At 38.0% G+C, this 72,089-nt stretch overlaps 2 protein-coding genes across 2 annotated transcripts in view; one reads left to right on the top strand and one right to left on the bottom strand.

Annotated features, from left to right (window-relative positions):
* LOC105044090 (putative E3 ubiquitin-protein ligase LIN) overlaps window positions 1-9,585 on the top strand; it is a 20,056-nt gene extending 10,471 nt beyond the window's left edge. The window contains 6 exon segments of the mRNA XM_073255994.1: window positions 6,918-7,050; window positions 7,444-7,566; window positions 7,644-7,754; window positions 8,114-8,257; window positions 9,012-9,263; window positions 9,353-9,585. Of these exon segments, the coding sequence (XP_073112095.1) occupies window positions 6,918-7,050; window positions 7,444-7,566; window positions 7,644-7,754; window positions 8,114-8,257; window positions 9,012-9,263; window positions 9,353-9,370 (781 nt within the window). The 3' untranslated portion in view covers window positions 9,371-9,585.
* A 3,331-nt stretch (window positions 9,586-12,916) lies between these two features.
* LOC105044092 (uncharacterized) lies at window positions 12,917-67,453 on the bottom strand. Its single transcript, XM_010921889.4, is given in 34 exon segments — window positions 12,917-13,212; window positions 13,373-13,580; window positions 14,399-15,970; window positions 16,094-16,478; window positions 17,022-17,080; window positions 17,278-17,385; window positions 21,955-22,205; window positions 22,208-22,224; window positions 22,342-22,545; window positions 23,233-23,414; window positions 26,979-27,089; window positions 27,192-27,299; window positions 34,496-34,606; window positions 35,867-35,974; window positions 36,067-36,210; window positions 36,517-36,665; window positions 38,281-38,369; window positions 39,916-39,987; window positions 44,264-44,374; window positions 44,508-44,593; window positions 46,613-46,732; window positions 50,619-50,820; window positions 51,469-51,626; window positions 51,716-51,775; window positions 51,899-51,976; window positions 53,210-53,308; window positions 53,602-53,770; window positions 53,921-54,078; window positions 54,167-54,307; window positions 59,254-59,387; window positions 59,561-59,630; window positions 62,174-62,269; window positions 66,924-67,097; window positions 67,191-67,453. Coding segments are annotated over 34 exon segments (5,973 nt in total). The 5' UTR covers window positions 67,329-67,453; the 3' UTR covers window positions 12,917-13,111.
* Window positions 67,454-72,089: the final 4,636 nt, after the last annotated feature.

Genomic DNA, 72,089 nt, shown 5'->3' with positions numbered 1-72,089 from the left:
CCCCCATCCGGTCTAAAAGAACCGGGCCTTCGACTTTGCTCGTGTCAGGGCGAGGTTCTCCTCCTGTCCCTGACATGACTGTGGGGGCACATTAGGGCGTTGTAAAGCCTCTCCCCCCATCCGGTCTAAAAGAACGGGCCTTTGACTTTGCTCAAGTTAGGGCGAGGTTCTCCTCCTGTCCCTAACAGGGCTGTGGGGGCACGTATGGGCGTTGTAAGGCCTCTCCCCCCATCCGGTCTAAAAGAATCGGGCCTTCGACTTTGCTCAAGTTAGGGCGAGGTTCTCCTCCTGTCCCTAACAGGGCTGTGGGGGCACATATGGGCGTTGTAAGGCCTCTCCCCCCATCCGGTCTAAAAGAACGGGTCTTCGACTTTGCTCAAGTTAGGGCGAGGTTCTCCTCCTGTCCCTAACAGGGCTGTGGGGGCACATATGGGCGTTGTAAGGCCTCTCCCCCCATCCGGTCTAAAAGAACGGGCCTTCGACTTTATGAGATTGCCCTTTTGTGTTTGACACAGTTTGCTTGAATCGTCTAAAGACGCATGGGTATGCGATTTTCGACTAAAACGAAGTTACTGGTAGTACATCCGTAAGTTTTCTGAGCTCCACGGTCGCGGGAGGTCGGCTCCTCCGAGCTCCTTGAGATAATAAGTTCCAGGCCGAACTACTTCCTTAACCTCATAGGGTCCCTCCCAGTTCGGGGCGAGCTTCCCCCGGTCCTGAGGTTGTGAGACAGCAGCTCGTCGAAGCACAGATCTCCTGCTTTAAAGGCTTTGCTCTTGACCCGGGCGTTGTAATATCGGGCAACTTTCTGTCTGTAGGCTGTCATTCGAACCTGAGCAATCTCCCGTCTTTCTTCCAGTAGGTCGAGGTTGGTTCTGAGACTTTGTGCATTTTGGGGTTCATCGAATGTCACGACTCGTGCCGACGGGAGTTTAAGCTCGATCGGGATGACGGCTTCCGTACCGAAGGCTAAAGCAAAGGGAGTCTCCCCCGTAGGTAGCCTCTGGGTGGTTCGGTACGCCCATAGCACATGATAAAGTTCGTCCGCCAAGTTCCTTTTGCTTTTTCCAGCCTTGTCTTAATTCCCTGCAACAGGGTTCTGTTAGTTACCTCAGCTTCGCCGTTCGCTTGAGGGTGGGCTACTGATGTGAAGTTGTGGGAGATGTTTAGATCTTCACAGAATTCGGCGAATCTGCTCCCGCGAATTGCCGTCCGTTATCAGTGATTAGGGTTCTAGGCAGACCGAACCTGCACACTATTGACTTCCAAACGAAATCTTGTACTTTTGCTTCTGTGATTTTTGCTAGTGGTTCGGCCTCGACCCATTTGGTGAAGTAGTCGATCGCCACAAGGAGGAACTTCCTTTGCCCAGACGCCATGGGAAAGGGGCCAAGAATATCCATCCCCCATTGTGCAAAAGGCCATGGGGCACTCAGAGGTGTGAGCTCGGTAGCGGGTTGTCTCTGGACGTTGGCGTATCTCTGGCATCGATCACACTTCTTGACATATTCAATCGAATCACGATGCATTGTTGGCCAGTAATACCCTTGGCGGAGTAGCTTGTGGGATAAAGATCTGGCACCCAAATGGTTTCGCAAGCCCCCTCGTGTACTTCCCATAAAGCGTAGTCAGCTTCTGAGGGCCGGAGACACCTTAAGAGGGGCAAGGAGTATGATCTTTTGTATAATTTGCCCTCATAAAGGATGTACCGGGAGGCTTGATTTCGGAGTTTTCGGGCCTCTTTCGCGTCCTGGGGGAGAATTCCATCCCTAAGATAGGTTATCAGTGGGTCGACCCAGCTGGGCTCGTGGTCGATCTCCATTACGGGCCGCGGTTCCTCCGTACTCGGATGTTTTAGAACTTCAAAGAGGACGCCTTTGGGCAATTCGGCCGGAGCCGATGTCGCCAGTTTGGAGAGAAGATCGGCTCTGGTATTCTCCGACTTGGAATCTGCCTGATGTCAAAACTGCTAAAGGTAGGGTGAACTCCTTCACTTTCTCAAGATATTTGGCCATACTGTCCTCCCGTGCTTCATAACTCCCGCTGACTTGCCCCACCACAAGTTGGGAGTCGCTGTGCACCCGGAGCTGACCTATTCCAAGCTCTTTGGCGACCCTTAATCCTGCAATCAGAGCTTCATATTCCGCTCCATTGTTTGTTGCGGGAAACTCGAAACGCAGAGCGTACTCCGCGACGACTCCCTCCGGGCTGACCAAGATCAGGCCTGCACCCGCGCCTGCCATGTTGGAAGATCCGTCCACATAGAGGGTCCAAAAGCAATCGGAGGGACTGGCTTCTTCGTTGGGGGAGTTCGGTTGAGTCTTCAGGTCGTCGACTTTGCTTCGCTCAGGTTCGGCCTCCTCGGGGATGGTGCATTCTACTATGAAATCTGCCAATATTTGGGCCTTTATTGCTGGTCTAGGTTTGTAGTTGATGTCGAATTCTGTGAGCTCGATTGCCCATTTTGCCATTCTTCCAGAGGTATCAGCTCGGTGCAAAACCGCCTTGATCGGTTGATCGGTGAGTAGCGTCACCGTGTGCCCTTGAAAGTAAGGTCGGAGTCTCCGAGCTGCAATCAACAAGGTGTAGGTCAGTTTTTCTAATTTAGTATACCTGGTCTCGGCGTCCCTCAGCGCACGGCTAATGTAGAGACCGGCCGCTGGACTTTCATTTCTTCTTTGACAAGGACAGCTGCGAGGGCTGTGGGAGAGACCGCCAGGTACAAAAATAGTTCCTCCCCAGGTTCGGGTTTCGCCAGCAGTGGGGGTGAGCCAAGGTAGCCTTTTAATTCTTCGAATGCCTGTTGGCATTCAGAGGTCCAACAGAAGTTCTTCGGTTGCTTGAGGGTTTGAAAGAAGGGCAAACATCGTTCGGCCGACCTCACGACAAAGCGATTAAGAGCCACAATCCTCCCGTGAGGCACTGAACCTCCTTGATCGACCTTGGGGCGGCCATATTTTGGATGGCGCGAATTTTCTCCGGATTGGCCTCAATCCCACGCTCCGATACCATGAAGCCCAGGAACTTTCCTGAGGTTACCCCAAAAGCACATTTAGTCGGGTTCAGCTTCATTTTATACTTTCGAAGAGCACCAAAGGTTTCCTCGAGGTCGGCGACATGATTTCTGGAGGACCTGCTTTTTACAAGCATATCGTCCACGTAAACCTCCATGTTTCGGCCGATCTGCTCTTTGAAGATTTTGTTCACCAGTCGTTGATAGGTGGCGCCCGCGTTCTTAAGGCCGAACGCATGACCCTGTAGCAGTAAAGGCCGCGATTAGTGATGAAAGCTGTCTTTTCTTCATCTTCCGATGCCATTCTAATCTGGTTATAGCCGGAGAACGCGTCCATAAAAGTTAGGAGCTCATGGCCTGAGGTAGCGTCCACCAGTTGGTCGATTCTGGGAAGGGGGTAGCTGTCCTTTGGACAAGCCTTATTCAGCTTTTTGAAGTCGATACACATCCTCCACTTGCCGTTTGCTTTCTTGACCAAAACGACATTGGAGATCCACTCAGGATAATTGACTTCCTTAATAAATCCGGCCTTGAGAAGCTTATCTACTTCCTCGGCTATCGCTTCTGCCTCTCTGGGGCATGACTCCGGATTTTTTCTTTTGTAGGCCGGTGTTTAGGGTCGACCGCCAGATGATGTTCCATGACTTCTGTGTCGATCCCTGGCATATCCGCCGGGACCCATGCGAAAACGTCCGCATTCCTTCGGAGGAAATCAACGAGATGCGTCGCACCTCCTCCCCAGGTTGGAGCCAATTAACACCACATGCTCCGTGTTCCCATCATTTAGAGGGATTGGTATTAGGTCTTCGATAGGACCGCCCCTCTCTTCAGTGAGGTCATCGCGAGCGTCCAATCCATCGACCGGACAGAGGTCCGCTTGATCGCTCCTTTGCAAGGCGATGTTGTAGCAATGTCTGGCCAGGGCTTGGTCTCCCCGGACTTCTCCGATCCTCTGGCTGGTGGGGAACTTCAATTTCAAATGATAGGTTAAAACAACAGCTCTGAGGGCATTGAGGCCGGGTCGACCAAGGATTGCGTTGTAGGCGGATGGCGCCTTTACCACCAGGAAATTCACCAAAGCTCTGGACTGCTTTGGATACTGGCCCGCGGTCATAGTCAGAGCTGTCATTCCCTCCGTTGGAACGGCGTCACCGGTGAACCCTATCAAGGGGGAGCAAATTGATCTCAGACGACCGCTAAGAGTGGCCATTCTTGAAAAGGCGTCGTAGAACAGGATGTCGGCCGAACTCCCGTTGTCGATGAGAATGCGACGGACGTCGTAATTTGCTATGTTCAAGAAACTACGACTGCGTCGTTATGAGGGAATTGGACTCCTTGGGTGTCCACTTCAGTGAAGGTTATGGGTTCTTCAACTTTTTGTCGCTTGGGGGATGCAGCTGGTGCGCTGATTGCCCCCCGCGGGATTCTCCCGAGATGACGTTGACGGAATCCGGCAGAGACCGGTCATCCGGCCACCCCTTATCGACGACCATAGCCGGAGGTAGTCGTGCAGAAACCTCGTGAGAGGGCATCCGATGAAGGAAGGAGGATTGGGCGCCGGAAAAGATGGCCGGAAGCGGATCCGTTGAGCGCTCCTTCAAGAACAAGGGTACTGCGAAGACACAAGCGCCCCCTTCCTCTAGCGCCAATCCTGTTGGTGCAAAAATCTGCTTGCGCCGGAGAAGCTGGAGTCGGGGAAGCCGCGGTCGCCGCCGGGACCTGCAAGGGAAGTCTAAACCGGAGGTGGGGTTGCTCCGGCAAGACCCTCCGACGCTCAAGTCAGTTCTCTGCCTCAACAAGAATGGAGTGCTCGAACGAAGAATTTAGCAGAGTTTTGAGATAAGAAAATGAGCTTAGAGAATAACGTATCTGAATCCCCTTTTTATAGGCGGAGGGGGCAACGGATTGATGGCGACGTTTGTAACTGTCTGGTAGTGGGCCGCCCATGATCAGGGGAATTGATTGCGAAGGATAGTGGAGCAGACACGTGGCTATTGTTACGGCCTGCTACGTAGAGCCAGTTGCAGGTAGTGGAGCGGCGTCCGTTGCCGCTAGCTGTCAGGGAGTAGTGGAGTCGCGCAGCACCTGCCGCAGGGAGTGGAGCAGAATCATGGCCGTTGACACAGCCTGTCAGAGAGTAATGGGTCCGCCGCAGGGGGTGATGGAGCCGCGCGGAATCCGCTACAAGAAGTGGAACAGGATCATGGTTGTTATTGTGACCTGCCAAGGGGCGCGGACCTGTTGATTGAAGCTTGGCAGCGGTCGGAGTTTGGCCTCTGTAGAGGTCCGGGAGGGGTCCTCCTATCGGTTGGGGTCGTGGGTGGAGCCCGACTTCCGCGGGAGTCCGGGCGGAACCCTCTCGGAGCTGGAGCTGCTGGCGGAGTCCGACTCCCGTAGGAGTCTGGGCGGAGTCCTCTGCAATCAAAGTTAAAGGTGAAGTCCGGCTCCCGTGGGAGTCCGGATGGAGCTTACCAGCAATTGATATCGAGGCGGAGCCCGGCTCCCGTAGGAGTCCGGGCGGAGCCGTTCTGTAGCCGATGTCGGAGGCGGAGCCCGGCTCCCGTAGGAGTCCGGGCGGAGCCGTTCTGCAGCCGATGTCGGAGGCGGAGCCCGGTTCCCGTAGGAGTTCGGGCGGAGCCGTTCTGCAGCCGATGTCGGAGGCGGAGCCCGGCTCCCGTAGGAGTCCGGGCGGAGCCGTTCTGTAGCCGATGTCGGAGGCGGAGCCCGGTTCCCGTAGGAGTCCGGGCGGAGCCGTTCTGCAGCCGATGTCGGAGGCGGAGCCCGGCTCCCGTAGGAGTCCGGGCGGAGCCGTTCTGCAGCCGATGTCGGAGGCGGAGCCCGGCTCCCGTAGGAGTCCGGGCGGAGCCGTTCTGCAGTCGATGTCGGAGGCGGAGCCCGGCTCCCGTAGGAGTCCGGGCGGAGCCGTGTTGTTCCGTCGTCGATTCCGCTGAGGGTTTCGGCTGTGGGTATTTTATACCCAACAGTTCCCATGTTTCGAAACAAAAAAAGGAGATCCTCTATTTTGATGAGGGCATTTGATCCCTCCCTCCCTCCCTCGCCCTCCCTTTCTCTTTCTTCCTTCCTCTCCCACCCTCTCTCTCTCTCTCCCCTCCCTCTTCCTCCATAGGAGCTCCAATGCATTACCGTGCTTACATTTCAAACTGATGCCTTGAGTCATGCTGGTAACTGACTAGTCTGGTTCAGCATGATTGGAATTGGCCGATTCAGTATAGTTCAGTAGACCTTGCTTAGGATGATTGGTAAAGGTGCCTATAGAGAAAAAATTTTGGAAAGGCCATATTGTTTCAAATTTGAAAAGAAAAGAAGCTTAGAACGGACTACAAGATTCATAAACACCAAATGTAAACTCAATTACTTTATGTTGCAAACCAAACCCTCAACTTCTTATCCAATATCATCATCATCTCCTCCTCATTCAAAATGGTCTGCACTCTCCCTTTATCTATTTTCTCTATGGATCATAATCCTTTGAATCCAATTACAGGCTAGTTATGTTGGTTCACTTAAGAAGGTTGGTTGAATCAATAAGTTGATAGGATAAATCTTATCTTCTGCTAAAGATAAATCTTATTTACATGAATGTCATTTAAGTAAATATTAAGATATTTTATTAAACAACAAGCTACTTCCACTTTAGTTCAATGTTAATTTCATTGATACTGAAATACTGCTACCCAAAATTATGAGAAGAAAAATCTATTATCTTAGTCTTCAAAGGATTTCATCTAATATGATGCTAATCAGTGCATAACAGTTAAACAGAATATTATTCAAAGTTTGCAGAAGTACACAAATGTGTAAATTTCTTCTTAAGCTGGGAGGATCACATGCTTAGATATTTTCTGGCGACTCTGTTATTTGTCTTCTCTTGTTCCAATGCCAGTTGGGCTTTAGAGAATTATCCTTGTAGGAATTTGCGCCAACTAAGGGATAATATAAGCAAATTTCTTCCTAGGATTTCATCTGGAACCTTCTTGGCCATGACCAGATCCCTGTATCATGCCATTTACTCCATGGTGAACTTGAAACTGATCAGGTGCAAAGTTCAACTAGGAAGTTACTAAATTTGTTGAGAATTTTTAATGCCTTGGACAATAGTTAGATAGTTCCTTGTAAGTTAGATGCCAAGAAATTTGCATGAACTGAATATAGTGAAAACTGTTTTATTTATGAATTAAATCTAGCATGATTTGAATGAGGTATAATGATGATTGAATTCAAATTCACTCATACTTGATGTTGGTCAATGCAACAGCTCTTAACCAACAGCCCCTTACAAGACCCAACTAATCTAATGGTAGACAGACATGTACTGTTGCTAAAAACTGTTTTCTCCACTAAAATTTTGATACCAAGTTTGATGCATGCATGGTTTACAAAAAGTCTCTAAATATCTGTCTTACCTATAGGTTTGGGCAATCAGGCCTGATGAAATCCATCCTGTTCAGATTCATGACACTAAAGATACAGTCAATTGCTTAGCCGCTAACGCTAACCTTCTATGTTTTACATCTCAAGGAACCGGTGCTAAGGTCAGTGCTCTTGATGGCATTTCAATATATTGTGGCAAGCATGGTTGAGTACCCTTAATAGTAATCGTGCTTTGCAGGTTTATGACTGGAATGGATCTCCAAAGCATGTAAATTTCAACAAAAATGTCAAATGCTTAGCCATAATGGAAGACAGTCTGTACTGTGGGTGCTCTGGCTACAGCATCCAGGTTCTTCTTGAATTTACTTTCATACTTGTCTGTGTTATCATAGTCAAATGTAGCACCCTGTTATTTGTGATATACCTGCCCACAAACCACACCAACCCACAAACCCCCTCCTTTTCTCAGGATGCCATCACTAGTATTTGAAACCTGGATCTCACCCTTGCGAAGAGGGTGCCAACAGGTTGAGTGTTTGCAATGTAAAATTTATATGTCCATTTTGTGCACTTCTAATAAGCATATAATCGCATCTACTAGATTCCATTTTACACATATATAATGGCAAATATTGTTATCTATGGAGTATGAAGCTATCAAGATTTTAATTGTACCTGTGCTGAACTAGTTGATGGATGTATGTGCAGGAAGTAGATCTGCGCAAATGCAGATCAAATACATTTTATTCCGGGACAAGAAAACTGCTTGGCAAGCAGACTATTCATGCCTTGTTCATTCAAGATGATATTCTCTTCGCTGGTGGATCTTCTGTTGATGGGACAGCTGGCAAGGTGTGTTTTAGGTGGTTGTCTGATAAACGACTGTCATTTTACTTGCTTAAGCTAGCAAGTATATGATTATAACATCCAATTGTATCTGGTAGATCTGCTCTATTTGCAAAATTATCATGCACATACTTCCATAATTAAATTATCCATCAGCCACCATCATGTTAGCTGCTGAATCTCCCGAAATAAAAGGGAAATTCCCCAAAAGCAGCTAAATTTCTTTCTTGCAAATTCAGGCCACTTTATTTGTGAGAATGCACATTTCTGTTGAGTGGTGAATGCACATACATAATTTTTACATTAAATGGCTGAAGTTCTCCGTAGTTTAAAGCACCCGAAAGTTTCAACTTGGCCCATTTCTGGAAAATAAAATAAAATAAAATTTAAAAAAACATTGTACACTAACAGCAAGAACAATAACAGCATCAGGAACAAGAAGAACAAGAACAGGAACAAGACAACAACATAAATATGGCCTGAGTTACTAAAACACAAATAAAGGAAGCAATTTTGCAAAATTCCCAAAAAGTAGAGCTACACAGATAGCTCCAAATATGTTGATGGCTGCTGGCCAAGTTGTTGGATGGTATATTGTCCTATATATAAATTCTGATAATTAATTCTTATTTTGAGTTTTGCCACCAATAGTATTCTGATGATGATTCTAAAAAAAAAACGATGATGCTTCGAACTTTAAATTGGTTGCAGAATTTTGTTATATGTATTCATCACTTACTATTGTAAGTTTGCATTGAAGGCTTTCTCGTTGTCTACAAAAACACCAGTCCGGTCATTCTCCACAGCATTGGACATACAGTGCATTATTGTGAACAATGATTTTGTGTTCACTGGAACGAAATGTGGGATCATTGAAGTTTGGTTGCGAGAGAGGCTCACAAGAGTTGCCTCAATTAAAGTGGGTGGAGGGGCAAACACAAAAGTTACAACCCTGGCGTCAGACTCTGATGGAGAACTGCTCTTTTCAGGTTCTGCTGATGGGAGGATTCAGGTTTGACTCTGTTGTAGCCCATATTCATTGAAATGTTAAGGTTTTTGATGAGTGCTGCTAACTAGTTGGACGATTATTTCCGTTTTCAGGTTTGGGCTCTGGAGTGAGAAACCACCTAACTTGTACAACTTCCACAATGAGTAAAAAGTTGGAGGGTAAGTACATTGTGTTTGACTTTGTTTCAACGTTCTTTGATCTCAATTCAACGCAGAACATTGATGTCAGAAAGAAGAAATTAGAAGTTTGTTCAATTAAATCTCACGACATTTAGCTGTTCACTGATAAGCTGTATATATAATTTTTCAACATGTGTTTCATGACATTTGAAGCATCTGGTGGCAGGTTCATGTATATCAGTGATTTCTATTTTTAAATTTTTGTTTCCTTTACCCATTTTAGTGACGTTTTCTATGTATTAGAGGCCATTATAGATGGAAAAAACTTCTCAGATACGTCTTTTGCTTGTTAATAGAGCAGAACCTTCAACGTTGGGGAGTGAGCAATACCTAACCATCAGCGAAAGAAAATAATAGAAGAAATATTCATCTCTAGGGATTTAACCTACGAAACTCTTATATCAACCTTCCCAAGCTTGCATAATGTACAGGACGTGTGATTTTTATTTTATTTTATTATTTTTGGTACAAAAGGAAGGTCAGTGAACCTCAAGAAGAGAAAACGAAACAGAATGGAAAATATTGCTTAAAATCTATGAAAAACATATAGGATGCATGGATCAGCACGTTGCCAAGGACCTCATTTTTGTTAACCACGTCTAAGAAATCTATGAATCGTGCACGGGAAGTTTTGAAAGGCTCGTTCTTTGTGTCCATCACAGTTGTTTTTTTTTTTTTTTTTTTTTTGATGATGATGATTATATGTGTTTATTGGCGGAAGATATACATTTAAATACGGAAGGACTATCACTGCCCAAGCGATACGAATCACCAACTATGCAATCTATCTAAAAATAACTGTAGCACTCGTGGAGATATTAACCCTTTGTTTGGAACAAATGATAGATTGAAGGAACAATGGAGGAGGATAGATAAATGAGGAAAGGATGGATGGAAATCCATCCATCTTTTCATATATTTAGTGAAATATGAAATGATAGATAGAAATGATTCCTCCATTTAATATAGGAGGAATGAGAAGAAGGATGGATGATATTTATATAACATTTTACTAAACTATCTTTTGATAAAAATATTATTATTATTAATTTATAATACTTATTTATATTAAAAAAGTAAACATTGTATAAATTATAATCTTTATAATGTACAATTATATAAATATTTAGTTAAATACATAATTTTATAAATTATTATTAATAAATTAATTATATAAATAACTAATTAATTTATAATTTAATTTAAATAGTTAATTAATAATATATAAAATTTTAATTACAAAAAGTAAATATAAATAGAGAAATAGAAAATAATTTAATTATAATTATAAAAATTATATATTAAAATTAAAATAAGAATTAATAAAATTTAATAATATATGATTAATAGTATCTATAAAAAATATATAAATAATATGAATGAAAAAATAAAAAAAAATATTATATTTTTATTAAAAAAATTAATAAAGAATAATTTTTCAATATCAAAATCCATCATGTTTCATCTATTTTTTTTCATCCTTCCAATTGAAAAGATATAAAATAATGAGCTAGGTAGATGGACAATCCTCTTTCATCCATCTTCTCTGTAACTTTTTGCATTAAATGATGAATGAAAATTATTCATCCTTTCAACCTCATCCATGCACTCTCTCGTGATCCCAAACAAGCATGAGATAAGTGCTATCTCTTACCTCTTCCCGATACCAAGAGCTGTCACCATGCTCCGATAATCCCAGGGCAGGGCAGCAACCTCATCCACACCACAGCCTTCATGGCATAGAACGCCACACGTCCAGTGCGACACTTGACCGGTGACCAACCGCGCCCCCACTCCCGAGACCTTCATCATGTCTTGTTCCGAAATAAAACAGAAGCTGAGTATCTCCACTGGTGCCAACAGCAACTGAAACCCATAAGATCCCGTTTAACAGAAACCTCACGCACGATCACCTCCAGAGGCGGACGATAGCCCAAGAGACAGTTGCTAGGGCTGCCGTAGGCCAACCAACTCCACGTCGTCGAAGTTCATGTCTTGCTTAAATTCGCAAGAAGTCGATCAATGTCGGTCGGTGCAAGAGCTTGCCTCCCAACACCATCGACAACCAGCTCGAGACACCTCTACCCATCTTAGCCGAGGTGCTCCGACATCACTCGACTTTTCGAACCCCGACGGAGGTAGTAGAATCACTTGCACTGAATCCCACAAACCCTCCTAAGGGAAAATCTATGGAGTTAAATTCAGGAAAAGAAAAAAAAAAACTGAAGATAAAATTGCACATCAACCTGTTGAGCCATCGAAAAAGTTACAAGAAGTCAAAGAAATACATAGGCTATCTTTATTTGTTTGCAGAGAAATTCATCGTCCATTGTCCACAGCAGTTTCACTTTTTATTTAAAATTTTTAATGATAAAAATCTTTTTATTTCTGAAAAAATTATATATCCTAATGATATTATGACATTGTGTTAAAATTATAACTCACCACACGAATGTCATAATTTTTTCATGAAATATCATAAAAAATATATATATTTTTTATCATTAAAAATTTATAAAATTTTTAAATGATGAAAATACCCTACTAAAATTATGACATCTTATGAAAAATTTATAATATCCTATATAAAATATTATAATTTCAACATAAATATCATAATATCACCATAAGATGTCATAATTTTTTCAGAAGAAAAAAAATATTTTTATCGTTCAAAATTTAAACAAAAAATAAAAATGAATATTAAATGATCGTTAAAAAAATGGTAGTTAGAAAATCCAATCAAATGAAGCAGCATATTTTTTCCATACCACATGTCGTATACAAAAAATCTCTCTTTGTTTTCAAATTACGGCCACACCACACACCAACCTTCCAACAAGATGGAGAAGACTGAATCTCGCTGATAATTTCTTTGCTCCAACTGGATCACATTTGTGATGGCCAAGCTCGAAAAGGATGTTCTCACAAGTCCTAGGTCTTGAGCCCAAAAACCAGCCTACATGAAGCTCGAATGAGACGGACATACCCCGTTCCCACATACCGCGGGGGGCTTCTCAGGGATAAGCCAATGAAGCAATATAACGCCCAAGAATAAGCTGCACTACAACTAAAAAGACTGGAGTAGAAAAGCTACCGAGCCACTTGTTTGGAAATCTTTGCATCAAAAAGACCATTCTCTGGGATTATGACATAGCTGGAATGGAAATTTTGATTTGTCACAACACAAAAGCATGGAAGCTCAGAAAGCTAAGACATACCAAGCAAGTCTGGTGCCTAGTGCTAGTCGGAACTCAAAATTACAGCAGGGCGGGACTTCATGAATAACTCAATTTTGGCTCAGATTGACTCAGATTAACAAGCCGAACTTGATTGTAGCCTGGCTCGCTCAAACTCAGCTCATAATCATATAGATCCCTACTCACATTGGTAAAAAGAAATTACCAGGAAAGTCCCTAGACTTTAAGTCTTACCTCGAGAGGTTAATAACTTAATGCAATTGAACCTCAAATCCACTAAAGAGAAGCTTTTGAGAATCAATATTTAACCAGCTGAGCGCCAGTTTGGTCTCAGCCTGAACAAAGCTTCTACCTCATATTCTATTTTAAGTGATTCAACAAAACAATATATATGAACAGGAAAGTAGAAATGGGAACATTCTCCAACAAAACATAATGGGAAAAAGGAAATATTGAATATTTACATAATGTATCATATAACGTTGTTAGTTTGCAATAGCCCTGGGTACACTAGAGCTGTTATCTGCCTCAATGACCTTAATATTGCTGCAAAGTTTGTATGCTGCTCAGCCACTACAAAAAAGATAAAGCAATGAACACAGCCAGCTTAGTATCACCAAGGCATAAAAGACAGGAGACATCAATAACTCATGAGTGGAGAAGAATTTAAAGATGAAAAGTATCATGCCACACAAGAACATTTGGGGCATAAATGAGTAGGAAGAACAAATACCACGCATCAATAATTTAATTCCCTTGGAGAAATCTTCAATGCGTCCCAATACCGGCCGGATCCCACAAGACTGGGATACACATAATTCCAAATATAATGACTTCTCCAGTATTTGTAACATCAAGAGGCACACACTCTCTGTTTCTGGCAGAATGGGTTCTGACTGGTTCGCTTCACAGACCTCTGTAACGATAGCAATTGCTTGATCCTGCACTAAGACTGCTATGTCAGTCATAAAAGCAAGGAAATACTGTACTAGCAACAAAAACAACGTATATTTGAGCTCACTTTTGCACCAGGGTACCCCAGCTGGATCATTTAAATCAACATATACTCTGGCATTCAGAGCAATACCACTTTGTCGGAATTCCTAGTTGCATGTAATCTAAAGCTTGGTTTTCCATAGCATCAAATTCTACTACAATATCCGTGCTTAGGGCCTGTTTCAATTTAAAATTCACCACATCCAGACAATACCATTGTTCTAACTTCTCAATGGTGGCTGACTATGATGCCCGGGCAAACCAACCGCCAAGGCACCTGTCTTTTTTCAGGCCTTAAGGTGGTGCAGCCACCAGAGGGCCTAGATGCTGCTGCTGTCAAAACAGATGTCTATTTTTGCTTTAGTAAAGCCACTGGAATATCCACTTATTTTATAATTTGTAGTTTTTGTTTTTTCATTTTTTTAAGTTTTTTATTGGTTAATAAACTGCAGAGCCTTTCTTAACCTAGCGAATGCAGTTAGCCCAACTTGAGTGTATTTACCCAACCATTTTAAAACAACTTTACTTTAAGATCGCTGTCATCCATTTATCATCTCTCTCATCTAATAAAATAACAATGCTCCATTCAATTGTAAGACCATTTTATTGTCATCCCCAAACCACCCCCCTCTGCCCCCAATTTCGTGATGAGAGAAAGGTTTAGAGGTCAATTGGAATGAGAGGAAGAATTTTTTTGTGGGTGGGGTTTGGGGGAGGGAATTGAGAAAATTAAAAAAAAAAAAAAAACATTTTTTTCTTTTACCTGTAAGCCATGCAAAATCTCAGGCATAGGAAGCTCAGGAAAATGTGCAAGATCAATGAACTCCAGCTCCTCTGCCCTTTTAGCTGCAGTTTTAGCTTGCATGCATAAGAACTTCAGAAGGAGAAAAGCAAGTTTATACATCTGGATAGCAACTATGTCTGAAAAATAGGTCTGCTGAATTGAATCAGCATTTTTGCTAGCTTGATCCTTGATCAGCAGTGATGATCCTCTGTTTGAGGCAGAGGTGACTGCATTATCCACCAGAAAGCCAACAGGAGAGAGAGTGAACCATCCATGTTTGCTCTTAACAAATGATGGCTTTTCATGAAGCTCAACGTCCTCTTTGGTAGTTGGTGGGCAGAAAAGAGTCAAGGTCCTGATCGGCGATTCTCCAATGCGATGACTTCCCCTGCTTATGAAGGCCAAAAGATGAATGATAGTCTCTCTTAGTTCTGAATCCATATCTTTCATGCCCTTACTCCATGAGACCTGATATCTTGCAAGAACACAAATAAGCATGAGGATGAGCTCAGTCAGCTGGAGAGTCTCAAGACATGTATGTGCCTTCTGAATTCTTGTTCTCTTCTTGTTGTGATCATGAGCAGCGAAGCTTGGTGCAGAAAGAGAAGAAAAAGTAACAAATGCTTTTTCAGAAAAGAAGTAGCTTATAGCGGAGTCCACAATATCAGTAGAAGAAGAATCATCGCCTACAGAATAAATTACTGATATGATGACAGCCAGACCAAGTCCCCAGAGGTGCACATGCTTTCCATCATGGTTGATATTGGTAAAACCACCTCCATCCACATTATTTGATAAAGGCATATCATTAGTTAGTTGATCGAATAGTTCCTTTAGTGAAGAGAAAAAATTCACAGAATAAAGCATCTCAGCACCGCCTTTTGTGCGCCCCAAGGTCAAAAAGAAATTCAAAATTACAGGAATATTATCTAGAGATTCTTTCTGTTGAACTTGCTGGAGAATAAGCTGCAGCCGCAGATGCTTTTGTAGGATAGGCAACCAAATCTTAGGAATCAACAAGCCCTTCAGCATTAAATCCATTGATGCCACAGAAAGAGTAGAATATTCAGTGTTCTCTGCATATTTGCAGAGAACAGGTAACAATCCAATACTTGCAAGAGATGCCTCAGCAAAAAGCTTAACTTCCAAATCAGATTTTCCTTTTACATATGCTTTGGGGTAACTGAACTCCACTAATGTAAGAAGCAACATAAGGAGATGCTTCACTGCTTTCTTAAGCATTGTGGTTAATGGCCTGACATCAGCCAAATATTTTATGGCTGATCCTGAAGTTTTTATGAGATGCACAGAAACCGGAAGGCACTGTCTTCTGTCAGTTTGCTGGGAATGTTGTCCAAACAATATCCTGGAGAGAACAAGCAACAATTCCACTTGAGTTGCAAGAAACCCTAGTAAATTGTCACGTGGACTTGGATCTGGAATTAATGAATCCACTGTTGCCTGCAAGCATTCACATACATATTCAATGCTTGATTCAATAAGTTTCCCAGAAATCCCCCTGTCAGAAAGTGTTGATTTTTTGTCTGATATCTGCAAGGAATACAATGCCATATGCATAAATCTAAGGGAGAATTAAAACATGGAAGGAATACCAGCTTCCAATCACTAAACACTAAAATTTGGACGACTAACAAGCATGAAGAAAGAACTTACTTTGCCAGTGTACACAGATATGACAGTTATTAAAGCTTTTAGTGCAAAATGCTTCGAATCTGTAACGGACATAACCAAATTTGCTTCACGCATATGCAAGAACATTATATGAGCTACTTCCTTAGATGCCTTCCAATTACAATGATCCCATAGTTCCATTCCTAGTTCCTCTCGTATACATGGAATGTCAAACATACAAACATTCTTGACAAGAGGCCCAAAGTTCCTCTCCTGCTTCTGTTCACTACACTGGAAAGTTTCTAAATCAAGTAGGAAACCTGACAGCTCCTGAAATGGACCAGGAGTAATCTCCCGACCTTCAAGTTCTCCTTGTAGATGGTAATAAAGATCACTAATTACAAGACTGGTGAGTTCCTTTCCCTTGCTGCAAGCAAAAAAATAATCACGAGTGACTACATGGGCTTAAAACAACTTGCATTAGTCAGGGTATTGGAAATACCTTCAAAATAATGCAACAATATACACATGCATGTCGTACCCAAAATCCTGGCCAATTAAAGCACATGAATTCTAACTAGAGCTTCAGATCGTTCACTTGTATCTAGATTTTAGAGGCCTAAAAAATGGTCAAATATGTTCCCATCCTCCATCATTTAAGAAATTAAATTTTAAATAAAAAACTTTATTTGAACATAGTAAGTTTCCATAATTGATTCCTGATGATTAAGAAGTTGTATGGGACACAAATCAAAGCCTTATAATTTAAAACTAAGGTACATGACAACTATTCCTAACTCCAGGTCTAAAAGGAGAAATTTGATAATTGCTTCACAGTTTAAACACCTCAGAAACGTCCTTTAATTTTGACACAATGAGAAAGACCAGAAGAATTTGTACTGCATTACATCCCAAAGGAGTACATTACTAATATACTGCCTAGTTTTTATGACTGTATTCAGCTCCATACCTATAGCCGCGTGATGAGTATTGTGTTAAAAGAGCAGCAAATGCCGGATGTTTGCTCAACTGCACAGAAATATTTATGAAGTAGAGAAATTAAACTGTACAGGTAAGAATTAGAAAACAATAGCTGAAACCAATATCATAACCAATAAGGAAATTCAAATGATTGCTCAAGGTGTAAGGATCAGCTAAGGAATATAGCACTGAAGAGCACCGTGAATATGGTACAAACAACCTTTCACATTGACATGAATACTAACCTTCTTGGATATCATATGAATTTTCTCAATTAATGATATTGACAGGCTCCCAGCATTAGTAGTTGATAGCTTGCTTATTAAATGAACGATGAACATACAGACAGCCACCTGAAAGAAAAGCATTAAAATCAAACAGCAGTTCAACTAAATTTGCATAACATAAAGTAACAAATTGCTAGTAAAAAGAACTATATACAAAAAACAATATATTTTGTGAATGATGAATATCAAGGTTGAAATCTTGTGCCTATCGAACTGTACTATTGGGAACATATTGCATTAGCCATGAACCAGTCTGATGAGGCCAGTAAACATTGGTATTTGACAACTGGCCTTTATCATGTTTACCAAGGTGTATTAACCTTGCACGGTTGTACCCCTCAGAAGAGCTTTTTTTCCCCCCTTCTAAGTCTTTTTTGCTCATTTGTTCCGAGGCATATCATGCCCCATACTGCCACTGTATTGCAGATTCACATTGTACCAATCAACCACCAATATGGTACCTATCTTCCAGATCTAACTCATTCATCCTGATATTATTGACAAGAACACTATGAACCAAATACAGAAAAAAAAAACCAACTCTTGTTTTTCTATTGCTACCTACTAGATCACATCATTTTTCAGAAAGGCAAAGAATGTGATTATGGATGTAGGTGGCCTTAGCTTTGATATGACCAAATACAATGATGAACCAGTACCTATTAAGCAACTTCTTTTATCTAGTCCTGTCAATGGGTCAGGTTCCAACTTGAACCGACCCAAAACAAGACCCAAACTGAGTGCAAATTAGATCAACCTAACCCAAAATCAAACCTAACCCAAGTGCAAATTGGGTTGACCGACTCTGATCTCATGGAGAGAAAGGAACCACTGCAGCAGTCCCCTCTCCTCCATCAACTCCTTTCTGGCAACCTGTTTCTGCGGCCACCTCCTCCCCGCCTCCCTCTCTCCACTTTTTCCCTTCCACCCCCTTTGCTGCCACCTCATTCTCCCCTCCACCCCCTCTCCATCAACACTTCATTCTCTCCTCCTCACTGCTGCTACAGCCGGCACCAATGTCCCCTTCCTGCCATTATCACCAGAGAGAGTGGGATCGGGTTAGGTCAGGTCATGTTTGAGTCATCAGTAAATATTTCGGACCAAGTTGGGTAAGAATCGGGCTGGGTTTCAGGTGAAACCCAACCCTTTGACAGGCCTACTTATGGGTTAACTATGCCATTAGTATATTGTAAGTCATTTTATTTTCCTTGCATTGTTATATTATTCACTCCAAATATACAACTGGCAGGCCTATTTTTATGTATTAACCAGGCGATTAGTAATATTATAAGTCATAACTTCTCCTCGCATTGTCATATCATCCATCCATCCATTCATCCATCTAAACAGATGAATTCTGAGATTACTATTTTCTAAAATTCAAAAAAAATTGAAACCCAATATGCAAGATCAGCACCAAGTTGTATCCAAGCACATAGTCATGAAATTTTGCTCTGGATGTGTTCATTAGGCATTGAAATCTTAGTCAATATGGGGAAAGGATGATGGAAACAAGATGTTTATATGATTGAAAGAACAAGATGGAAACTGATTGCATAAGCATAATAGTTATCCATGAAAAGCAGGACAAAAAGGCAATATAGTTACAAGAAATAGAATGCTGTTTGTCTTCAATCTATACCAGCTGCAAGATTACCTTACCAGAAGAAGTTATAATTTGAGTCTAAAAATGACAACATTTACAAAACTTTCCAAATAAATTTCCCAATTGGTCAAGAATCATACAAATCAGAAGCCATCCGGAAGAGTTTAAGGCCTATCCCATAAGCTGTCTAGGGTGCTTCATGATTTTACAATTGGTCTGTAATGTGTGAATAAGATCCCCTTTTCCTAATAGTGAGTCAAAATCAGTTGTTGGACTTGGGGACAAAATTTATGATGAGCAATTGTGCTTTCAGGATTAACTGAAGGGCTCAGATCAATGGTTATCATTACTCTTCTAGGTTTAGATCACATTATTACATGCTCTCTAAAACCATGTATAGTATGTTTAAAGCACCGAGATGAGTGAGAGATTTTCAGTTTAATAAAGCATTGAACATTTCTCGAGGGAAATTTAAACATTACAATCTATATCACATGGATTAGGGGTGAATGGAAGGTGTGAGGGTGTCTACTTGCTGGATCTGTCCTATTCCCCAATCTTAGGATACACGGATTTGGCTAGATGAGGGATCCTAGATTGGACACAGGTATGCAGACATAACATCCTGACCATGTCATGATTTAGATCATGCTGCACATTTTAAAGACTCATGTCCCTTGTTCATACATATTCATGCTTATTTTACACATTTCCTTGAACATACATGGGTTATATTTGAAAATAAATTGCAAAATCAAGGAATCCTCAATGATAAATTATGCAGGAAATAGGGACTGAAACTTGAACTGTCCACTCCGAATGGATGCAACCATTGCCGTCTCTCCCATGCTATCTTTTCAAGCCATCAGCACCTCACGTAATTATTAGATAAACCATAACTCTATGCTCTCTTACCTTCCCCTTTTTATCTGTCCCGTGCTGCACCTCTCAGACCAAGCAATCTGTTGGCTGCTTTCTCCTTTGTGACCCCATACACTAACAAGCTCGTTGATCTCATCAAGCCCACCAACATCCTGCCTCTACATCTCATCCTCTCTCTCTCTCTCTCTCTCTCTCTCTGAGGTTTATTTGGGGCACCTCCCATTCTCTCACCTCCATGTTAGATTCCCCAAATAGCTGGGTACAATGGTAATGGGAGTCAAACTCATATCATGTGCATGTACCCATGTCTTGCCTTCTTTTAGGCACATTTGATTTGTGACTAGAATCGGAATCGATTGGAATGGAAATTAGAATGACCATATTCCTTGACGTAATTGGTTTGTGACCGGAATTAGAATCGGAATGGAAGTTGAATCCTAGGGGAGAGTAGGGATTACATTTGAGAGATTGGGACATTCCCATTGCCCTCTGGAATCGGGATAGGAATAAGACTCCCCCCAACCAAGTGGGGGGTGTTTTGTTGGAGGAGGAGGGGGTGGGGTTGGTTGGGGGTGAGGGAATCACTCATTCCCGTTTCAAACTCCAACATCCCCAACCAAACATGCTCTTAAATGTAATGTTTTCATTATGTGGTAGTACTGCAGGTTCCAATCTTCGAACAGAGAAAGCTGGATTCTTAGGCTGAGACATGTCAATTCCTAAAGGCAAACAGATTCTTTTCTCACAAGATATGGAAAAGCAGTTGAATTGGTTGATTCAATTGAATAGCGAGATGGTTGAGATCCTCACCCTCTTAAAACCTTGTAATTTTTCAACAATCTTATTCAAGAAAATTCACTTCATAACATCTTCCATGGAGGTAAAATCTTCCTGAGTTTTGAAGAGACTCCTCTAGAAGAGCTTTAGACTTGTAAATTATCTTTAGAAGAGATTTAGAGCAAAAGTATGAAATTGAACCTACAAGATTCATCTAAAAGCAAGCTCAGTTGACAGGTATCGACCTGCAAACGAGCATGTTAAGTCGTAACATAATATTTTGTTGCGCATAGTTGAACATCTGTAATCAAGCAGTGACCTTGTGGATTGCTGCTAAAAAGCTTAAATTCTTGACACACATTAATTAAAAAGAATTAGAAAAATAAGATGAATGTAAGAGATAATAAATGGGATGTAGTAATTAGGTATAATAACTTTGACATTGTTAAGGGGTAAACTGTTAAACTTTGGCATATTTAACATAGATGTTAATTGATTCTTATAGCATACCATTGTTTGTTATTATTACTTAAGAAATGTAGTCACTTAATTCTCTTTAATTACTGCTCTAATAATGGAGAAACCATACCAGCCAAGTACTAGTACACAGGACCGTGGTATACCCTGATTTTAGCAAATGTCCCAAATCACCTCCTGTTGCTCCATATCAAGGTGTATTACCCCATATCAAGGAGTAGTCACCCTGTAACACTACCTCTCATATCTACCACAGGACTGACCCTAATGCTGCCCTCACATTGAAATACATGGTACATCAGACACCTCAATCTTTAAATCCATGAAAGATTCATTGAAACATCACATCCAAATGCTTAAATCCATTCTCTTAAATTATATTTTAAAGTTTAAACAGTTCAGAGAATTGGACCCATATAACCGGATAACAACTAAAAACCAACCGATATCAAATACAGCATCTAACAAACACATATTGCACATAGGTGATTGTGCAAAACCGTTTATTTTGGCATCCATATCTATGATCTCGATGGCTGATCTTACACTGTCATATCCAAAAAATTAAACTAAAGATAATAGTAAAAAAGTCCTCAATTGATTCAAAATCCATTCCCCTCTGTAAGCTTATGCACACCGCGAAAGATGGAGATATCTATTGCTCAGCATAATTGCTTCATTAACGTGAATTGAACCTTGGAACTTTCCTAAAATAAGCTTGTAAACATCAATATAAAATCAAAATACATGAAAGCAACAACTGAAACATGAAGATACTGCATTAGCATATCCTAAAATGTTCCTTCTATATGACAATAAAGTGAGGCTACAAGAGATCAAGATAAAAGTAACTATTTTTGATATAATTTAGGAGAAAATGGCAACTAATTTACCTTAGCATGAAAGATAACCTCCTTGTCATATCCGCTAAATGAATAAGATTTGATAAGCCAGTTCATGATATCACTTTCACACCAGCTTGACAAAATATCCTTCGGGCAGAGTACAGTTGGAGATTTTGATATCTCAGAGCTTAACCTATTTTCAGTCTGCCCCTTGAAAGTATTAGAAGTCTGTTTTTCATACGTTTCATCTTGTAATATTTTTTCCTGAAAGAATAATTCATGCGAAATGATGTCTAAATAGCACCCTGGCACTGGTACCTAAAAACAGGTACAAAAACTTACTTAGATCAGGTGGAAAAGCCCCCAAGTTGCAATGATTGATAATGAAGATAAACTGCATTATCAAAACTTTCTAAATGCATGCTTAGTAAATACCTGAATGACGACCAATCCATCTCATCATTATTCAAATTTTTCTCTAGAAGATCATTTTTGGTTTGAGTAGCTAACATACATGATGACAAGTGTTTCCAGAACATTTCTGAGCTTCTAATCTTATCTAAGACATGTATATATTGGTTTCCTCCTTCCCACAATGCCTTCAAGAAGCTTACAACGGTGAGCAGTAAATGAGGAGAGCTGGTAAAATTTAAAAAAAAAGTGACTGTGTTAAGCACACAATAATTTTGCCAATTAAATAACGCATAATGTAACGAAATTGTGGACAGGAAAAACATCGTGATGGAGGATTAGGACTATGGTCCTTGACTTCAAAATGTCAAGCAGTATAAAGCAAAATATGAGAAGGATGAGCTAAAATTGTACAGATCACTAGACATTATGTACCTTTGCATATACCTTTCATACAACTAACATGATTAATTTGTTATGCACAAGACTAAAGGTAAATATTAGGTTGTTTCACTACCAAATCATGTAATGTTTGACAGGAAAAAATTTGAAAGGCTTAATATTACTTATAAAGTTTCTGATTTTCTGATGACCTATTTTTCCAACCAAGGATTAAGGTGCTGGAGGGCGGTACATGTTACCCAGAATGTCCCATGCCAGAGCCACCAGCACAAAGCATTACCATATGAAAGCCACATGCATGTGCTTGGCATGCCACGGTGCCCATCCATGTCAATAGTTAGCACAGCATGAATTGTGTGCAGCAAGGCACAAACACATGGTACTTGTAACCTCTGTTTCTTACCAGGTACTAGAAATAGCTAGGAGTTAAACACTACCACTGTATACATGAATAATAGCAAAAAACAGAAGTGCATATCACCAGATGTCCACAAAGATAATCGACATGGTTACCTGTTTGCAAGAATCTCAGATCTTTCAACATATTTCAAAATCGAGTCAATGGGACTAGTTCTGTTAGAGCTTAATGGCTCAATAACAGGGGAGCCAACTAGCTGATTTTTCATATCACCAGCAGCATTTGATGGTACCTCCTCTTTCTCCTCAGGCAATATCACAGAAATAAGGAGAGCAGGCTGCGAGGACGTAAATTCCAGTGCCAACAATGTCAAAATCAATAGCAACAGGAATCATAAAAACATAGAAATTCAGACACTTGCTAAAAGATAGGAAAAATGCAGAAAATGGAAAAGCTAGGAACAGGTAAATAATATTAGATGAAAATAAAATGAAATATCTAAGAAAGGCCATTTAAAATCTCATAAGCACAAATCTCCAAAAATCACATGATGCTTAGAGAAAGTAGGAGCTACTTTATATATAACATTATTTTTATCTTCAAACATTAAAAAATCTTTTTTCGTCATATTACTTTCCCAAAAAAGGTTAGTCCTTTCTAAATCAAACTCATCTAACATTGCTATGCATCTCTTCTCATAAATTATAATGCAAAAAAATCCTTCCAATGATCTTTGCTGTTGACCCCTCTAAATGTAATAGTACATCTGCATATTTAAGAAACAGTGTAGGTCACTTACCGTGACTTGGAACAAACAGTGTCAAACCAGTTTGCAAGAAGGGGAAAAAGTTTATTATGTTAGACATATCTTAGGCAGCTAACTCCCTACTGACAAGCCTAACAAATTGCATAATAAAATGCTTTATAACAACTAGGTTCGAGACAAAGATTCAGAAATTATCCAGCATATCACTCAAAATGATGAGATGTGAGTACAAGCAACATCAGTTTGCAGCAGTCAAGAAAATTTTGATGCCTGTGAACTCATACATCAAGGAACTGAAGCAGCAATGAAGGTCATCTCAAAATACAGAAGTTCCTCAACATCTTCCTGATCTGTGTCTCAACTCCTATATCCATGTAGCATCATACAAACAATGTAGACTGAATGAAACACAAACAGATCTTATCAGTTCCATTCCTCCAGAAATTCCAAATGGTCCCGCTCAACTTTCCACTTCATTTTGTCAATTAAAGGTCAGTACATCTTTATTAATCCCACCCCCCCTGCAGATGACCAGGCCCAATAATCTTGTTGGAACAATAACCATCTTTATATATCTGTAGAACTACCATCACAAAAAAAAAAAAAAAAAACTGCAGCATCAATTTTTAAAGTCTTCACCTCCTAAGGAAACATCAACTTTTATCCACTCATACTGATATTAGCATAAGCTTCCAAAGTTTGGAGCCTTGGATAATTAGTTAATTATTAATGTTCAGCAACAGTACTGCAACCAAGCTTGGCTAAAAACCAAAATGCTATTCAAAAGAACCAGGTCGTTTATCTTTTGGACTTAAAATGGAAAATTATGGGAATATAACCCATCTATATGATGCACAAGATGGTGCCTCTGTTGTAGAGTTGGAAGGCGGGGAAAACTTGTTTCAGCCAACAACACAATGTATGTTGCCCAAAAGAAAGCTCTGAAACAACACGTTGGACATTATACTGACAACTTACCATCATGCATAGTGAACAAAATCACCAAGATACTAGGAAAGTTTTTTTTTTTTTTTCCAGCATCTCAATGAATTGAAATAAATTAGATGAACAGAACAACTTGTTATCAAAGGCAAAGGTAGAATTAACAAGTACGTAAGCACCAAATGCAAAATCTAGCACAGTGTATTGCTATCTCATATGCAGATTTTATGGAAGGACCAGTATGCTAATAGATTTCCAAGTAATGATGGTAAAATAAATGCTAAAAACTGTTTATGCACTTCGTAAAAGCCTTGAGTAAAAATAAAGCACCAGAAGCAACTGATAACCCCAAAAGAAAAGGAAAAAAAGAAATCAAGGTTTCAAAAACTGTCAAAATGGGTTGGTGCGAGCAGTACCATACCATTCTGGCAGAAAACCAACTCCAGTACATAGTATGTTGGTATGGGATGCAGTTGTATACCATATATCATTATCTGGTACCATACCATCCTGTTAACAAATCAATACAAGGTGCAGTACTGGTATTGAAACCTTGAATGAAACAGCTAATCAAAAGTGTCCCTAATGATTATTGGAACTCACTTTCCTGACCTTGACTAGATACCCAATATGTCCTCCTTTCACCTTCATAACCTGACCCATCATGTTCCAGTGGTTGGGTATACAAGCAAGGCAAGCCAGATATCATGGATGGGATGGGCCATCAGGACCGGCTTAAAGTTGAAGAAGTCCAAGTTTCCCGGTCAAGATAATCCATTAATAATAGATGAATAGATTATTACAAATAAAAAAATATCTGCAATATATATGAATAAGGAAACCAAGACCTCTCAGGCCTGTGTCTCAAACCTAATTTCACCCTCCTCTGTTTCACTCCCCTTTCCAATAGTTTCCAGATTCTAGTTAGAGTTTTCTCCAAGGTTTTAAATCTTGTGGGACAAAGACGTCCCGATTTCTACATGGCATGGGATGCCCCAGTGTCCCATTTCATCCCAGTAAAACAACCTAGTCATGCATCTTGATAGATATCCTCCATCTCTTCTCCCTTCTTCTTTCCTTCCTTTCTTTTTTTTTTTCTTTATTTTCTTCTCCCTTCATTCATTTCCTTTCCTTTTTCTTTTCTTTTTCTCCCTTCTTTTCTTTTTTTCATTTTTCTTCTTCTTTACTTCCACTTTTTACTTCATCTTTCCTTTCTTTGTTTCCTCTTTCTTCTCTTCTCTCTGCGTGGATCAATTTCTGAGTCCCAAACCCATACCAATACCGTTCTCACAGGAACGGGATGGGATGATCAAGATGCCCCCCATCCCACCGGGATGCAAAACCTTGATTTTATCAATTAAATCCCTAACACTGATATTTCGCATTAAAATTCTAGCACAAGCCCTCCGAAAATATTCCATGCATCGCCAGAATTCGGAATTGCAATCCATTGTCAACTTGGCTTCCATACACTTCTTCCCCTCCTCACCTTAAAACCACTTTAACACTTCTTAGGTTAGGTGAGCAGTTGATCAACACTAGATAAATAAGCCGGTCTTTAGTGGCACCTGAAAAAGACCACTCCAGTCATACTTGCCAGAGAAAAGGGGGGCATATGATAGAATTTAGAGGAAATATTGAAACTTCCCCATGTTAATGTTGGTAGCACCACACAACTGATCAAAACCCCAATCTGCTTCCTTTCCTCATCTCTTCTTTTCCTTTACCCTCCTTTAGTCAAAACAGCTTGTCAAAGATCAGCCTTGCTGACACCACTAGCATCTTAGGACAGGAAATGCTCACCTGGTAGTGGGACAGGTTGGGTTCATGTCAGGATGGTTCATGTCAGGACTGTTGGTCATGATACTAGTAGTCAAACTTATCCAAATCGACCCATTGCCACGTCCACTGGTTTTTTCTATAAGAACTTCAACATGGTTATGTGTATCTATGTGATTGCACCATCGCATGCATATTAAGATGTCATACTTTTAGTTGGTTGTCAGAAGGCAGTGCAATATGAAGAACACCATTAACAATTATCTTGCAGCTTATGGACTTGCAACCTTCATATGTACATTAAGAAATACTTTACCCAAGTGTTAATATTTCATAGAGTTTTAATCAAAGGATGTTGAAATTTGTATCACTACAGTTATTATTATCTTTTAATAGGAAGGGAAAAAAACTGGCCTGATAACAAGAAGCGGAAATTAGAAGGTCAAAAATAGCGATGATCAGCTCTTCATTTCTGTTCACTTCCTCATCTAGAATAAGACAGATGGTACTGCTTAATTCTTTGATCTGAAAGTAAATAACAGTAAATGAAAGCAAATTAGATACTTTGGCAAATAATAGCTATAAAGAAATAATTGCATTTCAGGATTCAGGTCTGTGATATGAAACCTGTGTAGTGTCAGTAAAAACATTGACATTCTCCATCGAATATGACTGGAATCTTGATGCTATGAAGCATAAAATGGAAAGCAGTTTTGTAGCAGCCATTTGCACTGCCTATATATAAAACCAAAACAGTCTCTTAGAGATTCTAACCTCCAGTATATGAGCTAGAAAATGTTCTAGATACTATAGTCTTTACAGAACAACAAAATGATTTATAAAAGAAGATGCCAGAGGTACACATTGACCAAATCGGACAAACAGCTTCAAAGGAAATTTATATTATACTGCTGATAGAGTATAACTCAATGTGACATAGTCAGCAGATGCAGTCTACCAAAACCATGCATGAACTAAAAAATAAATAAATAAATAAAGTATGGTCGAAAAATCGTACATGCATTTTTAGAACTCTGTGCAGTACAAACAATGATATATATACAAGACCAAACAAGTAGTACTGATTTTAATTGAAATGTTTTAAAAAAGAGAACAGGATGACATTTGCAGCAAGTTAGGCAATGCAGCATTTCCCTTTTTAGGGCATGTTTGGATGACTGGGCCCAAAATGCTATAGGAATTGTGGGTTTGGGCATTTACAACCATCTAAATGAGGTTGGGCTAGGTTTGTCTTTATAAATATTCAGAGAATCATTGCAGTGGGCCGGCCGAATCCCATAGGGAGGAAAAAAGACCTTATAGGAAAAAAAAAAAAAGACATGCTAAGGTCTTTTTGTCTCTCTACAGGATTCAGGCCGGCCCACTGCAATGGTTTCCTGGGTATGTATAAAAATAGGCTGGGCTAGACCTCATGTAGGTGGTTGTATTGGCCCAAACCCACAATTCCTATGGGATTTTGGGCCTAGTCATCCAACAGGCCCTTATTTGTTTATAGTTATTGGAGAGGGCCGTTAGGCATTTGACTACCTAAACAAAATTAGAGCCGACAACTCAGCCAGAATACAAGCCTTAAGGTGCATGAGGAAATACAAAAAGTTGTGACTTGAGCCAAACATTAGCAATATCAAAATATTCTGCTATATTACCAATCTATCTTTCACAAGTTCATCATTATTTTGTTAAATTGTCTTGTGGACCTTGAACTTGGGCATCATCTAGATGCCTGCCTAGCGCCTAGGTAACTAGGTTGCTCCCTGGTTGCCTGTCTCTCATCTATCATCTTTCAAAGTTTTGGGCAAAATATCTGCAAGAATTACAAGTTAAAACTGAAAACACAAAAGCAGGCCCAAGATTTATCTTTTTAGTGTTTTCAATATCATTTCAGTCCTTGTGGGCAAGAAGTTGGATGACTAAGGCAAACCATTAGGACCAAAAGGCATTCGTTTTGAGGATGGAATACCAAGAACTGATAACGCGCGCGCGTGCGCACACACACACAGAGTTAGAGAGAGGTGAACTGGGCTCCTCATGACCAGATTTGGGACTGGATCCAGCTAGTTTGCCAGCAATAGATGTCAATGCTCCAACACCCCCCCCCCAACTCCTCTATATCTCATTCTCTTCTTGTGAAAGGAAAAAAAAATAAAAAAGAAATATCAAATCGGAGAGAGATTTACAAATTACAAGTCTCCCTTTCTCTTCTCCCTCTCTCTCCTCTGCACTTTTCCTCATTCTCTCCCTTCTATGCTCCCAATTTCTCCCTCTTCCTCTCTCTTGCATCTGCTACTCTCTTCCTCTCCCTCCCTATAAAGATGTCTAGGATATGATAACTTGTGGGTATAAGATCCTTCACTTGAATGACAATGGGACCAAGTGATCATCATTATATCATTCTAAAGTAAAAGAAAAACAAAATAAAGAACAATTACATTTCTGTTGCTTTTGGACAGACCCGCCACTTGGCTTGCGACTCTATAAATGTATTTTCTCGTACCATGCTTATTTCTGCAACTTCAGTGCTTACTGTTTTAGACATGGTGTTCATCATCTCAAGGTTGCTATTTATCCTGGCCATATTGTTCTTTATCACTGCATGCTAAGTGTTTAATCAAATCTGGGAAGTAGGCAGTTAAAGTTAACAACTCGCTTTTTTCCATTTATCCAGTAGACTATAGGTATTTGTTACAGCAATGTTACAGTTTACTATGTAATGCTAACTGTTTATCCTGTCCTAAGTTATCTCCTTACCCTTCTTCATTGCTACTGACTATGAAGAAGGCCTGATCTGACCACATGTTTCCAAACTTTTGCTGCTTATTTCTGCAACTCTGATGCTTGGTGTTTATCATTTCAAGGTTAATATTTATTCCGGCCATTCAAGTCTTTATCTCTACATGCTGAGTGTTTGCTCAAATTTGGGAAGCAGGAAGCCAAAGATGAGATCTTGCTTTTGCTTATCTAATACACCATAAGTCTGTGTTCCCGTTTATTTCTTAACCCTAACTGTTTATTTCCTGCTTAGTTATCTCCTTCTATTAGATGGGATGGAGGGATGTGAAGATGGCAGAGAAAGCAGTGGGGTTATACTCCTCAGGTTCTTGAATCTAAGGTTAGAAGAAGTCAATTGCAAGAAGAAGAAGAAGAAGAGATTTCAGAAAGAGATATCAAGAGAAGAAATTAAAGGAAGGGGGAGGAGGGAAGAATTCCTTGTCTCCTCTCTAGAGGGAGGGGGTCCAAACATGGGAGTAGGAGAGAGAGGATGGAAGTAGAGAGATCTCAGGAGAGGAGAGGAAGATCTCTGAGGATTGGTAGAAAGAGTAGCAGAAGAGAGAAAAGGGGGGAGAGATTGCAAAGAAAAGAGAGAGGAAGAGAGAATAGGAGAGAGTTAGAGAGAGGGAGAGTTGTATGCCTCACTTCAATTTGACCCTTTTCTTTCCTTTCACAATAACAAAGCAAGTTGGAGAGGAGTAAATGGGAAAAAAGCACGCGCAGAGAGAATAGGAGAGATAGTGTAGAGAGAGGGAGAGTTTTATGCCTCTCTTCAATTTGACCCTTTTCTTTCCTTTCACAATAACAAAGCAAGTGGGAGAGGAGTAAATGGGAAAAAAGCGCGCGCGTGCGCACATATACATACACATGGATACATGGAGAGAGAGAGAGAGAGAGAGAGAGACTGCATAAGTGCTAGTTCATCTGATTGTGGAATTAACTTCTTGGCTATATATGTACTAAGATTTTTGCCTAAATTAGCTTTGAGAATACTGCACTTATCACTGCAAGAATATTTAGTCATGTAAAAATCATGATGCATGTGGATGAATATGAAGTTGTTAACTACCACTACCCTACATTAACAACATGCATAGTCCAACTATGTATGCATGCCATACATATGTTCATGCACATGCAAATGTGTCTCTATATGCATGTCTTTATGAGAGAGAGAGAGAGAGAGAGAGAGAGAGAGAGATATTTAGATCTTAGCTAATATTCTCCTGATAAGAAGGGTTCCAATCCTGCTAGTGCAAAATCAATGATCAGTGTCTAAAATTGAAGAACTATGTTTTTTTGATCATGATCCCAATATTTAAATACCCAGGGAAGACAAAAAGTGTCTAAGTTATCTTACGTATGCTGATTGAATTATGCTAATATATATGCTAGGTCATATTAATACAGAGTCCAAAACCCAAATCTCACTTAAGAAATATTGAAGTGCATTGGCCATACCGCCACTGATTACCATGTCTCACTATCAAAATCCTCCTCTTTTGAATGCTATCCGCATAAGAATTTTTCAACACTTGATTTTGTCTTAACATAATTTATCTATTGTAAATTATGTTCAGACTTCAGAGTTCTTGATCTTCAACTTAAATAATCTTTAGTTTTGCACTTTTAGGATCAAAGCCTCAACTCCACCAGGGGGATCCTAGCTCAACCTTACTAACAATATTACAAATAAAGTAGGTATCCTCCTTTAAGCAACCTCTTTAGAAGCATGATACCAATAATGTAGTATTCATTTCTGTGGGAAACCCTTCTCATCAAAATTCAGAGCAACACATCTAACAATAGGATAAGTTGTTTCTAATGTAATAACATTTAAAAGGAATATTTAAGGGAAAAAGGATTTCTTGCTTTTGTCTGAGTGTTCTTTACTGTCTTTTTGCATGTTTGCAAGAGTAAATGCGCGGATACTTCAAGAATCAGAAGCAAGTTCTTTTTTAAAAAAATTAATTCTAATAAAAAAAAAACACACAGATGTGAATGTTTAAACTATTTACTGCAATATGTACATATGTACATATTTGCACAAACACCTAAGCACAGGTTTAATTAATGCTTAGTTTGTATTTAATGTTACAGGCCACGAACAAATGTTGCAACATCAATAAATCAATATTGTTAAGTTATAGCACCTCATTACTCAGTTAGGCAAAAGGTCCACCACAAAGAGTATTCACTCTTAGGCTAATGAACACCCAGGATTGAAAAAGATAATAATAAAAATGAGCAATAAAATTAACGTGCAAAGACCACAAGGGATACTTCTTGTCAGGTTCTAGTATTTTAGTGAGATTAACCTCAGTACTCTTGATGCGAACTTGGGTAATTCATCAATAGAACTGAACCAAAGTATGAATTTAGTGTTAGATTAGACAAGAGAGCATAACAGGCGAGTACACAGGATCCCCGAGATACAATTTGAGATGAGAGCATGATACTTTCATATTATAGATAAGGAAAAAGAAAAGGAGGAGAGCCAAAAGGCAGTTCTGATAAAAGGGAAAACAACGAGCATCTCTCTTGGAAAACTCAACTCAGGCACAACATCACCTACAGTAGCTATGAATCATACCAATGAACTGGCACATAATGTAAAAGATTAAATATATCACAACAGCCAAGTTTAATCTACTTAAGTCCTCCCTAGAAATGGTGACATCTACTACATCACATAGCCCAATCAGGCCCCTTGATATGTCACAGCAACCCAACCTTCTTCAGTGATGAACTCTCACAATGTCAACTCAACTTGTTATATGCATACTTCAGAATGAATATTCACAGCAGTATTGACAATCTGATTCTTTGCATGTGTGGCATGCTATGCCAGCAAGATGTACCAGATTATGCTGAGCCAATTACAAGTGCAATTTGCTCAATGTTGTGAACACAGGAGCCATGGATAAAGTCAACTCACTACACATCCACAAAGTTATTCCAACTGACGCTTAAACTACAAGAGTCATGCCACCGTAGTAAAATATAAACATAAACTGACCCGAGAAATTCTATTTTTCAACCCCCTAGGCCCCCTACCATACAACACGCTTTCCAAATCATAATTACTTATGTTTGACCAGAAAAAGAAAAGGAATTACACTGCTTGAATTTTTTTTCAGAAAATGCTGCTTCCATCTTATTAAATAAGTTAACATTTCCAAACAGAAAGGATTAGACAATAGTATCGAAGTAGATTGAAGAAACCAAAACAAATAACTGTCATTTCTTCACTACAAATTAGTCCAATAGTGAATTTTTAATATTAAGCACGTGCATGTGTATTTAACTTGAGGTCAAGATACATTGTCACCATGATCGTTAATTGCTCCATAGCATGCAAGGGAGCATTGATGCAGCATAGGGTGCAACCAACAAGTACTATGACCATCTAGACCATCCCAAGCATCAGAGGAGCTAGCAGGTTTGCAGGTGAAGATTGTAGTAACCAAATTTTAGCTCGTTTCCATATTTGTTATAGAGTAATTCTAATATGTTTTCTTATTGTCGAGTCCTATTTCGAGTATGCTTCTGTATCACGTTTAATGCTCGAATGAGGGTTAGGGTATCAAATCCTATAAATATGCGCATAACACATTGTAAGGCGCAGCCTTTGAGATATGAATAAAATTCTTTTCAAGAGAGTTTCTTTCATCAGGTGAAGGATTCTTCAATCCAGTTTTCTTCTATTTGCATGTTGATCTTCGAAGCAAAGACTCATCGATCAAATTGCCCCTTCTTCCTTTTGTCATTGCATCAAGCACTTTCAACAGTTATAATTATTATAAGAACAGGATCCAAATCTTGAACATAAGAATGGTAAAGATGGCCAATCGATATCACAAAGATGATCAATTAACAAAATACATGCTACACTGCACCACATATCAACCAAGGGTATGAATAGATATGCTTTAATATGGCTCCTACACCCTTGATATCAAGGTTCACTCTCTTGGAGTGTACTACCCTATATTGGGCGTATTGCACTACACCAATGCCGCATCAATACTCAATACAAAGGGTGTACAGAATTTCAGTATGTTGAATAAATACCATATTAAGCATACTAACAATGCACCAGCATGGTACACACACAGGATCTGGTACTGAGATTGCAAACCTTGCTTGGTGTGGCCTATGATAGCCAAAAAGAATTATTTTTTGGCCCTTTCCCTAATGTTTTATTGCTTTAATACTTTTTGCAAAAATATGGTTACATGCATCAATTAAATGCTTGAGTCATCCAATTTGATGTATAATTTAATTTTTTAATTACTAATTTAATACACAAGTTGCAATAAACACATTATTTCGGAAAACTACATGTGTGCATAGACACTTCAAATACATGTAGACTAATGAAGATCAGTAAATTAATGAATGATACTGAAGATCCTAGTGCATTCAAGATGAATATTTCGTGTTAGCATTGATTTGACAAATGAACAAAGGAAGTGTTAGTGTTGTTTAATGTCATTTTAGGTGGGATGTTTTGAAGGCTAAAATATATGGCTTTTCTCACCAGATTTTTTTGGGTTTTGGCAGTGTATGGTTGAAAAAGATTTAATAGAATTTAAGATTTAAGAAATACCTTAGCTTTTAAAAAGTTGAAGTTTTGACCCACCCCAAAGATCTAGAATTTGAACTAAAGATGAGAAATCAACTCTTATTCCTAGGAAATTCAAAATTTGAGTACTTTCACTGAACTTGAATAGGTGGTTGTTCCTTACTTACATGTAATACTTTAAGTAAACAAAAATAAAGAAAATAAAAGAAAATTTCCTAAAATGATAACTATGTAATCAAGCTTGTCCCATTAGTCCCTGTGTTGGTCTGCTTACTCCCAGATTGTTCCAACCTTCAAAAGGTAGAGAACAGGAAAAATTGTTTTCTAGGTAGTATCATTCAATACCAGACAGCACTGATAGATACCGATATATGGCAAACTCGATTTGGATCCTTTCTATAAATCAGTAGATGTAAGTCCATTCCTATTTAATAAATATAACCTGTATATTTTAGAGAAACTTTACATGGAGATGTATATTGAAATGATAAAAGAAACATAGAAAATGAACTTACAAACTCAAAAGAAGAATACAGCACAAAGTTGAGCTTACAGAATTACGACAAAAGGAAATCAACGAAACTGCTGCTGTAACAACTGGCATTGGTTTAGTTGTAGATGAAAGCATTGTCTGGATGAAGGCTGGTATGTTGGTAAATGTTTCCTGAAATTTTACAGAAAAGGCAACGGTTAATATTGTTATATATTGCATAAAAGGGAATAAGATATTCAATGAACAAAACACGTTTCAGAAAAAAGGAATGACCTATCAAAGAAATAATAAACATGAAACAGAGTAGATAAAAACAAAATGCAACCTAAAAGATGTTTGAGATTTTATTTTTTAGATCATTTGATACAAGGACTTGATTTACATGTAATTACAGGATAAATAAATCTCATAATATGCAATATGGATACATGTAGAAAATCAGTAGCTGCCACTGAACTTGACTAGTATACTGGCACTTAGAAATTCATTCATCTCAACTGCATTGATGGAACAATGACCAAAGCCAAGAAGACATCACCAAAACTATTTTACTTCAACAGGTTCTGGAGTAATCTTACAATCGTAGTAGCCAATAGTTAATATATCAGAAAGTATCATACAAGGAGGCTGTATCTTTTATACATGGCAACAGAATAAGAACTACAGTAACAAATTGAAGGTCTAGTCATGTGTTGATCTCATTCTTAGTCAAGGATTAGAATTGTGCATTAAGAGAACATGTCGAGCCAACCTCAAATAGAAAAATTCACTCAAGATAGCATGAAAACTAAGGCTTATCCCAGGATTCCATCAGTCTTTGAGAAGCTATATGGATCCTACATGGCAGTTGATCCCATCCAAGGGCAGACAGGAAAGCATATTTCAGGTTCCTTCCTGTACATGAAGTTGGAAAATATTTTACATGGTGAAAGCATCTTAAACCAACATTCTTTGTCACATTGTCATTTCCTGCTACTCCTAACTTTTCCTTAATTTATGCATTCTTAGCTTTGCATAACCTCATTTTTCAGAGACCTGATTTTTCCAGACATCTCTGGAAATCATCTCCACAGTACATGTCATGCATAACCTCACATCATATGCTCCTTAGCCTCTTTGCATTACATGTCATGCACAATGTACTGATCCATACAGCTATAGTCATGTAACTGTTAGTAACTATAATTTTAGACCATGCAACCACGTGCTTATTATAGTCAAGTAACCCAATAGACTCAGAAGATTACACAGAAAGTTAAGCATAAAAATTATAAGATCATCAGATATAGAAAACATGTGAATGTGGAAAATAATCTTGGCAGAAATTAAGAGATTCATATGATGGTCACTACTCAGCTAGCAACTAACACAGAAAGTCTGATAAACAAGTAATGAATATTTGATAATGCTATTAGCAGGAACCAAAATTACCTCTGATAGATCCGCCAGAATGGAGTGCACTATATCAAATGCAGAGCACACAGCAAGCTGTACATCTTCAATCTCCTTTAGCTCATAATGGTGACTGATATACAATTGCTATTTTTTAAAATTGAAAACAAGAAAAAGCTCAGAATTCAGAATTTAATGCATATGCATGGTAAAGATTGACAGAACACAGCATTACTAACCTCCAATGCTTGCCTTGAAATACACATAACCTGACAAAGAATGTTGTGAACCGAAGAGTCATATATTATAATGTCCCGAATCATGTGTCCAAGTTTATTCGGAACCTGGGTTGCTTTTACACAGCTTTTCATCACTTCTAACACCTACTCAAAAGCATGCATAGTAAAATCAAATCACTTTTCAACAACAATTGACATGGTAACCCAACAATATCATGGTCTAACATGTAAAAATTCATATATATAAGTTTCAAAAATAAAAATTGAAAAAAAAGAAAAAGAACTTAACCACAAGATAACAAAAAATATAATCATCACCACGCACTAGTCAAAACTCCCAGAGAAAAAGAGTTGAACAATAAAAATAAAGATTTATATTAGATAGATATAGATGGATGGATGGATTTTTGGTGTTTCGTGGGGAAGGGGGGAGAGAAAGCAAAGAGGTACCTTCAATGTCACTTTCCAGCGATCATACTTCAACTTGTAATTCCAATGCATATGATTAACCAGTACATATTGAAGAGAAAATACAACAAAAGCAGAAACCATACTATCAGCTGCCCCTTTTTCCAAAAGTGCCATAGTGAAATCAAGGACTGCATTGATACAATGATTTATCAAAGAAATGGAGAGATAAACAAACGAACGAACATAAAATAATGATTCAGCTGAAATATAAGGAAATACAAGTATGCATCATTATATAAAAAGTTTCATCAGTAGTTTATAAATCTGACTCCTGGACAAGCTGTCTGACAGTCCTCCTAGATCCACCCTCGAGCTCTCCAATCACCCTGAGGGCATCCCAGTACATATACTTTTATTTTTTACTAGGTTCACCTTTCTTCCTTTGGCACATTCTCGCTCATGAAACAAGATAAGTGAAAAAAATAGAACATAAGTATACCATTATTTATCTCAAATCAGATTGAGATTAATTCATTTCGTCTTATGCGCATCACAAACACACCAAGTGCAATGCCAATACCAAAATCTAGTCTAGGATATTTGAATTCTTTGTGCCTGCTTGGATGCTCTGGTGTCATGTTTGCAAAGACATCTCCTAAGATGAGAGCTGCTCAAGGCAAGGAGCCAGCATGAGAGAGAGTTGGGGACTGCTAACTAGTAACTGAACCCCACAGGCTCAAATTGTTACAGAATGAGCCAACAAAGTATCCCAAAAAAAATGAATAAATAAAGTGACCCAGGTCACATGGAGAGACTAAAACTAGTTCAATATAATAGTCCAGTAAAGTAAATAAATGATTTGCTTAAAAGGGATTTGAACTTCCTCTAGCAAACTTTGCTTTGATACAATGCTAACTAACTGGTAAACCTCAAAAGTTCAATTTGTAATAGAATGAGCCAACAATGTATATCAGGCTTAACACACCCCCTTCTCCCTCTTTCACAACAAGCAGGATGAAATCAAAAGATCAGGTTGTTAAAAAATGAGTCAACAACATATATTAGGCTTAACACACCCCCTTCTCCCTCTTTCACAATAGGCAGACCAGATGCACTGATCTGCCACTCAATCCTTACTCCTTAGTGTTATGGTTTACCACAAATCATCTTTCTATATAGATTTTTATATCCTTTTGGAACTCCACAATTAATCAAAGTCTCAAATCCCTAGCTAGCCAGCTCCCACTACAAAGGGAGTTAGCTTGGAATATCCTAGTTGGGCATCCAAATAAGATCTATAAACCATCAAGCAATTGGTGCATCGAGATCATGCCTATATTTTCAGAAAACAAAAAACAACCAGATTAACATTTGCAGAATCAGTAAAAAAACACAACCAGTAAGGCAGTAACATATGGAAATTAGACGAACTTCATCAGAAACCAAACCGACAAGAAACAACACCAAAGGGGAAAAAAGGTTTGGCTTGCTAGAACAGCATTTGATGGACACAGCAAGCTATATTGTATCTTGTTCATTTGTAAACATGGTTCAAATGATAATATCTAATATTTTACATAGGTCAAAGCAAGTTTGCATCAGATGCAAAAACTTTCAAATAAAGCTAATAGACAAAGGTAATCAAAATCAAATAGAAAGATATAAAGTTTGGCTTGCTATAACAACATTTGATGGACACGGCAAGCTATATTGTCTAACACAATAGCAGCAACATAAGCAACAATATATAGCACAGATTGCAGAAGGGGATAAGCTGAGAATAAATTAAAGATGAAAATGTGCCTGAAGTTGTCAGTGGCAAACACTCCTCACTTTCCCCACCATCCACCAAGAGCATCCTAGGAAGCCCTCCTGAAAGCAACCACGTGCCACTGAAAAAAAAACTGCCATGCCTCAGAGAATAAAAAGAAGAAGAAGGGGAAGATAAATACAATGATAACAAAGTCAGAAATATCACCAAATCAACAAGTTACAGTTCTCCAACAAGGGCATCAAATACAATGGAATACATAAAGGATAACAATAAAAATAAACATGAGCCATAAGCAATGGTTCCAAGATACAAGTACAGTGCAACAAAGAGAGGCATGTGACGAGAGATGGACAGAGTAAGAAGACTGAGCAAACATTGGAAAATAGGAGAGGAGATGTAGGTTGTGATTCTGAGATCATGGAAGAATAAACTAATTGATCCTTAATCAAAGAGAAACCTGAAGAGGATGCACCAAATGGTGTGAAAAAGCCCATGAGTATGAAGAAGAAAAGAACAGATGAAGCATTGACCTAGCAAGAATAAGAAATAAAATGTGACTATTCAACAGAAGTGAGAATGACTTCTGTTCAGATTTAGTAGGGCATGTAATACGAGTGTTGAGCAGTTGAAATACATGAAGATGCCTTCCACTTTATACTACCAATTTGCCAAGGCATGTGAGGACACAAATTTGTAGACAATGTTGTGGTAAGAAGTAATAACACTAACCTCCAACAAGACATGTTCATGCACATGATCAAACTATATACCATGACACTTCAGCCAAATTGGGTTCGAACATAGCTAATAAAAAAACATGCCCTACTAATATAGTTTGCCCAATTGCAAATATATCAAACCCTCTCGATTTTAACAACTCTACACTGGGAAAGGCAACCTAACCTTTTGCACAAAAGATCAAATTAACACAAGATAATCCACAAAGCGTCAAATGATGAATGAACCCTAACAGGTTTCTGAACCCTCTACGAGTCTTATGCAACAAAAATTAAGAAGAAAAGGAACCATCCAATGACATGCAATCAAATTATGAAAAGAAATTAGACTTATAAACTGACAAGCATATAAAATATCACAATGAGATGCAAAAAAGAAAAAAGGAAAAACCTAAATATGGGGTACTGAAGCCACACCACGAGATAGGTGAGACAATCCAATATCTGTTGTTAACTACAAGAAGAGAGCACATGGAGCACATAGTAATAGGAAGGTGGCATTAAATGCCATATGTTCCATCAACATCAAGAGCATGATTCTGAGAACATAGTAACATACAATAGCAAAAGACAACAGAGAATGCATCAGTATAGTGGTTTGCTAGATTTTAAGAAAAAGGTAGCCCGTGCAAATGAGAGCATTTTCCTCCTACCACTCTGCAAAAGAGAAATAGAAAAAAAGGAGAAAATATAGGGTAATTTTTAACAAAAGCTATTATATATTATAAGCATTGACACGGAAAGGGGAAAGCACCCTGAAGTTGATCGCATAATTTAATATAGGAATATTAAATAATATAGGAATATAGGAATATTAATCAACATTATTTTATCACACATGATCAACATCAACAGAGTAACATACAGCCTTATCAACCATTTAGCTTAAAAAAATTGATAACAAAAATGTCTGGGTTTGAAGCTCACCCTGATGAACAATGTAATTCTGATGAGAAGACATTTGACTTCGATGCCACCTCAATAACATAAGAAGGAGCACTACATTGACATAAAAGCAACATTACCATCAGCCTAAAATATTTGCACAAAAGACTAAAAGAAATGTCATATATATGCACATATATAAAAAGGTGTGTATATATAGACATATATAAGTGCCTTCCTCCAGAAGTGTAATAATTGATAAATTATTAAGCATTTAATATATGATTCCAATATTCATGCCACAGAAATAATAACATTTCCGATTCCTTCATAAAGATGATGTGAAATGTGAAAACGATTGATAACCAAGAAACAAGATTTGAAGTACCAGTATCACTGCTCGTACTGGTTAGAGTGTGGTTGGTGCAAGTGCTACCATGCTTCTGTACTGACAAATAATACGTGGTGACAACCCAGTATGGTGCATGTGCTAACCCTTTTAATTTTTTCGTTTCTCAGATTTGGTGTTGTTTAAGGACTGTAGAGTGGTTACACCGTCACGGTGTTTGTAGGATCAAAAAAAAAAAAAAAAAAAAGCTTGGAGTGTTCATGGTGCTGATAATGACACCTGCACCATTTTTATGATTTTCTGTTTTTTGCTAGTTTTAGGGTTTCTTCTGGTTTTCTATTTCTAGGTATTTTTCTGGTTATTTCCAGCTTCTTGTTACTTACAATTTCTTTAAATACAACAATTTTAAGAAAAATTTGTTTCAACAATGAAGTGCATGTGATGAAGTGTTGTTCATCGCATGCACTTGATTCATGCCTTCAAATAACATAGGAAGGTTTCGTAATTTTATTTTATTCAAAAATTTCATATTAATATTTTATTTAATTAAATTTAAAGTAATGGTACGATAATTTAAAAGATTCTACTTATTCAATTACTTATTTTAAAACAGCATATTGTTGTTGAAAAAAAAGGATTGCTCTTTTCATTTTGTGACTTTCAGTCATTTCTGCAACAGCAAAGAAAGAGCAATGAGATTTTTACCTTCCATGCCAATAATTTTCTGCTTGGAATCGTTAAGCTGCTATGCTACTGTATCAGCATGTCCACAGAGGGAGCAACGGCACTTTCCTTGCAAAGTGCGAAGAGTGTTTTGGCTTAGTATGCCAGCTTAATAATGGTAGAAATGGCTTTCGATTGTTCAAATCCTTGTATGCTATCCAACTAACAGTGAAATCTCCTTGGCACTTTAACTAAATACTAGATCACATGCTCTACTAGTGAGAAAGGACTCGAGACCTAGTCCAACCTGGTCTGCCCTGGATCAGACAGGAGAGATCATGTCTTGGGGTGCATCCCAGACCCTAGGTCTTCTAGACCAACTTGTCCCATTTTGTCCCGCACGACCGATTGGGAATGATGCACCTTAACATTTAGGATGGCTTGGTGTCCCAGAACACTAATTTTTTTAATTTTTAGCATTTACTCTTTTTTGGTTTTTCCATTCTTTCTTGTTTTAGTGGTTGTCTAAGACTAACTCAGGACCATACAAATACCAAACCAACTCAGCTTCAAACCAGGACAAGCCTTTGTGGGAAGCCTTCTAGTCCAACCATAAAACATTCTCTGTTGTTGCAATGTGCTAAAGGCGAGCTTGACAGCAATTTGTGACAAACATCATATATGGCATGAAAATTACATGCTTCCATGTGACCCACGTTCCATGCATAGGTATCTATAGGAAATTAAAACATCCATGATATCAATAACACTCACTCCTGAGTCCTGACTAAGGAAAAAAGAACAATATATAGTTAGATGGCTTAAGTGGTGGCGGAGGTGATGACTAGGGGTGGCAATCGAGTCGGGTCAGATATAAACGGATTGGGTCAGATACAATCGAGTCAAAAAATTCTGAACTCGGACCCGACCTGTTTAAATAAACAGGTCAGACTTTAAAACCCGAACCCGACCTATTTAATAAACGGATTACCTGACCCGACCCATTTACAATCCTTTTATAACCCTTGAAAAAAATAAAACTCAACATCCATTTATAAAAAAATTAAAAAAAAAAAACTGACTTCTGTCTCTGCGACCAATCGCCTCCGCCTTCGCCCTCGCTACATCTTCGTTCGACCATCTCTCCGACTGCCACCCTCGCTGTGCTCTTGGCCGCCTCCAGCTCCGCCCGACCGACCGCTTTCGCCGAGCTCGAGGTTCTAAACTATCGGACTGGACCTCCGTCATGCTGATCTCCACCGCCGACGATCGAAAAAAGCAGAAGTAGTGAAGCCCCACTGCGAGGAGGAGAAACAGGTGGAGGGCCATCATCACCGCCGAAGGCTCCGAGCAGTGGAGCACATGCCGATGGGCCGCCGGCTGAAGATCACCACCGGATTCTCCCCTATCAGCCACTCGATCCACTTTTCTGGTGGCTTCGTCCCGTCGATCAACAAAGCCGCCCCTCCCCTCTTCCCCTCCGCCCCCACTGCCGCCGTTTTCTCTCGAAAGATCAACGAGATCTGAGACCATGAGAGCAAGAGACAGAAGAAAAAGGAGAGCGATCGAGAGGCAAGGCCGTAAGAGCGAGTTCGATCGAAAAAAAGGCGAGAGGAGAGGAGAGGAGCGAGGTAGATTTTGTGTGGGAGAGGGAGGTGACAGAAGGAGTGGGTGAGGCACTGAAGTGGTGACGGATCAGTGGATCACGGACGGGGTGAAGGGCTCTACCATCCAAGGGCTTTTTAGAAGAAGGAGAAGAGGAAAAGCAGAAAAGGATGAAGCGCAGGGGTGTGAGTGCATCACGCGTGGAGCCTGTTTAATAAATGGCCCTGGCCTGTATCCTCATGGCCCAAACCCAATAGTCTATTTATAAACGGGTTAAACAGGTTGGGCAGATTCAAAACTTTAAACCCAAATCCGACCTGTTTAATAAATGGATTAAACAGATCGACCCGTTTACGACCCGAATCCGTTTAATCCAAACTCAAACCTGCTTATAGCGGGTCGAACGCAGGTCGAGTTAGCAGGTCGGTTTATATTTTGCCACCCCTAGTGATGACAATGATGATGGTGATTTCAGCAGAAGCACCAGCAATAATGATAACGACAAAATGTTTGGATACATAGTGGAAAAGAAAAGATTAAAGAGAGCAACATAAAGAAAATGCCAACTACAATAACTTAAAAACATGGTTCTAAATGCCCATGTAAAAAAAAAAAGGGGGACAAATCAGTAGTACGGGCTCTAGCAGGTCAGGTTGCGTTAGTAACTCTCAACCCAGACACAGACTTGTAGAGGGTTTGTGTTTAAATTTTTTGATCCCAAACCCTCCCAATCCAATGATCGCATCAGGTCTGAGTCCAGATAGTCAAGATTTAATAAGACACAGCAGGTCTACATGTTGGGTCAGAGAAGGTTAAGACTAGTACTCAACCAAACATTCAAAATGGGTTTAAATCACATGAACATCAGGTCCAGTTCCAAGTCCCAAATAGAAAGCAATATTAATTAACTAGGTTCCATTCATGCCCTAATCATAATTCATTAGCAACATAATTCCAAAGTATAAAAAATTAATTTTATGAAAATGTGAGGGGTATAAGGGTGAAACTGTGCATTGTATGCTGGGTAAAGAACTAACTTCAGATCAGCTCTGAATTTGGGTCGAGTTGGGTGTACAAAAGTCAGTCCCATATCCATATCCTAAAATGCAATATGATTAGGTTAGTACAATTTCACTAGGACTACAGCCAAAAGTTTTGTGGGGTCTATTTTCGAACATGTACCAGCCGATAGGTCATTGGATCTAGATTGGGTCTGCATAGGGTTCAGGTTGGGTTTTGTCCTTGGGCCTTTTTGCTAGTCCTGATCTATAGTACACAAAATATATGGTACAACCAGGTTTGCCATCTCAGTACCGGATTCCGTACTGATAAAATCCTATTATAGTATCAATACATGGGATGGTACAGTAGTATAGATATGGGGTGGTACGGCGTACCAATATGATAGCAATACAATACAGTACGCCCCATATCGGATGGTATGGGGCAGTACAGCAACCATGGGAACAACATTAAAATCCACATCACCCATAACAATCTCATTGTGAATAAACATTTCTAATCTACAGTTACAAATACATAAATCTGCAGGAGTTAGATCATACAACTATCATGTATTTTGGTGGCCAGAAATAACAAAGTTGTCAAACACAACAATAAGTTTCATTATTTTTATCTTTACAGATACCAATAGAAAATCACAATAGAAACGGAGACATTATTCAAATAAATGCCGTAAACTTATGTGCCTCCAGAAAATAAAGACATGAATGGATATCAATATGTCAGAATGTTCCGAAAGGTAAAGCTTACCACTTTAACATTTCTGCCAATATACTGAAACAAAGAGACACTATACCCACATTGCTAATATCCTGGACTATACAGAAGACCAAAGCACAGATAATCTTGACCAACTCAACCCTAAAAGACAAAACCAATGTGAAGTTCCATAAGTGAAAGTAAATGATCCACATGAAACATGTTAAGCATATTCCCTCACCTCAATCTTCAAAAAAAAAAGAAAAAACAAAAAAAAAAAAAAACACTCCCTCACCTCACATCATTTTCGATTTGCACACTCCACTTAGAAGCTTGAACAGATGGAGATTTGCCAATTTTCATCAAAGCAAAGCACAATGCCTACAGTAAATTCCCATGTGGAAAAATAAGGACATATAAAGAAATTAAGAGGCGAAAATTGTAAAAACAGAAACAATTATATCACCAAGAATAAGATAAAATGGAAAGATATCAAAGCATCTTTAAACAAGGAAAATTAAAGATAAAAAACGAGTAAATATAAAACCATGAATAAAGTGTCAGCTGGCAAAACGACAGCATTTGATATGCACAAAGCCAGTACATTACAGAGATGCAGCATTGGCACAAAACTAGAAGCACGTCAGTGCTTGGTCACAGACACGATACATGCCAAACACTGGCATGGAACAAAACAGCATGATACATGCCATGCTAGTGCTAGGCTAGCATGCCACCGAGACACAATATCTCAATATGTTAAATATATTTTTCCAATATAAATGGCATCACTAACACATAAAAAGATGGTAATATGTGCACATCATGTGCAACTATTCATTTGTTTCTTCCCATTGATGATTGAAGCCTAATAAGAAAATTACAAAACAAAGAAGAATTCATAGAGTTCAAATAAGAGGAAAATTTCTGCATCTATACAGTCATGTGCTACCATATTATCCATGTTTTTCCTAAAGCATTCTTCCTTAAAAGAATAACTGAATTGATAAGTTCTTAATAAATATCTTACATATAACCCGAAGAAATGCCCACAACTTTTGTTCCATTAGACAAGCTAATATAAGCTTATGTTTCGGAAACTAGACTTTTTACATGTATGGATTTTTATTCTCCATTCATCTACTATACGATTAACTTCAATTTTTTCACATTTCCTTTATGTTTTAAAAAGTTCGAAAGAAAATAAAAAATATATACAATCTCCTACTGATGCACAACTCAATCCAAATTAACCTTACTGCAATTTACGACTTGATCATGACCTTAAACTGAATAGAAAGAAAAGATTATAGCTTTCGCAATGAAAACTAAAGGCTCATCAAGCACAAAATGTTAATGCATCATGGAACTTTTTGTTCATTTATCACCTCTCACCAAAGACTCGCGTGCGCGCGCATGTGTATACATACATAAAATACATACATAGGTACATATATGTGCACCAAAAAAGGCCATGCATGTATGTACAGTTTAATTCCTATCAATGCAAACTTTGTGATAGGCCACCCAACTTGGGAATCCAAACCATTGATCGTGATTTCAAGTATTTAAAATACCTCAAAACAAAAGGTAAATGTTTTGGATATTTCTTACCTACGCATCAGTCATCTAGTAGACACAAATAGACAGCAAAAATTATGAAGGTTTAAAAAACTACGAGTGCTACAACTTCAAGATCCACAGCATTAATCATTATTGACACATATAAAACACATGCAGGACAAAAGGTATCATGTTTGACTTTTTTAGCCCGTAAATATGGTCAACTAACTGCATCATGCAGGCATGATTGTTTATTTTCCAACTCACTCAGTGACCAGGTAAAAACTTTCTGAACATTATGTTAGATAACATAGATTCCAACTGACGGGAAAGTCCAAAAGTAAATGGTCTACAACAAATTTTGAGCGGTTAAAATCAGGGTATACAGGCATAGAATAAAGAAGGCAAGAATATATGCAGACAAGAAAACAAAAAGGTTCACAAATAAAGCGCTGGTTTGACAACCAAATACCCACTGCCGTCTTCAACTCAATGCGAACAAAGCCAGATAGCATATTAGAATACAATGCTCCATAAAGCTCTAGTTTATGATAATCATCACATATCCAATTTATAATTATCTTCCATATGCATACACAAACAAACAAACAAAAATGCAAACATATACATATCAAATATATAGATGTGTGCGTCAGAGCAAGCATGAACACATCCATAAACATGCTTGCACCATGATACATGGGCATGAGTAGAATTGGCAGATGACTATGATATGATCATTTCTAAGCCTGTTAAATCCACAAAGCTGATAAAGCATCATAGAAAGGCCAAAGAAGGAAAACAAAACAACGCAATGGTAACATAATCCTCAATTACCTTGTTAGATGATATCATCCGATGAAGCAAGTTAAGAGTAAGAAAGACTTCCTTGTAACTATATAAATGGAACTCTTGAGCCAAGCGTAAGAGTAAAAGAAAAACTCCTGAGTGTGCACACTACAAAATATATAAAATATGTCAGAACAAGTGCAACATAGATATAATAAGTATGCTTTATTGAGATTCCACATATAGCAAAATAATCAAGTTCACCAAACTAAGGAAAATACTCGTGCATATAACGGTGTGAGGGCACAAATATCATACTACCAGCAATAAAATGGAGCGTAGCACTTCATCCAAACCCATGCAATATCCAAGGCTGGTTGGAAGATGTTAATATGGAACAGATGGCTCAAATTTTAGAATATTATCTGTATTTATCAGTAAAGTAGGCATATGCAAAACACACGTTGATAAATCTTGATCTAGTGATCAAAGGATTGCTGTAACTGAAGAAATGAACAAGAAATATCTGACTCAAGATAGAAGGGAATAAGCAAAGGTCTTTAACTTTCAAAGTATACAAGAACTGAGATTTATAAATGGAAGTTCAATATGAACTGACAGAACATACATTGTGTACCATTGTTTCAAACACAGCACATGAGTACACACATACGTACATACATTCATACATACATATATGTATATATATATTCAAAAGGACCTGTCTGGTTTCACCAAAAAAAAGGACTTGTCTGGAACAGATCATAATATGCAATTTAATTTGAAAATCCACACAGTTATTCATGATCTAAGACACTTGAAATTATGAAGGTGTCTTGTTTATGCATCAACTAGTCATAAAATGCACAGTTTTCAAGCATTCCATACTCTAAAAGTTTACAAATCCAGATCACTGATAAATAGGTAAGAAACACCAGAGCATTTAAACTTTAGTTTTTAGGGTTTGTGAATATTTCTAGACCATGATAAAAGGTTTGGAACTTTGGATTCTAATCTGCATGGCCATCCAGAAGCAGGATATGCACACACGGGTGAATGCATTGACAATGGATCCAATTTATTTTATAAGTAGGTAAATGCTTCTTCCCATTGTGATATAATTTGTATTATCAACAATGAGTATGATGATACATACCAAGTTACTATAATTTTTTCCTCCCTCATCTTCAGTTTTCCAATAACTCTGATAACTGATTAGCAAACAAAGAATTTTTTTCCTTTATTAAACCATGATATACGCTAAAACAAGGTGGGGAAAATTTAAGCCCAAACTCCACTGAATTCACATGATAGGCTCTTTGAAACAAGATTCTGCTCTGCAAATTTATGACGGCTGAAACCTAAAGGGAATTGTTTTGTTTCTTAAATAAGCATCACAGTGCCATAAGATGGATGGTACCAGTTGTCAATAGGAGTAGATACAAACAAGGTAGGTAGTAACATATACAATCATGTTAAACATGGCCAACAACGTGACCAAAATTCAGCAAGTTTGGGCAATTCCAAACTACAGATCACATTGTAGACATCCAACTTTTGACACCTCAAGAAGAGGCTAGAGCATCAACGATGCCCTGAGATTAAACATCCTGAGGTTAGGGCCTAGTCATGATGCATTATGCTCCACATGCATCACAGTCACAGATTTTACAGGGAAATGTAACCGGCCAGCCTAAAATCCCTAATGACAGTGAACTTTAGATCATCAGTACACACTGATGATAGGGTTTCCTACCATCAGTAGTCACCTGATGGTATAGACTCACAGTCAGATGGCTAGGGCTGTCTGGGTGCCTGGAAGTAACAATGGTTATCTAGTCACCGTCAGTATCCTTCCAATGGCACCACTCTCACCATCAGAAGGAATTTGCGGCCTACTCAGCCTAAACTTCCCTAAGTTGATTTTTACTTCATCTGAACAAGCTTTAACATTATTTATTTTCAACTTATAACAAGCTTTATTGCAAAGCCTATCAATTTTACAACCACAAAACTTATAACACCTGGCTTTCGATTTATGGGAATTTAAATTTTATATATCATGATCAATAGTTCTGTTTTTCAATTCGATCATCCAAGCATGTAATTTGCACTAGTGCTATTCAAGCTCAAACTACTTAGGTAGGAGAGGATGGATAGGCTTCCTTAATCTATCAATCAATTTCTCTATATCTATAAATATGTATGTGCATGCGTATGTTTTTCTTGCACATATATACACACAGATAGATATGCACATAGGCACACTCATTGTGTGTGTGTGTTTGTGTGTGCATATGTATGTATATATGTATGCATGTACATATACAAATATGCAACTTATATCCTACTTTGGTAAAGGTAGCACACATAGCCAATTAAGACAAGATCAAGGGCAGGGGAAGTTCTCCATCCACAGCAAGCTCTCCTTACATGTTGCACCATGATCAGAAATCCAATTTGCCAGCATTGGCCTCCCAAAATACATAGGTAGCTTAAAAAGTCACGAGGGATTGAAATCACAACAGAATGAAAACTAGCCCAGAGATCAAGGAGTCAAGGATGGTACTCCTCATTGACGCTTCCGATACTTGTTGATCCATGAAATGCCAGTAGAAAAATTGCCCTCCAACCAAACCCTGACTGCTTCAGATCTTTTATGGCAGTAAAACAAGCGTTCCCAAGCCACCTAAGCTCTTCTATATGGACGACCTTTGATATCAAATGTTTAGTGCCAACAACAACAGTTCTTGGCATTGCAATTTTTAATGACAGAACAGGCCCAAGCATTATCATTGTTTTGCATAACAGATCCTTCAAAGTTTGAAGTTTTGAATGCAAATATAACCGGCATAAGGTATGAAGGAGAAGGATGGGAAAAAAAGGTAATTTGCAGAGTACACCATGCCCTAGGATAAGGTTCAAAAGGAAGCTCCAAACTTAACAAGGCAAACATAGGCATTCCAAAAAATGAATTAAGAACTCACCACTTTCCATCATAATAGCTGCCCATTGCAAGCCATCTTAAGTAACAATATGTTGCAATTTTTACAGCAGCATGTTGTGCCCTCCTAAGGCTTTGTGGTCAAACATCCAATGAGGCAAAGTTCGCAATACCATTTCAGGCACTTGTAATACTAGTACTATGTTGTACAGTGTTGGTACAAGTTGGTTTGGAATACCAAACCTAGTACAACCTCCATACCGAGCATGGTTCAGTACTAGTACAGGGTGGAATGCACCAATACTGCAAGCCATGCAAGTACAAGGACTATGATCAATCATTAGTTAGATAAGACCAAATTACTAATTGACTGCTTTCAACATAGCACATTATATTAGGGTTTGAGTTCCGCTCTTGTTGGTTGCCCCACAAAATTCACACCATGCATCCTCGATAGCTCCTGTTTGGCAAGTTCACCTAATGGCATCTGCCCTAGTCCATTTCCACCAAAACAGAAACACGGATTAAAATTTTAGTCCTCGAAACCTACAAAATTGTGGTTCACCTAGTTCGGACAATAGATCTGGGCATACAATTCAAAACTTGTTGGCATAAACATTCACTCACATTCACTCTTTACCTACCAATCCTACTTAGACACAGACCTCCAACTAGATTCAAGGCAGGAATCTAGGTCACAAACCCCCAACACAAACAATAGGTAATAAGATCGTGGTTCCAAGTTTGACCCTCCGAGATTACTGATTAGATCATCCACTTCCATCTTGCTAAAAATGGAAGTTAGTTGCCTACCAATGCAGGGAAAAAATATGGCATCTAAGCATGCACGTTCATGCAAGATGGTATCAAATACTTCACAAACTTATACAGCCACACAACAACAAGTACAGGTGCAAAAGGATGAAATGATTCGGAAATGTAATGATGCACTATAAGGAAACAGGGATATGTGTTCATACTTCAAAGCAACTATCAGTTATTATTTAAAATCATAAAGTGAAATCTCGAGTGTACCAAAATGGCAAATGAAACAATGGTTAGTATCTACAAAACCTAATTTGAATAATAAAAAATTTCTTAGTCTCTTACCTCCCAACGGACCAGTGCAACATTTGCATCAATAACTTTCAAAACTTGTCCACAGGTTCCACTAGGAATTACAAGACCTTCAATACCAGGGACGTTGAATTGATGATGAATCTCTATGATGTCATGAAGATTCACAACACCAGAACCACCAGGGATTTCAAACAGAGTTGTTATACCACTCATCTTGTCAAGGTAATTGTATCTGTGAGCACAGAAAATAAATGAAGAAGAAGAAGAAGAATCCGAAAGAAGAAAAGAAGTAATACAAAGATGTAACATTACTAACTGAACTTTTGGTCACAGAACAGAAAAAATTATCAACAATTCATTACACAGCTTTTATTGACCATGTAAATCCAGTTGAATGCAGACATCGCTATCCACTATAAGTAAATGGGCATACAATAATAAATCAGTGGTTTAAAATCTAAAGAACAAAACAGAAAGCGAATGGAATCTCTTCCTTTTGAAGTAAAAAAAGGAACAAAATGTCAAACAACATCATGAGATTATTAATGATTCTCACTGAACAACAGACAGCTAGCTCTTGAATAGAAGGCTAATTTAGTAATTGGCTTTAAAACAAGCACATTACAGAAGAAATTATATCTATATCATAAGGCAACCACTTCGAAAACCAAAGTAGACATCATAACATATGCATCCAGCAACTTTATCCACTACGAAGCAAGAATAAATCTATAAAGTAAAGGTCATGTCCACATGATCATGATGAAGTCCAATATCTCTTACGAGGGGACAAATATAGATAAACACGACAATTAAAGACCAAGAACATGATTATTGTGCAGCTAAAATACAGAAGCAGCAAAAAAAAATGGCCACATACACACATTCTGCAGGCCAAATTCCTTGGCAAAGTGCTGACAACAAGCGAACAAATTCAACAATACGAAATGGATATTCTCTCTCCAGCATATAAAGGACAGAACGAATTGGACCATCAACAAAACTATCCCTGTCCCAGAATTGCATGGATAGTGATTCCTGAATCATTAGAAATGATGCCAAAAAGAAGTTAGCAAAACTGATAGCCACAGAGAGACTGTCAATCACCAAACTTTATATGCTCAAACCTCTCCATTGTAAATTTGGCAAAGGATATCCAAGATTATGTTCAGAGTGTTGTCCTCTGCCTGGGAGAGAACAGTTTACCATAAGAAGAATTTCATTCAGTTGTGGACACATTACACAAGAAAAAGGTATCCACATTAAACAATAAATTTGCTACGTATGGTAATTATCAAACTAAAAAATACCTGATGTGACAGCTCATAGGAGGCAATAAATGCTGAAATGAACGTTCTCAAGACACTAAAGAAACCAGAAACAGGGCCCTGGAACATTAGGTTTACAAATATTTAAAAACATAATATAAATATAGCACAAAAACATTGTTAGGATACTTAAAAACATAATATAAACATAGCACCAAATGCATTGTCAGGATGTTTCGAATCATACGGCGGAGATTGGCATGACAGGAATCATCAGAATGAACCTTAAAGAGTAAAATGAATCACTTGCTAACAATATGCAACTAATTTAATCAGAATGAGAATCATATTTCTAATATTTGGAGCATGATAAAGTAGGCCATAGTATTTTATCTATTGGCTGGCTTACAATGGCACATTACACTTTGCAGAGTACATTACCAAATTACCTTTTTGAGACAGGCCAACATGCAAGATTAATGCAACTTGAGATCAACTATGCTCAGCCATTTCCAGTCCAGTGGCAGCCATGAACCAGACTAGCTGTGGAGAATGGTCAAAACCCCATTTGCAGTCCCTTGTGTGATTTCGTTGGAGTCAAGAACAGGTTGTCTTGAGATTGAAATGGCAATACTTGAGTTCTTGATCATACAATGATCATTTTTCTAATCATAAGTGGGAGATCAGAGCTACAGCCCAAATATATGCATGGACAGTCCAACACACACAGGAAACATATCGGTGTATCACCACTAGGGCACATGCTAGCGAACCACGGCAAGCTTCACTATACTAAAGGAAACAGTGAGGACAACTTACACATATGCAAAGATTCTGGCATATATACAAGACAATTAAAAAAGCCCCAAAAGAACCCATTTATAGCTTACAAAGCAAAAATTATAGATTTTGGAACAGGTTCCCTTGCAAACACAGCACAAGCATGGTGGACACTTGCAAGTGGACAAATGGCATGCTCCAACACAGCATGTGACCATAAGAACCACTTACACAAATGGCAAGGATTTTCTTGGCATGCACATTCAACAATTACAGTTGAACCACCGCCAGCCAATTACTGCTTATACAAGGCAATAATTCAAATCCAGATGGGACGTCCCAAGAGATGTCTGGACAAGCATAGTACTAAGTGTCAGAAGAGGATGTCCCACTTCTTCCCAGCGTCCTGCTTGGCATGTCCTGGGGGCATTCCCCATCCCAAATGTCAAGACAGGGCAAGACAGCAACGTGTCATATCCCATGGAAACCAGGATGGCCCCATCCCACAGGTTTTGAATCATTGACATGGCGCAAATTTTAACAGTAATAGAAGTTTGAGCATGGGAAACTTACATCCGAGTTCCTTAAAGTATCACTGCGAAGAATCTCCAGTACATAAGTGAATGGAGCACCTTCAAAGGCTCGACGGACATACTCAATATGATCAATCTCCTAAAAATATGCAAAGTGAATGTCTTGATGTAAAAACAATATAAATGAATATAAATGGCAAACAAACATATGAAACACAACTATGAGAATACCACTACTTTGTCTCTCTGGAAGAGAGACAATGCAGTAAATGTCTTAATGAAGAAATATGCAAAGTGAATGTCTTAATGTAAATATTGACCAATCTGCTAAAAATATGATCAAAGTTTGAAAAATATGCAAGTGAATGTCTTGATGGCAAACCGATATGAATAAATTTTAAAAAAAAAAAAACGAGCATATGAAACACATACCATGAGCATACCACTATTATGTCTATCTGGAAGTGACAATAGTAGACAGAGAAACACCGCCCATGCAAGAATCAAAGGCCCAGCTTCCATTGTTCCCAAATCAGTAAAGCTTGAAACTCCAGCATCCATCTCTTGAATATCAGACCATGTAAAGGCAGAATAACCCTGCCTGATAAACAACTTTCTAAGTAAGATAGCTAAAATAAGATAAAACTGCAAGTCTGGGATTCACCATACTTAAAAACCAGAACCACTACCGAATAAATTAAAATAGAATAAAAGAAACATGCAAGGAAAAGATCAACATTTTGACATAAACCTGAAAGGCACTTCATCATGAACCATCCGAAGGAGATTTTCTAAGTCCAGCATTTCAATAAGAATAAGGAGTAGCTGAGCCTTTGCATGAAAAAATGAATTTCTTGCTTCAACTGATACTGCTAGCCTTCTGATGTTAAATGAACCACATAATATATCCTGCAATTTATACTTAATCATATTATAAAACTTTGAGAGAAAAAGCACTCCAAAACTTTCAGTCTAGCACAAAATAAAATTGCTTTACCTTGAAAAGCAAGCATAAGCTTTTCCATTGCTCAGCTTTGCAGCTACAAAAGCTGTCATAGTAAGCAAGGAATAAAATGTCCAAGACCAAGTTAACTTCGATCAAAGTTTCTTCCACCCACAGAACCATGAAGTCAACTTCCTAAAAAGAAATTACCAAACAACAGAAGACAAATAAATAAATGAAGCATAAGCATGAAAACTGACTGCATCAATAGGGAAAAACAAAGACCAGAAAACACAGTAAGTGTAAACACCAGAATAATATGCAGGAGCAGTCAGCAGAAGTATGGAACTCAATATCTGTCTCACCCATAATAGCAGAAGCACTTTTGAGGGGAAAGGATCATGAAAGAAAATATTCAATAGAAGTCAATGGGGGAAAAAAGAAAAGATACAGAAGAAAAAGCGCAACACTGACATAGACATTTGTATTCTTGTTTGTGTAATTACAACATTTTACAAAACAGAGAAAAAATTTGGCCATCCATTTGGTTAGATATGGATATATCACTTCCACTATTATTTCCTACCTATGGCCAACAGGTTTCTCCAAAACCCAATTCTGAAGACATCAGCAAAATTCATAGCACGTCTACAATCCTAACAAGCACCATCCAATAAACCCAATAAATCAAGCGATGGGGAGCCTATACAGCAAAATTCACTGCACATGTCCACAAAGGACTTAAAAGAAAGACTCAATGAACTAAAAGTTTAAAGAAAAATATGCATAGGGAATCCTAGTTTTCTTATTCTGATATATGCACATTCTCATCATCAAGCATAATTATTACTTTGCAGTCCATATTTATTAGAAATTGCATTTCATTATGAATTATCATTATGAACAATTCAAAATCTATTCTTGAATTATGATAAGAAAATACCTTGTACTGTGTTTTACAATCGAACCCCTGATATTTCCAATTTTGGTGATCAGCTGTTATTGCTATTTTTGTGTACACATTGCAACAAGTTACAAGTCAAAATACTGAAAGTTTCTCTACACTGTCATGTTACAGAATTTAAGCAAACAAAATGTTCATAAAAATTCCCTTCCTATCAGCCATGCCAAAGTCCCATGTTGTACAACCAACTCACTGGTTCCACCACTCTTCAGAATCGAAAGCAGATCAGTTCCATGACTTGTTGTTGGCCGCAAGACCTTTGCAACAATTTTATCCTTTCACTGAGTGTTTATAAATAAGCATTCAAAATATGTTGATCTATATCCACTTGCTTCATCACAACTCTTTTGATTGCTGCAAAATAAAGTTCACAGCACACATACCCAAGGTGATGCACCCAAGGTTGCCTGCACTATTTCGCACAAAAATCACTAATTGTCTATTATGCAAGGGGAGATTTCAGCTTTTCATTAAAAATAGAATTGCAGTATAATGCATGCAAATCAGCCCATTCGTCAAATGCTTCATTACTGATCTATCCTCAAGCTAGCATAACGGACAAACAATCACCTACTGCAAACTAGTATAATTTGCAAACAATCAACTACAAAAAAATCTTTAAGATCCTATATCAAAATAAGAATTTTCATTCAAACTACCAGTACAAATTCAATGATGAGTACACAACAAATTTCTTGTAGCAATAAATGGGTTATCAGGGTGAACAATGAATGACAAATGTGCATGTCAGCAATGTGGGCTTGTCCAATACTGCAAAGAAAGTGATGTTTTTAAAGTCAAAAACTCAAAAACAGTGAGAGGATAATGACCAAAAAAAAAAAAGGAGGTCAATGAAGATTAGCAAATCTGAGACGTTGCCTGTAACATAAGTGACACAAAAATTAGTAAAAGGAAAATCTAAGATACACATGCCACTTAAGATGTAAGCAAGACAAATGATATGTACAGATAAAGAACAGAGCAATCACAAAAATACATGATACTTTAAGAAAAAAGAACTATAAGTTAAAAAAACACATCTAAGAATAAAACAAAAAACATAAATATTCCCATGCTTAACTAGAAAGCGGAAAGATTGGAAACTGTGGAGCAGGATGCCAGTACAGGAATGGATGCAACATGAAGGATTATGGTTTATCCCAATATCATAGTCCATACTCCATGAATAATATCAGCACCCACAAACTGCAATTAGTTAATTATTGAAATCCATCTTCACACAGTGGATCTTCAACCTTTGAGGCTACATCAACTAGGCATGCATCCATCATATCCATGCACATAAAAAGCTAAAAGGGAAAAAGTTATTGTCCATTTAATAGACAGAATAAACTAATAATTTTGTCACCCCAACTGCTCAAGCTTTTTCCAAATCTACTGAAACAGTGATCCAAGCAAAGCATGATGTACCCATTGAACTGACACCTGAGCGATGCCTCAATGTTTTTGAGGCCTTATTTCACAGTCAACGAATCACAAATACGTTAAGACTTTTCCGATCTGGCATCAAATAGATGTAGATCCAGACACGATCAAATCCCAAATGAGAAATAACTTACAATTATTTTCATTTTGGATTCCTTTGCAAAATCTAATGTATTTAAATTTTTCATAGAAAATATTGTGTAAGAGATTAAATCCAGAATCTAGGAAAAGATTCAACATTTTGGAGGTGCCTCTTCAAGCCTTGAAAGTAGAAGAAAGTACTAAAAAGGATGAACACAGAAGAAGAAATTTCATGAATTCATGTTCAATCTCTTGATGATGATTCACCATATACACATACATTATATACAGGTCAAAATTTACACAAACCATAATAAAACTAAACTAAAACTATTTATGTATCCCACCAATTAATTCCAATAACATATATTATATATGAAATGGATGTCAAGATTTCAAGACTCAAGATCTGATGCTTAAAAGTCTGCTTGTGATCAATCCCCACACCCCCCCCCAAAAAAAAACCCACCCAGAAAAAAAAGAAAAAAAAAAAAAGAAGTGACAGGGGTGGGATTCAAAATCAGAACATGAACTCATCTGAACTAAGACTGCATCACTAGTAGAGAACCAACGTAAAGCAGAAAGGCTGGCTATATAATACAGATCAGAGATTTAAAGCAATAAGGCAAGTCAATGCAAACAAACGAAGCACTGCAAAGATACAAATGTGGATGTGGGTGTTAATACAAGGGGCAGGGTAAGAATAAATTCATAGGACAATGAAGATCTAAGGTGTTAATGAGGAGAAACTCGCATTTGCATACATGGATTAGGAAAGATATAACACAGAACAAAGTTGTGAAACAAGCTGGAAAAAGTAGCAGTTACAGCAGTTGTAGCCCTTAACAGAAAAGAATGGTAAAGAAGAATTTACAAATCCAACTCCACAAATTTGGAGTATGTGATTACAATAAGAAGAAATTACAAATCCAACTCCATACATTTGCAATACAATCAGTTAGTTACACATGTGATTACAATAAGAAGCAAACACGTCTTAAAAACTAGCAAATGGAGCTCATTTGTATAACATGCCATTCACAAAAACAAAATAACCAAGAAAAGGCATATCATTTAAATTTGTTGTACTATTCAATTCATGGTTCGCCGAACCATCTCGAACCGGATGGTTCAGAGTGTTCGAGCCATACCGACAGCAAACCAGAACGGTTCGGCCTTCCCAATCGGAACACCAGACGAAGGAGAGGGAACCAGAGAAAAAGAGAGAAAGAGAGAGAGAGAGAAAGGCAAGGCAAAGAGGGGACAACACCTCCGAAGGACCGACGGTGGCCCGATGAGGCCACTGGAGAGCCAAAGGCCTCCGCGGATCCATATCACCCGATAGGGCATTTAATCGAGAGAGAGAGGAGAGAGAGAGAGAAGCGAAGGTGCCAGAGGGAAGCATAGCTGGCAGAGAGGCCACAAGAGGGTGTTGGACAGCTACCATGGCCATCAAGCGATGGAAAAGACCAGGGCAGAACCACGACCACGGACGCCCCTATTCATCACATTTTTTTAAAAACGATGATGAATAGTGAAGTTGGCAATTGATTTGTTGGCAAATCGATTGCCAACTTCACTGTAGTCAGAATTTTTTTTAAAAAAATCCCATAAAATAGAGGTGATCGCTCTTGTTTCATGCCCGCTGAGCCACAGGCCGCAATTTCGTCGTCCAATTGCCACAGCAACCAACTAGAGGCCCTCCAGCGATCTCTTTGCTGGCTTTCCCTCTCTCCTTTTCTTTTCCTCCCTCCTCTCTCTATATATCTCTATCTCTCGACCACGATTTGGTGGAAGAAGCAGAGGCCTTGGCGGCCCTTCAAGCGCACCCATAGCCCGCAGCCCTTCAAGCGCACCCACAACCCGCATGTGGCCACCGCTGCTATCTCCTCCACCACCCTCTCCCTCCCCCTATCCTCTTTCTCTCTTTTCCTCCTCCCTGATTCCTTTCTTCACTTTTGTGTCGGTTCGTGCCAGTCCGATCCAGTATGGACCCATACCAACTCGCCGATCGGCCGACACAACATGGGTCCCAGTACCGATTTCGTGGAACTTGATTTAATCATTCCTTCCCATAATTCCACAACTATCAGAGAGTTGCACACACTTTTTTCCATCCCAATCCTGCCCCAATTTTTTTTTCCAAAAAGGAACTTACTAAAGGCTAATAATAGAACTCCCACTTTATTAGATGTGCTCACTTTCTTGCATTTTTCAGATTAATATAATTACAATTCATATGCCTCAAATAACAATAAGAGGGTGTAGTTATATAAGCCATCATCGAAATGGAAAGTCTTATCATGCATTAGTACTTGTAGGATGCTAAAACCATTAACAACTAGTTACGAAGAAGCCTCAATTAAAACACTCATGATACATGGGAAAGCACAATAATGTACAGCCAACAAAAGAAAAAAGAGAGAAAATGTAGCATACAAGTAAATAATAACATCAACTCAACAAGCATCAAGCAAAAAAGTAGCATACATACAACCAAGAAGAAAGTGGACAACTTTCCCAAGTTGTTTCATGTTCCAAGTAAATAATAACATGAATAGAAATGCAATTACAACTCTACTCAGTATTTTTGCAGTGAAAAAACATAAATATTTAATGGACATGTGACAGAATAAGGAAACAAGCATACAGCTTTCTCAGAAAATACAGAAGAAAGGAGATCTTTCAAGGTGGATAAGAGCTTCATTTCCAACCCATCATAAACTAATTGCAAAGCCTCTTCTCTAACAGCTTCAGTCAAACAAGACCCCTTCTCTATGTACACTGCATAAATATTTACTCATTTTAGTGACACAGAAATTATATACAGCAATTTAACATAGAAAGGTATTGAACATTCAAGGATGAAAATCAAAGCCATTTTTATAAACATAGAAAGATATTGAACGTTCAAGGATGAAAATCCAAGACATTTTTATAAGTGGTGTCAGACTTACAAGCATGCACGAAGATTCGTCTGATACATTTCAACAAGCACTGCCTCTCAAGGTAATATTGAATCAATATCTTCAAAATCAAAACAAAACAACACCAGTACTTAGTCCAAAGCCAAAATAGCAAAAAGAGGTACACACACACACACATGCCATGGTGGTGCACAAGCACATGCACGAACACACTCACACATATGTATACATGTGGCAATAAAAGCCATAAATATTCTCATTGAAGAGTGAAAAAGCAAAACAATAGCACTAAACAAAAAAAAAAAAAAAAACATGGTTGATAACAAATATCTGATGACTACAAAGGAGATTTCACCAAAGAATAGAACAAAACGGCCCAGCCTCTTCTTCATTCCCTTCACTGTAAACTAATTCAAAATCAGAGATATGTCAAAGGAACAATCAAAAAACACCCAATTCAACAAGAGAAGTAACCATTTGCAAGGTTTTAACATACCAGCAATGGCACTTATATTCACATAGCCAACATGGATGATTTGAATGAGGCCATTCATATCCTCGAGGTCCAGTTATACCACACGGCCAGAGGTTCACTTATATCCTCATAAACAATTTGGATGAGGCCACATATACTCATTGATATTTTGAATGAGGTCACTTATATACCATCTGAGTGACAGTCCAAATACATCTTTTAAGTATGATATCATTTTTTCATTTTACACAGAAACTGGCACATGTAACTCTTGAATTTTCTATAAAGAAGGCTCCAATGGAAAATATAAACTCCACTTCAATAATAGCAAATGATAATATTCCAAAACTAAATTAGGTCTATACCTCCACACAAGAATAGGTAAGGTTTTAAAATTGTTATAGATTTCAAAAATATAAAACATCTTTAAAATTCAAGCCAAATATATAGTTGAAACTTTCATAGACCACAAGCTTTGGAAATGTTTATGAGGTTTGGTACTTCAAATAACATGTAAGCTTGAGATATACTACAAGCTTAAAAAATATGAACAAACATAATGTCAAGGAAAAAAGGAAGAATTGCCTACAAACAAAACCATAGGTTTTTGAAAGGATCATAGGGTTGAGATTTTCCAGAATGTATGATTGACAATGACTAAGACACATGGAAGTCACACTTGCCATACAATGCCAATGAAACCCACAAAATCCTTGTTGGTTAGGTCATCCTCCCAGGTGGGTCAAGGTAATAAGTTGGTTGGTTCAGTTGGTTAAGTCCATGAATCTTCAAAACAAACTATTCAGAACAACAGATAGGCAAACTACTATAGGCAACCCTTATTACAAGAATATAATTCGTGTAAATATTGCATTCAGTTAAGATCTTACATGTAAATAAGAAGCCACTTCACAATTAAGTCCAATAAAAGCATTCAAAAATTCAACTTCCATTAACATAAATAGTCAACTTTCCAACACAAGTGGTTTTTATGGTTGGGTCAAAATGGCAGGTGTTAATTGTTAACGTGTTTCTCAAATCTTAGGAGCTCAAAAATTTTATTGTATCTAGACATAGTTAAAACTTTTAGAGCCCGATAAGAAAAGTGGTGTCCATGCACGCACGCACGCACACACACACACACACACATAGATATATATATATGTGTGTGTGGTGTGTGTGTGTGTATCTATGTATATATGTGTGTATATATATATATATATATGTGTGTGTGTGTGTGTGTGTGTGTGTGTGTGTGTGTATCGTGTATATATATATATATATCTATGTATATATATATATATATATATGTATATATATATATATATATGTATATATGTATATATGTATATATGTATATATGTATATATGTATATATGTATATATGTATATATATGTATATATGATTAATTAGGAATAAGCGGAGCTGGTCACAAGACGTTCCATTGTCCCTCCACAGTTCAAGATAACATGACTAAAAATTTTTTAAAGATTTTTTTTTCATCAATATTCCATTTAGGTTTCATCAATAGATACTTTTGGATTCTTTTCATATATTTAATTTTTCTTGTTTTCTGCTAATTATTAATTAGAAGTGAAGATCATTCAATCTCACCATTATCTCACTCTAGTGTTCATGATCGTAGACATTATGAATACTTTCCATATATTTAATTTCTTTAATATCTACTTTTAATTAATTAGTAATTATGATATTTTCATGTGGCAATGATATCATATTTCAGATAACCTAATAGTTCAACCCATAATCCATCACTGAGCACTTTTTCAGTTCAATCAATAATACAAGTTTTAAAACACGTAAGTATGTATCGCATGGCTCTGCACATATGACAATAAAGCTTTAACAAATAAAGTCCTCATGGCACAAGATGCAATGTCCTTTAAAGATTAGAGCTGCATTTTTTATAGTCATACATCAAGACTTATAATAAGACCTCTCTAACAAAAATGACTTAAGATTCCAAAGAGAAAAAGATAACTGATAGGAAGAGTTGGTAGCTACAGATAAATAATGAGAATAAGGGTAGAAAAATACATATCATATTTCCAAGTGCAAAATCAAATGAAAGTACTGATCATTGAATTATATCATCAAAGAAAAAATTAATCTTGAAATTTCAGAAATAGGAATAGAAGCTACTTACCAAATGAAGAAAATCATGACCTTCAACGTCAGCAACTGACTTGTTAAACCCAGAAGTCCTATTCACAAGAATGTATGACTGCACCTCATCTAAGGACTAAAGAATACCACAAAAAATATTCTTAGCATGGTTATGGCCAACCTTTGGTTAAAATAAGAGCAAGAATATAATTGTTAAAGAGAATTCAGTAGTCAAAACACGATGGACAAAAGAAGATAAACAAATTCCTTCGCTACACTATAAAATTTTTTATTAAGCAGATAATATCAGAGGTATTAAGAAGCTAGATTCAATATGCACAGCAAATTGTGATGCCAAGCTAACCACTAATGATCTCAACACAATGGTTGACCAGCAGAAACTTTCAACATGTATCTGTCAACGCCAAAAAAGAGTGTTATAGTATGATTAAATTATTAGGATTAGCCTAGTGACATCAATGGTTTAGATTAAAATCTGGTTCCTCAGAATTTAGATTAGTATGATATGACTTTAGATGTCTATTTTTTATTTCCCATTTTATTCGATTTGAGGCTGAAGAGCTACATTCAGAGAATTATTAACATTTCTTGCAGCAAATTTTCCACATAAATGTCTGATCAGTTTCAGATTATAGCCAGCAGAAGCTTGCTAGATTGGATAAGAAGTTTTACTAAGCTTACCATGTTAATGAAGAAAATCAGATATACCTACTGATGCGGAACTTTCTTTGCACCACAAGAAGAAGAAGGATTAGCAAGGCAGAAGAATTTCAAGCAGAAAGCCCACTACATGAAAACGCTTTGAAGATTTGACAACTGAATAACCAGCAGTCAAAGATCAACAGTCTAGTGATCCCATAATTGAAGACCAACGCATCCCTTCAATAAATTTTGTCCTTCAAAAATATATAGTAGTAGCATTCACTATGAAAATCGAAAGTTGTTGATCTATCAAATTGATGTTAAATTCTTATATTTTGCTTATTGATTCAAATCTAATCAGATTTAAATTGAATTCTTTAGTATTTAATCAATATGTACCCTTCAATCTTTTACGAGGCTTCATCATTGAGATGAGGCAAAATAACGGAAATTTTAACTTACCAAGCCATGATTAGAAAAGTCCAAAAATTTGAAGAGAGCCAGGACTTTCTATCAGTGTCCCTAATCTAGATCTAGCTTACGTTACAAAAGAGTTCAAGATATTCTTCGAGTTCACATGGCTATTCTAAGTCAAGTGTCGTAAAGATACAAAGTTTGCTATTGTTAGGAAGTCCAAAAGGATTTAGTTACTTTACTTAATTATGCTTCCTTCACAGGGAGAAAATCTACAAGTAATCCTAGTTAATTAAGAAATAAAATTTAGTAAGTCGTATTATGCCTTCACCTACAAAGGAAGAGAGGACACATACAGTTTGATGTTGGATGAAAGCTATTAAATCTCATCCTACCTGTTTGTAATTCTCTCTTTATTTGAGCTTGAGAAGTTTCCAAAATTGTAGAAATGACAACCTTTGGGAGCAATCCCATGCAGCTTTTTGCATAATAATATGAAAATATCCCAGAGTCCATCCTTATTTTTAAATTCTAAAATAAATTTGAGATAACCATGGCTCTGACATTCTGGATTGTTTCTACATCAAAATTATAATGGTGTCTAAATAAAATGCATCTATTGAATTGCTTAAATACAGCACACATTTATTTTGACCAAGTTATCATGGTCTAAAAATGTCAAAATGGAGTTAGAATTAAATTAGCTAATTGAGCTGTTTAAATAAAAACTCGGTTTCTCGTGGTGTCCAACATTATTGCTCATATATTAGGCTTAATGCCATTCCCAGAAAAATTTTAAGGTGTGTTTAACAAAATTCATTTTTTTTTTTGGCTTATTCATTATTCATTTTCTTCTTTGCCCCATCTTCTCTTCTCTTTAGTTCAGGGTTAAGGATCACTTGCAAAGCATAATAATGTTTGCAGTAAAACCTACAACAGCAAAATTTAAAGTAATTTCAAAATTTAGCATCTATTTTCAATTTGCATGTGTTAAACAAATTTTAGTCAGCCCCTGATAGTGAAGTGGGTCTCCTTGATCAAATGCATAGCCTTACATAAAGACGACAACAATGTCACAGCACAGCAGTCCCTAACCTAGATCGGATATATACAACCATATATAAGCTACTATAATGCCATGGCAAGGCACTCCCTGAATGTTTTCTATTTTAAAAGAAAAAATAAAAAAAGCAAGAAGCCAAGAATATAAAAAGGATGCTCCAGGTAAGACTGGAAGTTCAAAAACTCTCCAGCATTCACTGGATGGTGACAGAGATACAGGACTAGAATCCTTTATCATCTCTAGCATTGTGTTGGAGCTTCTAGAGTTCTCTAAGAACATGAATGGATTCTATTTGCAAAACCTCAAGGGCCTTCTAGGTAGCTAACTAGTTACTTAAAGGGAAGAATCGCCTAAGTAATTCAGATTCCCAAGAAGTATTTCCTCTCTATGTGATCTTAGGTTGTTAATGTGATGCCTCATTTATAAGAAGCACACACATTAGTGCCATTCGAAAAGAGTGGGAAGTGCCAAGCACATAGAATAATGACAAGCATTTCAATGTTATCATGATGTTCTTTAGTCATTATGTCAATTTTTGTTGCATAGAAGGTCCATGTTTCCTTGTCACCAATGATGTTGTCAAATTCTAGCAGATGCTTCATGTAAAAAGAAACTATGTTGATTAGGATGAAAAATTGAGACTATTAATCGAGTTACATAACCACAACTTTGAATTCAGTACTAAGCTTACATCGGTGACTAAAATAACCATGATTTTCGTTGGGCTTCTTGTGCATGTCAAATTGTTCATTATATATTTGCCAATGTGTTAGAGGCAACTACTTGAGCTACATAAGCAGCCAACAAGCCTTAGGCATAACTAACAGCACTTCCTAGGACTAAGTTGCTTAAACAGCAATTTTATGCATGTTGGGCATTTAGCAAGTGGCCTAAACCTGGCACCTGTTAGGCTTAATCAGACATTATACTAAGTACAATGAAGTGTTAGGCATGTCAGATAAATTGTAAACCTTGTTATCTTTTTCATGTTTGTACATAGTTACAATTTACATAGTAACATTAACTTTCAAACAATCGTCTATTTTCATCTGTATTGATTATTCATCAGTTGATATCCTTTATTTTCTGGTTTTCATTATATTTTTAATTGCTTTTGCATGTTTATAAATTTTAAATTTTGTAATAATTATTACACAAGCTGCATAAGAATCTACCTTCCACTTAAGCAATATCTCGCCAAGCATTCATCAAAAACACATGCTTTGTTGGTTCTATCAACTACTTCAACATCCACCTATTGCAGATCTCTAATTCATTAAAATCAAAAATAATGAAACTGGAAGGATTTTGAGAATTTTTTTTCAAAATGATATTCAATATTTAGAGGAAGGTTTAAGCAAGACGTGAATTGAATGTATGATTTATTAAAATCATCTATAGCAATGACAAAGGATCAATAATTCTATAAAGAATCCATAAGGAATCTACTTGTCCTTTAGAAACAAAATGAGGCCATGGATTCTTGCACATCACAAGTGGAGCTTGGTTACCACCATTCAAGAGTCACTCTATTTTAGCTGGCCCATTGTGGTGACTTGTGAGAGGACGATATCCAGATAATTTTGAAACTTGTTTTACCTTTTAACTTTTTTTAGAGTGCATTTTGGTACTTTTCACACAACAAGTTTTATAAGTGTGCTGGAGTCTAACAATATATAGAAATTTATATAAATGAGAGCTATCTAATTCATAACTACTTTGGTTAGAGATTTACCATAGAGTTGATTCTTCTTCCAGTGAATCTTTCATAATACTTCTCAAGTGTGCCCATACCCAAAGAATCTCTACAGAAGGCAATTCGTTGAAGGGATGTTATTGAAAAATCATTTCATTTTCTAGGTTTCCAACGAACCAGAACTCCAGCAAGACTCCTCTGCAAGAGCAAAAAAGGCACTATGCACTTACTTTACTCTCTTCTTTAATCTACTATTTTCCTTGGAAATGACTATTTGAGCAGAGATCAAGTATATCAAGCAGAATGCACTAGAAGAGGGTGGATCATTGTATCTTGCGACTAGACAGACAGTAACCCATGAACATTGCGAGAATAGAGTCATTTGACATCCCTATATCCATCATAATTTCTAAACCCTTGCTTTATCCACCGCATGCATTACTTATGTTCTCTGTCAATATATTGATTTGGTGAATACCTTATTTCCTATTACTCTAAGGAGATGAGAATGACAGAATAAGATATGTCATCAAGTCTCATCCAAACCTTATATTGGAGGGAGGCAACAAGTGTGAAGAAGAAAGAAACAAGAAACAGTCGCAAGCATTAAAATTAAATATAAATAAATAAAAGACTCCATGCTGCTTATTCTGTTTAAGATTCTTTCTTCATACCACAGTCAAAAAAATTAACGAACACATTCACAGCCTGTAATGAAATCTCAACCATCTTTATTAGGGTGGATTTTCATCCATAATATGAAAACCACAGAACAAGATCATAACCAAATACTCTATCCAAATATATGACTAATTATGTGAATCCGTATACTTTTTCCCACCGGATCAACATGCATATGCAATGAATTACGTCTTGCATCTAGCAGATGCTCGAAATTTAGGCTTTCTAATTTCAAATCGAAGTGACACACAAGAAGGATCAGAAGACACAAACCAGGCACTTGCTAACTCGTAAGGCGGCCTCTTTGTGCTCAGGCTTTATTAATAGGTGATGAGATCCGATAGTTATCTCAGGAGAATCCAAAGCAAACCGTGATGCCTCGTCCGGGGGCCCGAAGCGAGTAACCGATTCCAAGAACCAGGCGCGGTTGTTCTTGATCTTCTTTACCTGCAGGAAGAAGCGGATAAATTGGGCAATTTCTTGATCTTTGCGCTCTTCTTTCAAAGAAATTAGAGAACCGAAAGGGGATGGGGTCGATACCAGGTGGTCGGGAAGGTCATCGGAGAGAGGGGCACCGTCGAGCTCTTCGAAGAGGGGGACGAAGGAGTCCCACCAGAGGGACTCCTCCAAGGGCTTGGGGCTCGCCGCCTTGTTTATCGCGGCCGTGGCGCTCGCCATTGCCGGAGGGCGAGGAGCTTCGTCTCGCGCAGACCGTTTCCGAAAACCCTAGATAAGGAGCGGAGTGCGCCCGCGCATTCGTTTTTCGAATAGGGGTTTCAAGGAGAGCGGAGGAGCCGCAGACAAAGAACGAGCTGGGGTTTTGAGTTGTGGTTTATATATTGCGTGTAAGCGTGCTCGGAGAGCCGGTTCCGAAAGCCTGACCGCAGATTGGGTTGCTTTCTTGCTACGCTAAGAGGCCAATTGATCTGACCCTCTCGCGAACGACTCGTGGGGTTGTCTTTTTAGGCTCAAACCGGTTCAAATTGAATAGACGGCAGCAGATACCCAGCGCGTACCCAAACTGAGTTTTTTTTTTTTTTTTTTTTTGGTACAATACCCAAACTGAGCTTTTGCTGGACGGCAATGAAAACAGAATAAGATTTTTTTTTTTCCGCATTAGTCCTTAAAATAATTTCTATCTTTTTTTATTGATATTTTACTGCCTTGAAATGCAGTAACTTAATTATTTACCCATCTCCCCGGTTATATTTGAGAGGTAAAAATAAAATATCCTACTTTTATTTTCTTGATATTATTAATTTCATATATTCTCAATATTTTTGCCGTCTTCTCAATATTAACCAACCTCCTAAACCATACAGTACCATCTTGAGTCCTTAGCAGCCCCATTCTAAATAAAAGTAGAGCAAAATGAGCAAAAAGAAATCAACTCCTAAATCTTAGTTTTCAATTAAAACAAAGACATTATGTCTTTTTGCAATTGTAGCTGATCTTTACCAAGATTCAATCGATGAATCTTAATGTAAGGATCAATTTGGACAAAAAAAAATCATAAAATATTTATATGAAAAAAGAATAGTGTTTAACATGCAAAAATAAAAGATTTTAGGGATTAATTCGCAAAATATAAAAGAATGATGTTTCTTGTACCTGACCAGTTTTTATTAACTGTTGGAGGTAAAATAAGCATTTATTTATAAATAAATACATATAAAAGCCCCAACTAAATCATTGCCCTGCTTATGATTAGTGTTAAAAAATACCATGCGGTGCTTATTCCAAATATCCATCGGATATTTTGGTAGTAACATGTCATAGCCCAAAACTCAAGCCCAGATTAACAGTCCCAAGCCCATTCAAAAAAAAAAAAAATAGAGAAAAAAAAATCGGGAAGAAGACTCCTAGACTCCGATAGGAGTCTTCTTCTTCGGCGAGACCCAGACGAGATCGGAATTCTAAGACCTCTCGGAGTCCTAGGATTCTCTATAAAAGAACCTTTCCCTTCCTTAGGAGCCGATCATCGGCCCTTTTCCCCTCTCTTCCTCTCTGATTTTCTCGAATTAGAGCCGCAAACACCCGTCTTGTTCTCGCCGTGACTGCTCACCGACGAGGTCACCGAAAGTCGAGGTGAGTTCCCTTTCTCTTTTCCCCTTCCTTCCCCTTCCTCCCATGCCCTTGTGCGCGGCTGCCGGCGATGGGAGTCGTCGATTTTCAGTCAGAAAAGAAACCCTTGTTTTGATCTCTTTTCTCTTGGATTTTCCGGCACCGGCGATCGCAATCGACCGCCGGCCATGCCTCTTCGTGACCGGAGGAGTGGCCCCCCTCTGCCGCCGGCCTCCGCCGTGGCGGCCACGGCCTGAACGGCCCGGCAAAGGAGGGGACTGTCGGTCCCCTATTCGGCCTGGAAGGAGCCCGAGAGAAGAAGAAGAAAAAAAAGAGAAAAGAAAAGAAAAGAAAAAAAATAAGAAAAAGAAGAAAAAAAAGTGAAAACAAAAGAAAACAAAAAAAATAAAAAATAAAAAATAATAATAATAATAATAAAATATATATATATACATATATATATATATAATAAATAAATAAATAAAATGAAATGAGAGAGAGAGTTTCTCTCTCTTCTCTCTCTTCTTTCAGTCTGAACCCTTACTTTCTCTCTCTGAAATTGAACTTTCTCTCTCTACTTTCTCTCTCTAGAATTTTCTCTCTCTAGGTTGTTTCTCTCTCTTGATGGATTTCTCTCTCTCTAAAGTTATTCCTCTAGGATTAGCATAGTGTAAGGCTTCATTTGATGATTTTGATCGAGTTTAGGAAAGAGTCTGATTTTAAGTGAGGTTTTGATTTACGATTTGTTTAGATTTAATTTTGAATTAAAATTAATATAAAAATATAATTTTGGATAATAGGCATGAAAGAATCTCCTAGAAGTTAGTCGATCTATTCATTCAGTGCTCCGTGAAAGGTAAGTAATGAACCATCTTCTCGAGATATTTCATATTTATTCTGAAAATAAATAATTATTCTCTGAAATTATGTATGATTTATGAAATTATGTTTTGAAAGAAAAGTGCTTTTGAAATATTATATTATGCACATGTTCAGTGAAAAACTATGATATATTATGATACAAAGTGTTTGATACAGAATCGGATTTATGCTCTCAGCCTAACTATATTTCAGTGGGTCCCATCAATGGAGATTATTCGTTGGTACTCAGTGGACCCTGTCAGTGGGGTTGTGCGCTGGTGTTTGTAGACCCTATCAGTGGGGGTTGTGCACTGGTATTCTGTGGACCCCGTCAATGGGGGTTAAACGTTGGTCATAGTCGAAGCTGTTGAGTTACGAGTATTTTGAATCGAATCGGATTTATGATTATATTATATGTGAATATTTGAAAATATTAGATTTATATTAAATCAGTATGAAATATATTTTTATATTTGTTGCTTCTAGATTGATTTTGATGATTACAAAGCAGATTGAAGGAATACAAATATTTTTAAATTAAAAAAGTCCTTATGCTCTTCAAGGGCAAAATCGTAATTTCACTAAAATTCTGATTTGATAGTACCATTTGGTAGAACAAATGATTTGAAATCTATTGGTGAAAATTTTATTATTTTTGGACTTATATTTTTGAAGTTATGAAGGTTTGAAGTGCATGAGTCAACTCATGTCACTATGAGCTGATTGGCACGCAAAAATCACCCATGGCACGCTGGATTTTTGGCTTGGCACGACCTGTGAGTCGACTCATGAGTCGACCCACAAGGCATGAGTCGACTCATGAGTCGACCTCTGCTGATTTGAGCCAAAAAATTCCAGAAACCAGATCTCTGGTCTTTGCAACAGAGGTCGACTCATGAGTCGACCCCTGAAGCATGAGTCGACTCATAAGTCGACCCCTGCGATGGAAATCATCCGCAATGGCTAGTTTTTTATCCGTTTTAATTGCCTTTTATGCTTCCTAAAAATGCTCTAACGGCTCTTTATCTGCCTAATATGTTTTCTCTTGTTTTTAATGCTATAAAAAGGTTTCTAAAGGTGAAAAGAAATAGAAGAAGAGGATTGAGATACAAAAATCAAACAATTGAGAGGATCCAAAATACACGAGGTGATCAACGAGATACTTGAGAGAAAAAGAAAAGAGGATCCAAAATCTACACGAGAGAGACAAGTGATCCACAATATACAGAGAGATTGTGAAAGAGATTCAAGAGCATTCAAAGAAAGGATTTTTCACGCCTATTGTTCAACCTTGATCAAGAGATCTTTCAAAGCCTTCAAGAAGTCTTCAATCAAAAATCATCTTCTTCTCAAGCGTTCATCCACCTTGAGAAAATCCAAAAAGGGGATTCTTCATTTGAGTAAAGTTTTTTATTGTTATATTCGCTCATTTAAGGAGCTGTTATTGTATTAATTTGTGCTCTAAACTATTTTACTCTTTGTGAGTATTTGTTCTTATTTTTGGAGGATTTCCAAAACAAGGGAAGGTTGATCCGAACCTGAAATCGGAGTGTTTTGGGTTGACTTGTATCCGAAAAATAAGTAGACTAGCTTGGGATAGCTAGTGTCGGAGTTTCCGACTTTTGTATTCGGGTTGAATACAAGTATAGTGGATTAGAATTCCCAAGTAGGAGCTTGGGGAGTGGATGTAGGTGCAAGGTTGGTACCGAACCACTATAAATCCATGTGTTTGTGGTGTGCTTTATTGTTTATCTTTATTTCTCTATTTTATTCTTGCATTCTTGCTTTAGAAAATTAATCCTGATTTAAAGTCTTTGTTCTCATTCATCATAAGTAGTTAATTAAGCCTAAAATTTTTAGAAATCCAATTCACCCCCCCCTCTTGGGTTGCATAGCTGGGCAACAAGTGGTATCAGAGCCCGGTGCTCTAGCCCTTCTTTGATCTAACAATCAAAGAGTCAAAGATCTATGGCAACCCATGTCGGTACTTCTCTAGCCGAGGGGTAATCTACAAACCGACCTCCACTTTTCAATGGGTCTAATTACACCTATTGGAAAGCTCGGATGAAGATATTCATACAAGCACTCGACTATGATATGTGGAGTATCATAGTGAACGGTCCTCACACACCCACCAAGATTATAGATGGTGAGGAGTCAACCAAACCCGAGAAAGAATGGGATGAGGTTGATAAGAAATTGACACAATTAAATGCCAAAGCTATGAATGTTCTTTATTGTGCACTAGATGCAAATGAATTTAATCGCATTTCTACTTGTGCATCTGCTAAAGAAATATGGGATAGGTTAGAAGTAACCCATGAGGGAACAAGTCAAGTAAAAGAGTCAAAAATAAACATGCTTGTACATAAATATGAATTATTTAAAATAGAGCATGATGAGTCCATAACTGCTATGTTTACTCGTTTTACTGATATAATTAATGGTTTGAAGAGTCTTGGCAAATCTTATACTAACAGTGAGCTAGTAAGGAAGATTCTCAGGTCATTGCCA

This window comes from Elaeis guineensis, chromosome 4 (assembly GCF_000442705.2).
Source record: "Elaeis guineensis isolate ETL-2024a chromosome 4, EG11, whole genome shotgun sequence".
Taxonomy (NCBI): Eukaryota; Viridiplantae; Streptophyta; class Magnoliopsida; order Arecales; family Arecaceae; genus Elaeis; species Elaeis guineensis.
This window is presented reverse-complemented; position numbering and strand designations above follow the sequence as displayed.